This window comes from Osmerus eperlanus, chromosome 5, assembly GCF_963692335.1.
Source record: "Osmerus eperlanus chromosome 5, fOsmEpe2.1, whole genome shotgun sequence".
Taxonomy (NCBI): Eukaryota; Metazoa; Chordata; class Actinopteri; order Osmeriformes; family Osmeridae; genus Osmerus; species Osmerus eperlanus.
This window is the reverse complement of record NC_085022.1, coordinates 20,870,897-20,939,792: the sequence shown is the minus strand read 5'-3', so window position 1 is coordinate 20,939,792 and position 68,896 is coordinate 20,870,897. Positions and strand designations below refer to the sequence as shown.

The 68,896-nt window shown below is 51.2% G+C and overlaps 1 protein-coding gene across 1 annotated transcript; it reads left to right on the top strand.

Annotated features, from left to right (window-relative positions):
- Nucleotides 1-8,153: 8,153 nt before the first annotated feature.
- On the top strand, nt 8,154-52,391 carry LOC134021554 (neural-cadherin-like). Its single transcript, XM_062462510.1, has 32 exons — nt 8,154-8,351; nt 10,247-10,472; nt 10,576-10,783; nt 12,447-12,558; nt 13,153-13,402; nt 15,869-16,011; nt 17,689-17,861; nt 19,147-19,315; nt 19,663-19,833; nt 20,455-20,627; nt 20,909-21,076; nt 21,422-21,671; nt 21,982-22,109; nt 23,221-23,407; nt 25,712-25,855; nt 27,364-27,647; nt 28,024-29,632; nt 30,495-30,588; nt 31,812-31,996; nt 33,042-33,271; nt 34,489-34,766; nt 38,339-38,553; nt 39,261-39,382; nt 39,570-39,697; nt 39,978-40,101; nt 40,618-40,798; nt 41,084-41,250; nt 44,757-45,021; nt 45,901-46,081; nt 47,531-47,784; nt 51,067-51,221; nt 51,827-52,391. Exons 1-32 carry the CDS (start codon nt 8,225-8,227, stop codon nt 52,376-52,378), a joined length of 7,653 nt encoding a protein of 2,550 aa, XP_062318494.1. The 5' UTR covers nt 8,154-8,224; the 3' UTR covers nt 52,379-52,391.
- The last annotated feature ends 16,505 nt before the right edge of the window (nt 52,392-68,896 follow it).

Genomic DNA, 68,896 nt, shown 5'->3' with positions numbered 1-68,896 from the left:
GGGGGCTTAATTCTGTGCTCTAATAAGACCATATGGTCTCCCCAGCCTTAGAATGTGCTGAGAAGGAAGGGATAGAGATGCTGTGTTATTAGTACTGCCAGCTTTCAGTGGACACACACACACACACACACACATGCACAGACACACGTTCACACACACACACACACACACACACACACACACACACACACACACACACACACACACACACACACACACACACACACACACACATGCACACTGTCCATGCTCCATTACGGTACTGAAGGGTGTTCACCCTGGGCTGACAGCTTATAGGGTTCAGTTCAGTGTCCACGGGTCCGGGCTGCTGTAAGTGGTCGTCCACTTAGGAAAACTCACTGTAGAAAGGCTGTGTGGTTATGTGAACTCATTATCCAAGTTATCAAGCACTACTCCTGGCCTTCCTAATCAGGAACTGAGCGACTGCATTTGAACACATTGATTTGAATGGGTTGAATTTACGTCATGGATAGATTTCCCTTTGCCTGAGTCTATGATTCATTCAGGGTGTGTCTGGACCTGTTACCATGAATAATTATACTAATATTAATACTGTAATACCAATAATCGGGTATTTTCGGGTATTAAGGTCAAACTGGGCTGCCATGTGGAGGTAGCCAGTGGAGTAGCCCTGCTGTTAATCCATCAATATTGTGAAAGATGAATACAGGATAATCACAGATTTTGGACATTTGAACAAATTCCTTTATTAATAATAATAATAATGTAAATATGAGATAATGGTAGATGGTTTCTGGTATAATATATCACTTAGCTCCATGTGTATGGAGGAGTCCAGATTGGTGGTGCGTCACAGCCAGGGTGTGTGTGTGTGTGTGGGTGTGTGTGAGGGTGTGTGGGTGTGTGTGAGGGTGGGTGGGTGTGTGTGAGGGTGGTGTGGTCTGTGTGTTGGTGCAAGGCATTGATCTGCTCTAATCTGGCCTGCTGCTAATGCTGGGTGTCTGTGATGGAAAAAGTGTGTGAGTGCCTGTGTGTGTGTGTGTGTGTGTGTGGAGGGAGATGATGTGCCACAGAACATGCTGTCTCTGGATTACACCGCAAATGAGAAGCTGATCCTTTGGTTTTCCCATTACAACATTTCTAAATGGTCACATGCTGACTTAGTGCCTGTAATGTGTGTGTGTGAGCATGTGTGGGCATGTGTGTGTGCGTGTGGCAGACAGCATGTAACACGTTTGTGTTCAGTGTGTGTCTTTGTGTGTTGGGGGCACATTAGTGTTTCAGAAGGCTTGATGTTGATGAAGCCCTTCTGACTCCCTCCTCAGTTGGGCTCTCTCGCATGCTCTCCTCATCATAGCCAGTCCCTCGCTCATCTCCTTGGACACAAAGTTTATCTTCCAACAGAAACACTGGCTTGAACTGTGATTGGTCCCTGCTAGGATCCAACCTTTCAAAGCACAGTCCACCTCTCAGGCCAGGTCCTGGTTCTTGTTGATAGATGAACACTGTCTCAGCTGCAGTCTGAGCCTGGTTTTCCCATTACACCTCTCAGTGGCTTCTGCTGGCCCTGTCCTCTCCGGAAGGGGGGGGGGGGGTTTCTGCCCCGTCCCTAACTCCCCCGACATCCCACATCCATCACTCCGTCGCCGGGAAATTGCGAGAGGGACGGAGGGCAGCGCGGGAAACCGCACAGACGGTACCGGACGACAAGGAGCGTGTTCCGGAAGGTTCCAAAGGCTGAAACCAGGCACAGCATTAGCATGCATGATCTACTGGAACACGTAGAACCCTTACTGTCACTAACACAACCCTTTTATTGTAATATGTGCGGATCTTCTGTCTGGATGAAGGTTGGCTCGAGCTTTGTTCATCAGCGTGTGTGTGAGTGTGTGTGTGTGTGTGTGTGTGAGTACCTCACTCAGCGGTGTCCTATGGACAGGCCTTGCCTGTACACAGGAGGCTTCATTACCACAAGGCATGAATGGGAAATTCAATTAGAGCCTTGGTAGATGTTCCAGCCCCATAAACGTACCGTTAACCGCAATGCAATTTAAAAGCCTCTGTAATGAGCGGTAGCTAAAATAATTTCACACTCTAGTGCATAGATGGTCCTTTCACGTCCCGTCCTCGCTGTCAGGTGCCGTCTCTGTAATCTCATCTGACTCTAAGGTGCTGCTGGGAGCTGATACACAGGCTCTGTCCTGCGGCAGACAGGGAAGCTCACTGGGCACACCATTTAAACAGGCCGGATGTGTGATTGAATTAGAGTGCGGCAGCATCAGTTGTCTTGGTTAGGTCCAGTGTCTCTCTGAAGGAGATTAGGAGTCCGAGGGAGAGAGAGAGTTGTTCTGGCTGCACATCTGCTATGAAAACATGGCCATTATTCTCCATTAGGAGCTGTTCCAGACTGGAGAGAGCGGTCTCACACACACACGGTACAGCACACACACATACACTGTACTATGCACACACTCACACACACACACAGATAACTACACTCCTTCCATTATATGAGAAATACCCTTTTACTGTTACAGACACAGAATGAGAAAGCTAGGTGAAACACGAATATCAACCCAGATAGAGACTAACGACCAGATAAAACTTGCACTGTAATGAACCAAGCCCAGGCTTTTGGAAAGACTGAGAGGGGGATAGAAACAAAGAGAATGTATGTGTGTGTGTGTGTGTGTGTGGGGGGGGGGGGGGTGCAGAGAGGGTAATAGATACAAAGGAAGACAGGAGTGGGTGAGATAGAGAAAACAACTGAGTCGATGGAAGCAGAAAGAGAGGGAATTTAACAAGGCTCTCCAGATTCAACCCAGCGCATCTCTCCACTGAAAGCAGAACACTCCCTTTCTGTTTGAAAATGTGTTTCCAGTATTTCCTTTCAGAGTTTGATAGTATTGCTATGACGACCCTGGACCTTCCCCCAATCCCAGTGCACCTCAGAGAGGAACCATACCAGCTGGAGACATCAGGGAGCTACAACATATCTTTTTATCACCCTCTCCTCTCCTCCCTTCCCCTCGCCTGTTCCTCTCTCCTCTCCTCAGTACTAACAGTCATAGGGAGAGAGAGGATGAAGCTAAAGAACATTTTATTCTTTATGGATCAGATCATCTTATGGAGGATATTGTGGTGACATATTTTACATCCATGTGTAAAAGCCATTTAGCTTAGCTTCTTCACCAGGCCACCTACTGTACTCAGAATCTCCTCGGTTTCCTCAGCAATGTCTGATCTCTGTGTGTACTTATCTGAGTATTTCAGTGGTTGTGTGAGTGTGTAATTGTACCATATTTGAATGCTTGTGTGTGGGAAGATGTGCTTAAATGTGTTAAATGAACATATGGTATCAACTAACGCGTTGCAGTGTCATACTGGTGTGTGTGTGTTAAGTACACTTGTCTTTGTGAGTTACTATACGCGTGTGTTTGTGTGTGTTTGAATGAGTGAGTGACTGTGTGTGTATGTGAGTGTGTGGTGGTGAGGAGAGGGGTGTGTGTGTGTGTGTGTGTGTGTGTCAGACTGTCTGATCACTATGCAGGCCAGAGCCCTAGACTTCAGCGGGTTCAGAGACAGTGAGGGGAGAGATCACTCTCTTAATAGATGTCAGTCCTGGGAGCTTCAGCATGTGATCCTGTGCTGACGGCTGCACCCTGCCCAGGATCACACAGCACAGGGGACTTCAAATGGGGATTGTTTGACTGCTAACATTTGGTTAATGTGCCTTTATCCGCCCTGCTGTGAAGATCCTCACCATTCATCCCCCCTCTGCCCAACAGCTCACTCCCACAGGATCATGTGGGTCTTTCGCATTTATGCTCGAAGATGCAATTTATCTACATTTTTCACTGAGATCATTGTTTTGAAAATCTTCCCTCCTGTGTGAGAGAGAAGAATACAACACGAGATCCACAGAAGAATCTCCGTAACAAATTAGATCCTTTGTATGTATTTTTTTCTGTGGTCTTCAATGAGTTTCCTGCTCGAACCTAATTGTCTTTGTTCTTTCTCCTCACCCTGTCCTGTCTGCGACACACACAAACACGCACCGAAACACCCCCCAAATGTACACCCACACATATTTAGTGTCCTTAGGCCGTGGGCAGTCTATGAGCACATCAGCACTTGAGAAAACTTTTTTTTCTAGCAGCAAGCCACTTATCAGCTTTATTTAGCAACGACCCAGGGAAAGGATTACCAGGAAGCAACAGCCACAGAAGTCGCCTGCAGTGATACAGGACACACACACGCACGCATACAGCCGTGCATGTTCACTCTCCTGCACACACACACACACACACATGCATACACAACTACATGCAAACACACACACACACACACATGCATACACAACTACATGCAAACACACACAATCATGCCATGCTCACACTCATGCACACACACACTCAGCCATGGTATGCTGCGATCCCTCCCTGCAGAGTTCCCCCCCCCCCCTCCACACCCCCACCCCCTCCACCACCCCCCCCCCCCCTCCACCCCCCCACCCCCTCCACCCCCCCACCCCTACACCCCCCACCCCCCCCCACCCCCTCCACCACCCCTACTTGTCCTGTAGGCCTACTACACTGTACTGTACTTTAATGTTCTGTGCTGTGCCATACAATCCTGTACTATACTATACTAAAATATACTATACTATACTATAATATACTATACTATGATATAATATACTATACTATACTATACTATAATATACTATACTATACTATACTATACTATACTATACTATACTATATTATACTATACTATACTGGACCACACTATGCTGTGCTCTACTGCAGGGGTGTCAACTTTGTGACACATGGTGTGCATGCATGCACACACAGATACATGCACATACACACACACACACACACACACACACCCTCACAAACGCACACACCTACATCGTCTTCATTAGGATTCCAGCTCTGATGGGCTGTAATGATGTGCCCGGGCTGTTATTAGCAGCTCAGTAACGAGCTCATTACACAGGGACTTGTAGAATCATCGCCACCATTACCACGGAGACACGTCTAAAAGAGGCAGCAACACAGCCAGAGAATCCAGCCCCCATCACCCTTCTCAACACACAACCCTGCTCCAAACCCCACCACCCCTCCCCACCTCTGAGACACCCCTACCCCACCACCCCCCATCACCTCTCCCAACAAACACTTCCCCTATTACCCCCCCTCATCAGCCCTCTCCACCTCCCAACACACACCTCACTTACCACCACCATCACCACTCCCCACCTCCAACACACACCTCCCCTTCCCCCCCACACACACACCCCACCCCCACACCTCCCCGCTGCTCAACACAACGTCTTGGCCTGTAGTAGGACTGGATCTTTCTTCTAGATGCTGAGTTGTAAACCTTCCAGGGAGGGGAAATAGCATGATCCGAGCTCATCTTCAACACGGCTGATCTCCAGGAGCGTAGGAGCGGCTTGAACGGCGTCGACAACACAGATACCATCTGAACACTGATGAGTTTCCCTGCTCGCGCCGCACTCACGTTTATCCATGCGAGCATCTGATCCATGCCACGTTCCTCTCCGCAGAATGGACTTCAAAGTGGTGGAGCAGAACGCTAGATTAATTCTCTCCTCCAGCTTCTCTTTCCCTCTCTCTTATTATCCCCCCCTAACAATCCTTTTAGGGAGCTGTCACACACTTTATGGCTATTGTGCTGTGCTGGAGAACTCTGTGCTGGAACAGAGCTGGCCAAAGAACTCTGCATTGTGTTAGGGAGAAACATGGTTCCCATCAAACCTAAGTCAGCAAAAGATACAAGAGGGTTAAAAATGAGCTCTCAGCATTTTTGTGCTGCTGCTGCACTGGGGAACCAAGCCGAGGAAAAACGAAAAAACATGATTGACTCCTGCAGTATCTCAATCAGAATATGTACACACACACACAGCTTGTGGTGACTATTTACATTTACATTTAGTCATTTAGCAGACGCTCTTATCCAGAGCGACTTACAGTAAGTACAGGGTCATTCCCCCCGAGGTAAGTAGGGTGAAGTGCTTTGCCCAAGGACACAACGTCATTGGGCACAGCCAGGAATCGACCCAGCAACCTTCGGATTACTAGCCCGCTTCCCTAACCGCTCAGCCACCTGACTATACATGCAAGCATGCCCCGCAGGATGGGTGACTTTCTAATGTTGTGTCGTATGGAGGCAAACTGATATCTCTGGGATGTGGGGCAAAGTGTGCAAGTCATCCACACAGTAGCTGCTCCAAACAGTGGTGGTCCTTTGAGGATGTGGTGCGCTGCGTCTGACCTTGTGTGAGATTTCATCCATTTCCTGAGCATCTGTTTCAGCAGCGAGCACCAGGAGAGGGCTTGTTACCTATATCTATAGTGAATCTGTGTTTCAGCTTTGTGGAAAGTTTATTCAGGGTCTCGCATCATTTCCCAACACCAACATGCAACCTTCCACTTTCCCTTTACCTCATCTTTAAACTCCTTCCCCATAATGTGCTTTCATACACTTTTGTACTTGCCTATAGCTCAGAGAGAGCGGTTGGTGGTCTCACTTCCTGTTGTTTGTTTCCAGAGATAAGATCGTCAGGCTGCCTGCTCGCCCTCAGCTCCCAGACACGGTAGTCCTATAACAAAATGGGATTTACACAAATTAATCCAGTAAAGTATGGCCTTGATGAGATGTGTGTGGCTATGTTGTTGGGGGAGCTCTGCTTCTGGTGACCATACAGATATAGAAATACACTGTACCTACAGTAACTTCAGCACAGACAGGAATTACAATATATAAGTACTGTATACACAGTAACTAAAGGAACTGCAGCACAGACGTGAAATACAGTACAGAGGAGTAACTACAGTAACTACAGTACAACCACAGTCCAGACAGTCAGTACAGTACAGAATAGACATGGGGTAAGTTTCTATGGTACGTGTGACATTGGTCCCACCTCAGCTTCATCTGAGGTGTTGAGGCAAAAAGTGAGGCAGGGTCAGTTTCACGAGTGTCGTTTCCCCAGTGTAGTTATAGGTCTCCTGCACCACCCCCTAGAGACAGGAAATGGTACTGCATTGACACGAGCTTCTCGTGGTGATGGTCCGTACGGCTGCGGCCCACTGTTGCTGTTGTGACCGTTGTGCATGGACCCATTATCTGCTCTTCCTGCAGTATGCTGCCTTGTGACCTGCACAGGTTTAACACCCTTCTCTCTCTCTCTCTCTCTCTCTCTCTCTCTCTCTCTCTCTCTCTCTCTCTCTCTCTCTCTCTCTCTCTCTCTCTCTCTCTCTCTCTCTCTCTCTCTCTCTCTCTCTCTCTTCCTCTCTCTCTTCCTATCTCTCTCTCTCTTCCTCTCTCTCTCTCTCTTTCTCTCTCCCTCTCTGCTGAGGGAGAGACCTGATGCGAGAGCTAATTGGATTGTGGGAATCTACTTACCCGGCCCAGCATGGCTGTGTGCAGGTGACAAAAACACCCATGGTCCTGAGGCATTATCTCCATGCCCCTGAGGATCACCAGGGCTTTGCACTGCTGAGACAGCCTAAATCAGCTGCTCCTAGCCTGGGTTCGCTCTCCAAGAGGCGTGGGCGCCTGGAATGGAGGCCAGGCAGATCAGACATCGCCTCATCCCTGATTAAGCACTCACAGGCAGGGAGTTTGCAACACCAGCTACACTGCAGTAGTCTGGATCAATGTATTTGTAGGGAGTCAAGGCTGGGTATGCTGGAACGAATAGAACAAGTAGACTGGCTAAAGATGTACTGTATGAAAAGTACAGTATTTTTTTTATAGAGTTAGTTTCTGTGTCATATTTTTGGGGGGGTTTCTATTTTTGGCTGGTTAATTTTGCTCACTGAATGTGCTCTGGATACCGTGAAAAAACCACGCTGAATGTTCATCGTTACCAAAGAAGTGTTTCGAGTTTACTTTCCTGAACCGCGGTTAGCTCTTTTGCGTGCTTGCCACTCTCCTCACACATGCGCTTCAGTGCCCTCTCTGCTCATCAACCCTCTCCTCCCTCACTGACATGGCAGCTGTCACTACTGAAAACAACTCAGCCATGTTCCTCTCCTACCTCTTCTTCTCCTCCTTCCCCCTCTGTCTCCCTCCTCCTGTCTCTCCCACGCTTTCTCTCACCCCCTCCCTCTGTGCCCCCGTGTCCGCCCCAGGCCCAGACTGGTACCTGACCAAGGTGAAGCTGAGAGTGGCCGACGTGAATGATAACGTTCCGGAGTGGAGCATGGAGCCGTACCCCTACCTGGCAGTGGTGGCGCCCCAGGCCCCCTCGGGGACTCTGGTCTACCAGCTCCAGGCCCTGGACCCGGACGAGGGGAGCAGTGGGGAGGTGGAGTACTTTCTGTCCGATGGTAAGCCACACTCAGGGCCTCATGTACTAACGCTTTTGCACCCATTTCAGGCGTATTTGAATCGCAACGTGCGGGTAAAAGCATGGCGAGGTAATGCCGCGCTGAGGTAAAAGCGTAGACTGCCTGTCGCGGGAACTGAAAAAATGGCAAATTGCGCTTTTCCGTGTCATGCATATGCATTCACGGGAGGGTCAATGGGAAAGTGGGAGTTTCCCATAAAGAGATGGGAGGGGATACGTAAAGTGCGCCTAATTATGTATTCCGTGGTATGTACAGAAACCGCCCGTGAAAGCGTGCCTCCATTTTGCGGTGAAAATTCCGCACCTCTTAAAAGCAGGTGTAAACCAGGATGCGGGTTTCCTCACATATGCCTCCTGGTGAAACGGCAGCAGTAATCTGAGCAAGACGAGACATAGGATACGAGCTGAAAGGATTTTTGCCACAAGGATCACACTTTTTCAGTTGAGTAAACACAATCATTACGCGTTACAGCTTAAGCAGTCATGCAATAATCACAGTTTTTGTGTCAGTGTGGGATTCCGGCCTTGTATAATATTTAAATTTGCTGTTATCTCATGAACGAGCACATCAACTTTGTTATCACAAAATCTTTGTTTTCGCTATTTTGACAATTTTAGGCTGATCCATGATAGAAAGAGAGAAGGCCCATTCAATTGCGCGTTTAAATGCTCGCAATGTACGGTATAGTGGGCGGAGAAAGCCGCTGATTACCCGATGAACTGCAGGGTTGGTAAATAACGACGTAAGCTGAAGTATCACAGCGTGCGCTCTCTGTGGATTGGCCATGGCGCTGATAACGCTACGTTACATGTACGGTCATGTACGTACATGAGGGCCTCAGAACTTCCCACTGTGCTTCCACACACACTACATTTACATTTAGTCATTTAGCAGATGCTTTTATCCAAAGCGACTTACACATACACACATGTACACACACACACACGCACACACACAGACTAAGTGGGTCAGAGGTCTGCCACAGAGGGGGGGCTGTCATATCAGAGTGGGGGGGGGGTGTATGGGTTAAATCTGGTCCGGTGGGTCTAAAACTCCGTCTGTGACTTTGACCTGTATTAACCCTCCCCCACTCACCGGACAAGACAGGCACTCCCCCCCCCCCCCCCCCCCCCCCCCCCCCTCCGTGTCCTTAAGCAGATGTTAAGATAAGTTGTAATAACCATCACAAGTGGTACAAGCTAAACACACATCTTCTGCCGGCTAGTATTCTAAATCAGATTGGAAAATAATTTGTCTTTGTTAGGGTTAACTTAATCCTCTCAACAGAATCGTAGGTTTACCCTCCATATCGGAAGAGGATGGTCTCTCGCTGGCCACCAGGCCCTGGCAGTAGTAGCTTATACGTGACCTCATTCTGTAGTATATGAACCAGTATGCTGACTTTAGGATGTACAGTATTAACAGCATATTGACATTAGTATGCACAGTGTTGTGTGTTGAGAGCCTCTTATGGCATCCTCTTTCACAGCTGGTAACCAAGATACGGATAAGAGTGGATGAGTGAGCTATCTAGGCACCTCAGTTAGCTTCTGTCTGTCTGTCTGTCTGCCTGTCTGTCTGTCTGCCTCTCTGTCTGTCTGCCTCTCTGTTTGTCTGTTTGTCTGTTTGCCTGTCTGTCTGTCTGTCTGTCTGCCTCTCTGTCTGTCTGCCTCTCTGTCTGTCTGTCTGTCTGCCTCTCTGTCTGTCTGCCTCTCTGTCTGCCTCTCTGTCTGTCTGTCTGTCTGTCTGTCTGTCTGTCTGTCTGTCTGCCTCTCTGTCTGTCTGTCTGTCTGTCTGCTTGTCGACTGCCTGCCTGCCTTTCTCTCAATGCGTACGCATCTACCGTCTCACTGTGCATTCCGTCTTTGTTGCAGGAGGGGAGGGCTGTTTTTCAGTTGCCCAGCAGACGGGCCGTGTGGTGACTACAGGGTTTCCCCTGCAGAGAGACAGGGAGTACCTCCTCAGCGTGCTGGCATTCGACGGCCTGGGGAGTCGCAGCGCTCCCGCCATGCTGTCTGTGGTGGTGGGGCCTCGCGCCCCCCAGTTCACCAACACCAGCTACGCCATCTCCATACCTGAGAACACACCTGAGGGACAGGCGTGAGTTTCACACACACACACTGACACACACACACACACACACAGACACACACATGTAGCTTTCATTAGACGTTCTTAACCAACCACACATCTCCTCCTGCAGCTTCCTGGTAGTGCTGGCCATTTCCTTCCAGAAGCAGCCAATCAGCTACAGCCTGCTGATCAACCCCAGCAGTCTGTTCTCCATGCAGGGAGAGACTGGGGAGGTGGGCCTGACCAGGACGCTGGACTACGAGAGCGACCAGCGGAGATATCTGCTGATGGTCCGCGCCAGTGAGGGGGGGCCTGGGGGCCTCAGTAGTGTCACTGAGGTCAGAGGTCATGCACACACGCACACACAGACACACACACACACACACACAGACACACACAAAGCACTGCTGTTTGCTCATGGTCCTTTTGAGATCAACATACAGTTAACTTCTCCAGAAGGGTCATAGTGCCAGAGTTATCTCCCTTCTGGACTTCTACAGCATCTTCTGTGAATAATGGACTTGAGAATCCTGTCAGACAGTTATCATCTAAGGCCCTTGTTTTCTCAGAACATATTCAGAGAGAACTTCTGCCTGATTAAATGTGCTGTTTTTTAAGTGGGTTTTGTGTGTGTTAATGGTGTGTAGACACACTCCTAAAAACTGTGTGTGGTGGGGGAGAGTTTGTGTGTGTGTGTGTGTGCGCGAGAGTGTGTTTGGAAGGGTATCTGAATCTGAGACAGAGAACCCATCCTGCTATTTCAACACCATTACTCAGCTGTCACTTTACACTTTACAGTCACTGGTGACAGGGTTAGGTCCCCCGCCAAACACACACATACACACACACACACACACACACACACACACACACATACATACACACACACACATACATACACACACATACACACACACACGCACACACACACTCACACGCACACACACTCACACGCACAACAGACTAAGAAGGTATGAACTGGAAGATAAAGGATATGTTGAGGTGGCAACTTAGAAACTAAAAATACAATTTAGCTTAAGTTGACACCCCCAGTATAGACTTCCCTGAGGCTTTTCTGTAAGATATTAAAGTTTTCAAAGTCTGTGAAGGAAAAATTATAGTGGCACTGTGTAGATTTGAATAGTCAAGAGATGGCGGTTTCAATAAAATTTATTTTGCTTGTACAAATCAAGAATTAACAAAGTACTTTGTGATCAGTCATAACGAAGGAGGTGCTAGCCACAGGTCGTTCGCCAGAGTGATGAAGAACAACCCTAAAACCCTGCCTTATATAAACTTTAGATCAAATGGTTCTTCTGATGGTCAATCCATCTATGTATCAAACTCTGTGATTGGTCAGCACTGCTCAGTGACAGTTTGACTCCATACCAAGTGTCCCACAGTTCTTTGATGTGGCATCTCTCCCCAAACCAGTAGATAGTAAAACCACAGGAGTTCACCAGTCAAATGGTCAACTGTCCTTTGTGTGGACATCTTCAAACAAGTATTTAATTAACCCCACCCATGCAACAGGAAGGGTCAGAGCAGCTTGATCAGTTAAACTGCTCCCTCAGATCACAATAACAATACAGTTGAATCCACATTGTCTCCAGACCAGCTGTCTCATCCTCCCCAGGTGTCATAAACTGCAAATGGCAACTCTACCAAATGGAGTTTATTCTTCTTAACCAACTTTAGACTTCCATTAAAACACATTCCTCATATATGAAACACACACATTATAACTGTATTCCAAATGTCCACGACAAGTCTCTCCAATTTTGTATTTCACACGTCACCCCTTCTTCCCCACTATTCCACACACGCTCTAAATTGCTCTTCTGTCTCTTCCCATCCTCCTCCTCCCCTCCATTTCCTTTTCTCCTTCCTTCTCCTTTTCCACCTCCTCCCCCTCCCCCTTTGCCCTCCTCCTCCCTCTCCTCCTCTCCTCTAACCCCTCATCTCCACCCCTCCTCCTCCTCTCCTCCTCTCCTCCTGCAGATCCAGGTGGTGATAACTGATGAGAATGACTGTGTTCCAGAGTTCCTCCAGTCTATCTACAGTGTGGACGGAGTCCTAGAGACAGTAACCACAGCAACCTCTCTCCTGCAGGGTGAGAGCATGGGCCCGAGCACCTTGTTCCTCATCCCTGTTGAAAGGTTTAGTTAAAGCTCTGCGTGGTATCTGGGATCTGCTGTGTTATATGAAACACTGACATTTATCACCTCACCTTTTTTCCTTTCATGTAATTAAATTCATAATGTTTTTGGATTGTTATAATTCTTTTAAGGATTCTAACAGATACTGTCAGCACCCAGTGTCCCTAACGTCGAGAAAAGCCATAAAAAGATACATATGAAAAAATGTCAACACTTCTGTCATCTGTCTAAATTAAATACAATTTGCATATAGTAGCTCAGTATAGTCCTCTCTCACCTCTCTCTCCTCTCTCTCCTCTCCTCCTCCCCTCCTTCCTTCCTCTCCTCTCCTCCTCTCCCCTCCTTCCCTCCTCTCCTCTCCTCTCCTCCTCCTCACCTCTCCTCCCCTCCTCTCCTCCTCTCCTCTCTCTCCTCTCTCTCCTCACCCCTCCCCTCCTCCCCTCCTCTCCTCTCCACCTCTCCTGCCCTCCTCTACTCCTCTCCTCTCCCCCTCACCTCTCCTTCTCCTCTCCTCCTCACCTCTCCTCCCCTCCTCTCCTCTCCTCCAGTGCTGGCCAGTGACTGTGACTCAGGCCTGAATGCTGAGCTGACCTACTACACCCTGAGCCCTGACTTCAGCGTGTCGCCCCATGGTACCATCTTTCCTGCCGGTCGTCTTGACTACGAGCGGCCCAACCACCTGTATGAGTTTGTCGTCATGGCGGTGGACAGTGGGGAGGAGCCTCAGTCTGGGACGGCCACCATCCGACTGCGCATGGCCAATGTTAATGACGAGCCGCCTGCATTCTCACAGTCTGAGTGAGTCAGGTTACCATGCAACACTGACAGCTGTAACAAACAGGACACAACACAATACGGCACACTGTAATTATGCACTCTATAATTCTAGTTTGAGTTTCTGTCACTGATAAACACAAACACAAACATTCAACCAGACAGGCGGGCAGACAAGCAGGCTGTCAGGCAGGCAGACAGGCAGGCAGGCAGATACACAGGCATATAGACAGACAAACAGGCAGACAAACAGACAAGCAGATGCACAGGAATATAGACAGACAGGCAGGCAGGCAGACAAGCAGACAAGAAGGCTGTCAGGCAGGCAGGCAGATACACAGGCATATAGACAGGCAGGCAGGCAGACAGGCAGGCAGGCAGATAGACAAGCAGGCTGTCAGGCAGACAGGCAGACAGACACAGACAGACAGACAGACAGATACACAGGCATATAGACAGACAGACAGACAGGCAGGCAGACAGGCAGACAAGCAGGCAGACAGGCAGACAAGCAGGCTGTCAGGCAGGCAGGCAGGCAGACAGACAGACAGGCAGATACACAGGCATATAGACAGACAGGCAGGCAGGCAGACAGGCAGACAAGCAGGCTGTCAGGCAGGCAGGCAGATACACAGGCATATAGACAGACAGGCAGACAGGCAGACAAGCAGGCTGTCAGGGCAGGCAGACAGACAGATACACAGGCATATAGGCAGGCAGGCAGGCAGGCAGGCTGTCAGGGCAGGCAGACAGACAGATACACAGGCATATAGGCAGGCAGGCAGGCAGGCAGGCAGGCAGGCAGGCAGGGAGGCAGGCAGGCAGGCAGGCAGGCAGACAGATACACAGGCATATAGACAGACAGACAGGCAGGCAGACAGGCAGACAAGCAGGCAGACAGGCAGACAAGCAGGCTGTCAGGCAGGCAGGCAGACAGACAGACAGGCAGATACACAGGCATATAGACAGACAGGCAGGCAGGCAGACAGGCAGACAAGCAGGCTGTCAGGCAGGCAGGCAGATACACAGGCATATAGACAGACAGGCAGACAGGCAGACAAGCAGGCTGTCAGGGCAGGCAGACAGACAGATACACAGGCATATAGGCAGGCAGGCAGGCAGGCAGGCAGGCTGTCAGGGCAGGCAGACAGACAGATACACAGGCATATAGGCAGGCAGGCAGGCAGGCAGGCAGGCAGGCAGGGAGGCAGGCAGGCAGGCAGGCAGGCAGGCAGGCAGGCATATAGGCAGGCAGGCAGGCAGGCATAACTAGATGTGCTCTGTTTGTGCTTGTCCTAGTTTTCAGTTCAATGGAAGGACAGATTGAGATGGAGTGAGAGAGAGACATATAGAGAAATAGACATGAAGAGAAAGAGAGAGGGAGAGGCAGTGAAAAAGAGAGATCGAGGACAGAGACGAGAGAGAGTGGTGAGAGAGAGAGGGAGAGAGAGTGGTGAGAGAGACAGAGAGAGGGAAAGAGAGATAGGGAGACAGATAGGGATAAAGACAGAGAGGGAGAGAGATAGAGAGAGGGAGAGAGAGAGAGAGAGGGGAGTTTGCGCAGTCTCATCTTGTGATGTGCCAGCAAGCGCCCTTTGAGCTGGGTGACAGATTACAGGTCACTTACGTTGCCACGGAGACTGCCACGACTGGTGGAGATGAATCACCCATCAGCCTTCCTCTGTAAACCATCAATCACCTTTGACTCTCAACATACACACGCTCTCTCACTCACTCGCGCACACACACACTTGACTTGCATAAATGCATGCACACACACACACATTCTGCTGACGATTAAACTCGAAGTCTCAAACGCTCTCAAACTTTGCAGTCCTCTGACATCCTGCCCATCAGCCAGCCTCCTCCATCCATCCCTCCATCCATCCCTCCATCCATCCCTCCATCCCTTCCTCAACCTGTCTGTGTCATGAAAGGCTCCACCCTTTCATTACTGTTTGTCATCCATTATCCCCCCACTCTCTCTCCTCTCCTCCCCTCTCTCCCTCCCTCTCTCTCTCTCTCTCTCTCTCTCTCTCTAGCTCTCTCTCTCTCTCCCTCCCTCCCCACGCCTTCATCTCTCCACACCCCAGAGCTGCATCACCAGTCCCCCAGTCTACTGTGGAGCTTTGCCTGCAGAGAATCCCAGTGCTCTACACAACAGAGAGAGCAAATCACTGCTGACATTTTCAAAGGCTCTGGATCAAATGGCACAGAGTGGGCTGGGAATATGAGAAGGGCCATTTGTACAACGAGTCCAACGTCCCGGCCGACATCAGCGTTCGTCTGGGCCAGGCTGCCCAGCTGGGGACTGAATCACTCTGACAAGTCTGAGGCAGGGCCATAACTCTGCATCGCTCTGCTGATGGGTGGACTAGTTGATTGCTACAGTATAAATGCATTTGTGTGTGTGTGTGCGCGTGCCTGTGATTGTGTGTGTGTGTGTGTTGCTGTAGTAGATATTGATTTGATTAAACGCCTTACACACAGCTACAGGACGTTTGTCTCAGAGGACGCGGGCCCCAACACGCTGGTTGCCACGGTGCTGGCCAAGGACCCCGACGGTGACGGGATCGGCTACTCCATCACAGATGGGAACGAGGAGGGGAACTTCGTCATCGACAGCCAGAAAGGTACAAATCAACTGCTGTAAACTCCTGGTTACTACTCAGACACATCCAGATCTTCCTAGCAACCAACTGGTCTTCCCTCACCCTAAAGAGCCCTTTTATATCATGTAAATGCACTTACCTTGAGGTTGCCTTTATTACACATAAGTATGAATGGGTATCAGGGGAATGAAATTACAAGTAGGCTTTTTGAGTGCTTTTAGTGTAAAAGTCCTGAATAGAAAAGAGTGCATTATTCTTTTAACTCTTCTAGAGAGACATGGTTGGTGCTCCATCCAAACTCTGACTTCCTCAGCCGTACAGTTTATCTTTTTTATTTACCCTCTGATCCGAGACCAGCAGGACATTTATCAGTCCGCTGACATTTGTCAACCAACCTTTTCAATTCAATTTCACAAAGCTCTATCTAAACTCACAATCTCTCCACACAGTCAGCCTCCTCTCCTCCCTCCCTCATCTCTCCTCTCATCTCCCTCCCCTCCTTTCCTATCTCCCTCCTCTCCTCTCTCCCTCCTCTCCTCTCTCCCTCCTCTCCTCTCTCCTCTCCTCTCTCCCTCCTCTCTCCCTCTTCTCCTCTCTTCTCTCTCCCTCCTCTCCTCTCTCCCTCCTCTCCTCTCTTCTCTCTCCCTCCTCTCCTCTCTCCCTCCTCTCCTCTCTTCTCTCTCCCTCCTCTCCATACAGCTTCTGTCTTCCCCTGTTATGGTCTCCTCACCCTCACATTTCCTCTCCTTACTGCTCCTCTCTTCTCCTCCCCTTTACTTTTTGTTTCTTTCCTCTCCTCTCCTCCCCACCCCTCTCCTCCACTCTCCTCCCCACCCCTCTCCTCCACTCTCCTCCCCACCCCTCTCCTCCACTCTCCTCCCCACCTCTTCCTCTCCTCCCCACCCCTCTCCTCCACTCTCCTCCCCACCCCTTTCCTCTCCCCTCCTCTCCTCTCTGAGCCGAGAATGAGCTGCGACAGTTTCTCTGTCGAGGGTGGTGTGTGTACCCTTCCTTCCCACAGTTTCGCAGTTTTGATCAGCTGGCACACCGTTGAAGTCACGGTCGCTATGAACAGTACAACACCTTTCTGTTTTCACTTTGTGATGAGAACACTCTCACTGCCAGGCGGGCAGTGCCACTGCTCGACGCCCAAAGGGGTGGCACCACGAATCCCAATGGGCATAGCATTTGTGCCCCTAATTAGCAACAGTTAAGCTCTAGTGACTGCCACACAGACCACCACCACCACGACAGCAGAGGAGATGAGGGCTAGGAGTGTTCGCCGACACATCTTTAATCAGCACCGCTGTGAGCTGAACGCAGAGACAACAAGAGAAGGAAATCTCCCCGCGTTCCTCACTTCAGTGAACTCCACACATCACAGACAGTCGCTCTCTCAGGCCGCTTGCCTCACAGTTTGTTGACAGGAGAGATGTCTACTCAGATGCCTGTCTGCTTTCATCCCTCCTTTAATCTCTCCTCCTGCCGTGGTAACAGCCCTGGAGCGAGGGAGGAGGGAAGGAGGGAGAGGGAAGGAGGGAAGGAGGGAAGGAAGGAAGGAAGGGAGGAGATAAGTGTGTAGAGCTCTAGTTCACCTCGCTCATTTCCAGACCCTGTCACTCGATTCCCCCCCCCCCCCCCACACACACACACCCCAACTCCCCATCAGATGTAACCGTGGTGTTTTGGTCTCTCTAGGGCTCATCCGGCTTCGCTCCACCCCTCCACCCAAGCTGCAAGGCCTGGAGTATGTCCTCAACGTCACGGCAACAGACGACAACGCTTCCGGTGGGCCCCACCCCCTCTCCAGCACCACCAGGGTCATCGTGGGGGTGGATGACGTCAACAACAACAAGCCCGTCTTTGAGAAGGTGAGACGGCACTCTGCAGGTCTATGATATGATGGCACGGTGCTCATCCCTCACAGTGCTCATCCCTCACGGTGCTCATCCCTCACAGTGCTCACCCCCCCCAACCCTATGCATGCCTCTCTTATCTTTTAACATCTTTTCTACTTCTATCACTATCTTTCTCTTTCTCTTTCACTTTTTGGTCTGCCTTCTTAGTCTCCTCACATCCCTCCCTCCTGCCCATTCCTTTCTTCCTTCCTTCCCTCCCTCCCTCCCTCCCTCCCTCCCTCCCTCCCTCCCTCCCTCCCTCCCTCCCTCCCTCCCTCCCTCCCTCCCTCCCTCCCTCACACATCTCCCCAGTGATCTGATTATCCAGCACCCTTCCTATCTTCAGACAGCCTTTGGGGATTTCAGTCAACTTATAAAAAAACTGCCATGGTCGACTATACCTGTCTAATTAGTTTCCTGTTTCATTAGAAGTGACCTGAACTTTGATGAGAGAAATATTCATGATGTGCAGACTGTGGTCTGGTGCACTGTGGCTGGTAGGAATGATGAGCTTGTCTCAACACATGTGAATATCAAGTGACGCCTCCGAAGGCTGTTTCTAGGCCAAGAGGACCTTAAGATTGATAGTACGCCCCCTTGAATAAATACCTAACGGGCATATTGTCTCCACATCCTTCCTGCTCTGTGACATGATGCCCCTGTCTCTTCCTATCCTCCTTATGTCTCCCGTCTGTTTTCCTCTTCCTGTCTCCTTCTCTTCTCTTCTCTTCCCCTCCTCTCCTCTCCTCCCCCTCCTCCTCCTCCTCTCTCCTATTGTTTCTGGGTCCTCTGAGAGATAGCGTTGGACCTGTGTGTGGTTATCAACCGTAGAATATCTCCCTCTCGTGCTCTCTATCTGGGACGTGTGCTTGTCAGGGGACTGGTGGATACCTGGGGATCAGGGCGGGGCTGGCCCCCAAAACAAGTGCACCTACTCTGTCCTCTATAGCAGGACTCTGTTCATAAGGACATGCTGATTCCTACAGTACTATATGGAGAAACAGTTAACCTGATTACAACACACTCTACTGCAATAAGATGTTATGACTGTGATTATGATGGTCTGTTCTTCTCTCACCGCTGCCTACCTCTCTCTCTCTCTCTCTTTCTCTCTCTATCTCTCTCTCTCTGTCTGTCTCTCTCTCTCTCTCTCTCTCTCTCTCACTCTGTCTCTCTCTCTCCCTGTCTCTCTCTCTCTTACTCTGTCTCTTATTCCCTCTCTCTTACACCCTCTCCCCTTGCCTCTCCCTCTCTCTAGTGCCAGCAGTATCGTGAGCAGGCGTCGGTCCTGGAGAACCAGCCAACCGGGACCTTTGTTCTTCAAGTGCAGGCCGTGGATGCAGACGAAGGGGCCAATGGGAAGGTCAAGTACGGCTTGATGCATAGAGACAGCACCATCCCAGCCTTCAAGGTCCACCCCGACACAGGTACCCCACGCCCGCAGTACCCCGGGAACAGATCATCTCCTGGGGACACACACACGCACACATGGCCCCTGTCTGTACGCCTGCACGCACGCAAACATACAAGCCTGTACACACACACACACAACCAGGCCTGCTCCCCTGTACACACACACACACACACACACACACACACACACAAACCCACCTGCTCCCCTGTACACACACACACACAACCCCACCTGCTCCCCTGTACACACACACACACAACCCCACCTGCTCCCCTGTACACACACACACACAACCCCACCTGCTCCCCTGTACACACACAGACACAAACACACTCAACAACCACCCTGTTGTGTTGTCAGGGGTGATCGTGACGGCCCGGCGGTTCGACAGGGAGCAGCAGAGGGAGTACTCCATCACAGTCACGGCCATCGACCGTGCCGAGGAGCCTCTGATCGGCCTCTGCCAGCTCAGCGTGCTGATCCTCGACCAGAACGACAACAGCCCCAAGTTTGAGAACCTCCGCTATGAGTGTGAGTGCCCGGCACAGGAAGGGTCACAGTGCCTCCTATAGGGACTGGTGACTGCCACAGGAAGGGTCACAGTGCAAACTGGTGCTTAGGACCAGTACTCTGCAGGCAGATAAAACCCTAATTATTCTGGCACATTATCAGCTGATGTTTACTATCCACTTATCTTATATTTACACTCACGACAACCAACGTTGTTAAATGCTTTTAGTGGAAGTCCATGTACATAGCTTTGGAGGAGTTGGCTTTGATTGAATGTAGTTGTAAAATGGCTTTCACATGAAGGTGTATTGATTGGTGCATATATAACGCTCCAGAGACGGTCCTATGGGCAGGTCTGGCCTTGGGTAGATGAGGGGAGAGAGCTCTGCTTAGTCTGCACTCACATCTGGTGTGTTGAAAGCCCCTGGAGCACGTCCTCTTCTTGCGGTTATTGCAGAACCTTCCTCAACTAATCTTACAATAAAAGCCTTGAGTACAATAGTGCCTAGTACACGCAGCAAAAACAACAATGAATCATTAGTGCTGAAGAGTGTCACACAAGGGTATTAAATACTAAAGTGCAGGGAAGGGACACGTTTAATCTGAGGGACTGAATAACGTTGTGTTTCTGTTGAATTGCAGACTTCCTGAGGGAGGACACCATGGTGGGCACCAGCTTCTTACGAGTGGCGGCGCATGATGACGACTTTGGCAGCAACGCGGCCGTCACATACTCCATGTCCCAGGAAGAGCCGGAGTACCTGAAGGTCAACCCGGTGACCGGCTGGCTCTACGTCAACGAGCCCATCTCACAAGTAGGTCTACTAGGCTACTGTAGAACATCACTACTGTACTAGACTAGGCCTACTGTAGAACATCACTACTGTACTAGAGTTCTGTACCAGAACTAGACTAGGCCTACTGTGGTCTATCACTGACTGTACTAGACTAGGCCTGTAGACAGATATCACATCCATTAACCTTTTAACAAAGTTCTCGTTTAACCCTCCGCATTCCCTCCCGCCCCCGCCCTCCCGCCCTCCCACCCCGCGCCCTCCCACCCCGCACCCTCCCGCGCCCGCTCTCCCGCGCCCAGAGGAGCTACATCACCCGAGAGGTGGTGGCCACTGACGGGGGCGACCGCAGCACATCAGTGGAGCTGGCCGTCACCATCACCAACGTGAAGAACCAGCCGCCCCAATGGGAGAGGGACGGCTACAGCGTGGTCCTGCCTGAGAACACCCCCAGGGACACCCCCATCGTGGTGAGTGGGAGGAGCCGCCCCACGGCAGGCTGATCTGGAGCACAACTGCAAAAGGGGGGAGGGGGGGAGGGGTGTTCATTGTGTAAATATTCCGACAAGGGGGTCAGATGGCTGAACGGTTAGGGAATCGGGCTATTGTTCAGAAAGTTGCCGGTTCGTTTCCCGGCCGTGGAAAATGACGTGTCCTTGGGCAAGGCACCACCCTACTTGCCTCGGGGGGAATGTCCCTGTACTTACTGTAAGTTGCTCTGGATAAGAGTGTCTGCTAAATGTAAATGACTACCTCAACCATACATTAGGGTGAGCCCTAACCCTCCTTCCTCTTCCTGTGTTCCTGTCTGTCAGACTATCAAGGCCACCTCCCTGCTGGGCGACCCCAGGGTGACCTATAACCTGGAGGATGGCTCGGTCCCGGAGACCAACATGCCCGTTCGCTTCTACCTGTCTCCCAACCGCGAGGATGGCTCCGCCTCCATCCTGGTCTCCGAGCCGCTGGACTACGAGACCACGCCCACTTTCTCCCTCCGTGTGCGGGCGCAGAACGTGGCGGCGGTTCCCCTGGCGGCCTTCACCACCGTCTACGTTAACGTCACGGGTAGGTCACCTCGTCACCGGGGGAGACGAGCCGCTGCTACAGTCACAGAGAAGGACACCGCCGTAACCCAGCAACCCCGTCATTAGGAACAACACTGTTCTCTGACCTTGTCGTTGGAGAGTGTGGGCCGAGAGCTCAAACTCTTTCATTCTTTACATTTCCTCTCTCTTCCTTTTGAAATACACCTAAGTCTTTAGAAGCAGGGATTAAAGTGATGGGTTCAAGTCTCTTTGATTTCTCGGTTTAAGCCTCTCGTATCTTCACGTCCCTCCACCCTCAGATCTCCATCCTCTCTTCCCTCCTTTCTCAGACGTAAATGACAACGTCCCCTTCTTCACCTCCTCCATCTACGAGGCGTCGGTGACCGAGGGCGCTCAGGTGGGGACTCTGGTGCTGCAGGTGTCCGCCCATGACAAGGACCTGGGGCTCAACGGACAGGTACGAGACAGCTGTGCCCGGGGTTAGAAACCCAAGCGCTAGTTAAGTCTTTATGAAAGCCATCAATACTAATACAACAGTGTATGTAGTCCTATTACAGTATGTCGTCTTTATAGTCTAATACTACACTTTGGTTCTAATGCTAAGGAAGGTGTACTGGTAGGATGTGATTATGGCTACTGCTTTGTTACAGTTTCGAGGTACATTGGAATTCTTTGATCCTGTTTAACTTGACAGTTTCTTAGCGGCCTGTCTAAACTTATAATGAAAAAGTCAAAAAAATTATGTCACAGAGGGCTTCACATACGCGCATAGAACTGCCCCTCAACCAACCTAAACCCTCAAGGAATAATAAGTTCTTATTTGTTCCTTTGGAAGAAATGTCCTTGTTTGATATAGCTGGACTATTTTGGAGTACTTACTGAACGGAGTGATTCATACTGTGGGGATATTAACTACGTAGAACCAGAGCCATAACAAGATATAAGCTCGTCTGGAGAGCTCTCTGTAAATAAACACATTTCTTTTGTGTGAGATCTGACACCTGGGGTGAGATGACCCTGGGAAGCACACATGATTGATGTTATCTTCCAAAATGTTGACAATGGTTGGCCAAGTGTGAAGTCGTACCAGGGGGTTGCTGTACTTACGTAGATTTGTTAAAATCTTTTTTGTATACATTTTTGCCCCCTCAAAAATGTGTGTGTAAAACAAAGTTTCTAAGGGTAGTTTCATAGTGTTTTTAAAAAAAAGTTAACATTTTCAAAGAACAAAACTTTTTTTTTAGGTGTGAAAAAAAGTATAAAAAAGGCTTTAAAATATTTTTGTAAAAGTTTACAAAAAACGATAAACTTTTTGGGGACATGACGTGAGCCCTTTTAGAAGGGTTAAAAAAGGCAAACAAAAAGGGTTAAATAGAACAAACTTCTTTGGGACAAGTTGTGTGTGTCCATATGTCAGAGCCCATACTTCTTCACTTAACTTCAATGAAAAAGTGTAGTCAGAACTTTGACTAGAGTCTTTTTAAACATGAGTATCTGTACTTGTACTTGAGTGGAGGATGTGTGTACTTTTGCCATCTCTGTTGTATACTGTGTCCTCCGGCCCACAGATCTCCTACTCCCTGCTGAGTGACAGTAGTGGGGATCACCGCTTGTTCCGGATCCACCCGGAGCTGGGCTCCATCTACACGGAGGCCGTGTTTGACCGCGAGGCCCGAGGGTCCTACCTCCTGGAGGTCCAGTCTGAGGATGGCCGGGAGTCTGCGCGGCCGGGACGCAACAAGCAGCCCAACTCTGGTCTGAACCCACCTTGTTTTGACCACGGTCACCACCTTGACCACCTTGTTTTGACCACGGTCCTTAAATAGTTTTTGGCGCTCCAGTCTGAGTTTGACTAGCAAGGAATGACTGCTTAGAGCAGACCACAGTTTTAAAGGAGGAAGCATGAAATACTACAATACATCATAAATGTATATTTGTGTCTGTTACTTGTACTGACAGTGACGCAGATTGAATGGGCTATGGTCTCAGCAGCCACGTTTGCCATGAATGGACGCTTCGTTTACAGGTCATCTTGCAACCGTTATCAACCTCTTCCATGATACACAAGCCAAAAACCTCCTGCAAATGGGCTGCCCCCCTATCACAGGTGTCTGGATAATATAGTGTGTGGTTCTTAATGGAGCCAACCCTGAGCAGTGCAGCTGGTACTGCTGCTGCCTCCTGTCCCCCTGAATCTCTCTCTCTCTCTCTCTCTCTCTCTCTCTCTCTCTCTCTCTCTCTCTCTCTCTCTCTCTCTCTCTCTCTCTCTCTCTCTGTCTCTCTCTCTCTCTGTCTCTCTCTCTCTCTCTCTCTCTCTCTCTCTCTCTCTCTCTCTCTCTCTCTCTCTCTCTCTCTCTCTCTCTCTCTCTCTCTCTCTCTCTCTGTCTGTCTGTCTGTCTGTCTGCCTCTCTCTCTGTCTCTCTCTCTGTCTTTCTCTGTCTCTCTCTCTCTCTCTCTCTCTCTATTGAATAAGAGAGAAACGTCTCATTGCTATGTCACCCTGTTCTTCAGCCCCGTGGTTGGCTGTGGTAAGATCAGGTCCATGCGGGATCGCCCCGCTCTGTTTAAAAACAGGCGTTACATTCCGAACCTGACTTTGAAGAGAGCATCTTAATTTGATTTATCCTGAAAGCGTGGCCAGACTTGCTGCTGCCATTGGAAACAGCCTGAGGCCTTGTGGAGGCTTATTTTACTAATGTTGTTGTCTGTGACATTGTGCATTCGGAAGATAACATTATTCAAATTCACGTTGTTGTTGTTTTATTTCAGTGTCACGTCTTGAAAGTTTTCAGCCTGTTTAGTCCTCCAAGTGATGTAAGACAGGGTTAGTATTCAGAGGGGGGTTATGGAAGCTTCCGGAGAAGGTATTAGGGGTAGAGGGTGCTGGTTTGGAGTATAAAGCGTTCTCTCTGGGGATGTCTGAGATACTTAGCATTAGCAATGAGTCCTGGCCCTGCCTCGTATCTCTCTGAGCAGGGGGGATCAGCTCCCCAGCTCACATTACCTGTCTCTCTGCCTTAGTCTGCCTTACCCAGGAGAAACACTGAGAGAGCAGGGGTGGGAGAGCAGGGTTGGAGAGAGCAGAGGTGGGGAGAGGAGGGGTGGAGAGAGCAGAGGTGGAGAGAGAAGGGGTGGAGAGAGGAGGGGAGATGGAAAGAGGAAGAGAATTTGAGAGAGGAGGAGAGATGGAGAGAGGAAGGATGAGAGTGGAGAGGAGGGGAGAGAGGAGGAGAGATGGAGAGAGGAAGGATGAGAGTGGAGAGGAGGGGAGAGAGGAGGAGAGATGGAGAGAGAAGGATGAGAGTGGAGAGGAGGGGAGAGAGGAGGAGAGATGGAGAGAGGAAGGATGAGAGTGGAGAGGAGGGGAGAGAGGAGGAGAGATGGAGAGAGGAGGAGAGATGGAGAGGAGGGGAGAGAGGAGGAGAGATGGAGAGAGGAAGGATGAGAGTGGAGAGGAGGGGAGAGAGGAGGAGAGATGGAGAGAGGAGGAGAGATGGAGAGGAGGGGAGAGAGGAGGAGAGATGGAGAGGAGGGGCCTCACAGCTTTTCGTTCCCCCTCATGATGTCACAGACTTTTCAGAAGGAAAACTGTTTCCTTTCTTCAGGGAAGTGAAGTGAAACCGGAGGAAAGTACATAGAAAGAGAAGTAAACACTTGTCAACTTATAAATATTTGATCATCCCTGAGGAACGATGCTTTATCTGTGCCCTCTAAGGAAGTGGGTTCATGAACAGGGCTTGTCTGCCATGGTTGTGTGCTGTGCGTGTTACTCGGTAAACCAGTCAACAGTCTACAGCAAAATGAATAATTTATGCAATTTGGAATACCTCGTTGAGAATAATGTTTTTTCTCATTTCCATGTCAAGTGTGGCCCATTACATTGGGTTAAGTGTCTCCTTTCGACCAGGAGTATCACTCTAGAGCAACAGCTGAAACGAGGAGATGAGAGAGATGAGAACAGATGGAGAGAGGACCGGAGAACGACGGACCAAGGGGAGGTTGACAGACGTGCTGGGCGCGTGTCCTCACAGCTCTCTGCCGTGTGTTCGCTTCCCGCAGACACGGCGTATGTGCGGGTGTTCATCAGCGACGTGAACGACAACAAGCCGGTGTTTGCCCAGCGCCTGTACGAGGTGGAGGTTGACGAGGATGCAGATGTAGGCCTGGCCGTCATCACCGTCAGCGCTAACGACGAAGATGAAGGTAAGCGAGAGACGGCAGACGCAGGAAAACACCCAAAACTTTCCCCTCGACTGAGATGTGCAAACTCCTTGTTCTAGGGGAGTTGAGGTTAAGACAGGGGAGCTCGCGAGAGGATTAAAATTTCATGAAGGCTTTGAAAACTTGAGGCAAGTTTCAGGTTTTTGCACTCCAAACTGGCCACTCTGTCTACTCGGTACGACGGGAGGCCAGGGAACGTTGTCAGTCAAAATGAGTTTCTCCGAAAAGCCCAAGCTAGCAACCTAAATGAGCTGTTCTTGAGGCGCTGTGTGGAAACAGTTGAATTATATAAAAGTGACTCACCAGTCGGCAATGGGCCTCTCTGGATCGAGCTTTGATGTCCTGCTGTGCTGATCACAGTGGAACACTAGCAGGCAACAATTTGATTGTCGGCTAAGACACACCACATATGGTTACACAACGACTGACAACACTCACACACACAGCAGGTGGGTGGGATTTGCGTTTTAAAGCAGCTGTTCTTCTGTACGGAGCCGCCCTGAGATCCTTTCATCCACCATGTTTAGGGATGTTAATCAAGTAGGGGGTTAAAGCGTGAGGGAGGGGGGGGGCGTTGGGGGGGCGGTGGGGAGGGGGGGGGGGGGGGGGGCGTGGGTGATGGCGGCCCCCAGTCCGTGTCATGGAGGCTGGCTATCTGGGAGGATTAGCCAGATCGGTCTTGTTTAAAAACTCCATCCTTACAGGACCTGACTGCTCTAAGCCTATCTGAACCCAGAGAGGAGGGGGGAGGTGGGGGGGTGGGGGGGTGGGGGAGCAGCTCTGGCTGGCTGCTTGGTGTTAACAGCGACGATGAGTGTATTTACATGGGATTGTAGCTCCTCTAACACCACAGTCAGATTGAGAAGGGGAGAGACTGTTATCTCCTGCATTGCCTGCTCTCTGCTCCCGTCTCCACGGTGACACTTCTGAGAACTTTGGACGGCCGTTCTTATCTCCTCCTCGTGACCTCAGAGGGCCAGATAGTTAGTGGTCCCGTGGAGGAGCCGGGGTATCTAGGGCTCTGTGGCTGTTTGCTGCGCTCAGCTCCTTCCTTTAATTAGAGCCTGATGAAGACTGGACAACCAACCAGGGAGCAAACGGTCTCATTAGTGATATCATGAAGAGTACGGTGCTTAAAAACAAGTTCCAAACTCTTCTGGTGCTCCAGAATCTGGTAATTCCCCCTCCAGTATCATCAAGTATCGGGTTCAGCACCACAGCGCGGGAATGTATTTTTTCTTGCTCTTGTTGCTCAGTCACACCTTGCAGCACACAGTTCCTTCTGTTCTCATCTGTTCTCATCTCATCCTGCTAGCATGTTCCTGGTAGCATGATCCTGCTAACATGTTCCTGCTAGCATGATCCTGCTAGCATGTTCCTGCTAGCATGATCCTGCTAGCATGTTCCTGCTAGCATGATCCTGCTAGCATGTTCCTGGTATCATGTTTCCGGAAGCAAACTCCCCTGTGGTGTTGTGTCCTGTCACCCAGGTGCCAACGCCAAGGTGCGTTACCAGATCACGTCTGGGAATACGGGCGGTGTGTTCGACATGGAGCCGGAGGTGGGCTCCATCTTCATCTCCCAGCCGCTGGACTACGAGAAGCAGAAGCGCTACAGGCTGCTGGTGCTGGCGTCGGATGGGCGATGGGAGGACTATGCCGCCGTGGTGGTGAACGTGGTCAACAGGAACGACGAGGCGCCCGTGTTCTCCGTCAACGAGTACTACGGCTCCGTCACCGAGGAGCTGGACGGCTCGCCTGTCTTTGTACTGCAGGTATGTGTGTGTGTCGGATCACCTGTCTTTGTACTGCAGGTATGTGTGTGTCGGGTTGCCTGTCTTTGTACTGCAGGTATGTGTGCAGGTATAAGGGGGTCAGATGGCTGAGCAGTTAGGGAGTCGGGCTATTAATCAGAAGGTTGCCGGTTCGATTCCTGGCCGTGCCTAATGACGTTGTGTCCTTGGGCAAGGCACTTCACCCTACTTGCTTCGGGGGGGAATGTCCCTGTACTTACTGTAAGTCGCTCTTGATAAGAGCGTCTGCTAAATGACTAAATGTAAATGTGTGTGTGTTAGTGTGATGCACGTGCGTGCACGCACACGCACTAACACGTGTGCCCACACGCACTAACACGTGTGTGCTGTGCCTCAGGTGACGGCGACAGACCCGGACAAGGACGCGGACCAGGGCGCCGTGCGCTACTCCCTCCATGGCCAGGGGGCGGAGTCCCAGTTCGTCATCAACGACATCACGGGGGAGATGTACGCCCAGCGCACCCTGGACCGCGAGGACCGTGCTGTGTGGCGTTTCGTCGTCCTGGCGACGGACGAGGAAGGGGAGGGGCTTACCGGATTCACCGACGTCATCATCAACGTGTGGGACATCAATGACAACGCCCCCGTTTTCCCCTGCGCCCCCGATAACTGCCATGGCAACGTACCGGAAAACTCCCCTCCCGGAACTGTTGTCATGGAGATGATGGCGGTTGACCTTGACGACACGGCCGTGGGCCAGAACGCCATCCTCACCTACAGAATAGCGGAGAACGCCCGCACCACCCGCGGGGACGATCTCTTCGCCATCGACGCCAGTACCGGAACCGTTTCCGTGGCGTCAGCCGGGCTGGACCGGGAGGAGGCGGAGAGTCACCGTCTGGTGGTGGAAGCGAGGGACGGGGGGGGCATGACCGGAACGGCCGTCGCCACGGTGACGGTCGGCGACCTGAACGACCACGTCCCCCGGTTCAGAGACGAGAGGTGTGGGGCCCGGGTGTCTGAGAGCAGCCAGCCGGACGCCCTGGTCCTGGAGCTGCCCGGGGTGGACGGCGACGCGGGGCTGTACGGCCTGCTGGCCTTCAGCCTGGTGGGGGGAGACCCGGAGCAGAGCTTCTACATGGTGACCCAGCGGCAGGAGCACACAGCCCTGCTGAGGCTGAGGGAGCGTCTGGACTACGAGAGGCCGGCCCAGCGGACCTTCAACCTCACCGTCAAGGTGGAGGACCCAGACTTCTCCAGCTTCATCCACTGCATCATCCAGCTGGCGGATGAGAACGACAACGCACCGGTGTTCTCGTCCTCGCCCCCTCCCCCGACCCTCCTGTCGGAGGACGTGGCTGTGGGGGCCAGGGTGGGCCAGGTCCAGGCCACTGACCCGGACTCGGGCCTGAACGGGAGGGTGCTTTACTCCATCGCCCCTGAGTCCGACCCTCGGCGCCAGTTCTCCGTCGACGGCGACGGGGTCGTCACGGTCGCGGGCGCGCTGGACCGCGAGGCGCTGCCCGGGTACCTGCTGGTTGTCGTGGCAACGGACCAGGGGGTTCCTCCGTTGAGTGGCAGCGCCACGGTAACGGTCAGCCTCCTGGACGTCAACGACAATGGGCCAGAGCTGGAGACGGGCTACGCCCCCCTCCTCTGGGAGAACAGCCCCGTCCCCCAGCTGGTCTGGCTGAACACCACCTCCCCTCTGCTGCACGTGAAGGACAGAGACACCCCCGAGCACGGCCCCCCCTTCTCCCTCTCCCTGCCCCCCCTCCTCCCCCCAGACTTCCACCTGCAGGACCACGGCAACGGCAGCGCCACCCTCACCGCGCTCCGCGCCTTTGACCACGAGAGGCAGACCAAGCTCCGCCTCCCCATCGTCATGATTGACAGCGGCAGTCCACCAATGACGGTCACCAACACCCTGACGGTTTTGATTGGCGATCGCAACGACAACCCCCACCTGGGCGGGGAGAAGGAGGTGTTCGTCCACGGCCGCAGGGGTGAGACCTCTTTCCTGTTGTGGCTCTGCGGTGTTTATCAACACACCTGCAGGCCTGTTCACTACTCAACAAGTCACAATTGTTTCAACCACCAGAGACTCTGCCTGAGTGTTAGATTGGGTCAGACATGGTCAAGACATTCGAGGACACACAGATTAGGTGTGAGGACTCGATAATGTCACACACACCCACACGCACGGTCCCACACATACGCACTCATGCACACACACACACATACACTGATACACATGCAGCGCTCGTTGAGAGTACTGTGACTCACGCTGTCCGCCATTGTTTATGCAGCTGCAGGAGCCTGCCTCTTCTCCTGCACTCCCTAATAACATAATCCTCAGTGAGATAGCTAGCTAGCCCCTCCACTAAGCTCTCTGCACTCACTCTGATGTGCAGAGGGCTAAGTAAGGGAGGGCGGGAGAGAGAGGGGGAGAGAGGGGGGAGAGAACTACAGAGAGGGAGGGAGAGAGATAAAGAGGGAGAGAAAGAGACAAGGGAGAGGGAGAAAGAGGGAGAGAAAGAGACGAGGGAGAGGGAAAAAAAAAGGGAGAGAGAGAAAGAGATGAGGGAGAGGGAGAAAGAAGGAGAGAGAGGGAGAGAGAGAAAGAGATAACTGAGAGGGAGGGAGAGGAAGAGAGGCAGGAAGAGAGACAAACAGGGCTTGTATTCCTCCCAGACTGCAGCACTTCACAGTTGGAGATATAATAAGTCGCTGGGACACAACACAAGAGGAGATAACAGAACTCATAGCTAAAGATAAGAGTATCTATCAGTGCTTTTTCATCCAGACAAAATCTGTCTGTGCTTATGCATATGTGTGTGTGTGTGTGTGTGCGTATCCCCTGGACAGGAAGGATGCCCACCATGGACCTGGGCAAGGTGTTTGCCCCTGATCCTGATATCTGGGACAACAAGACCTACACTCTGGAGGCAGGCCTGCCCAGGTAGACTGTCCCCTTGTCTACATCCTGTTTACATGCTGTCTACATCCTGTTTACATGCTGTTTACATCCTGTTTACATGCTGTCTACATGCTGTTTACATGCTGTTTACATCCTGTTTACATGCTGTCTACATGCTGTTTACATGCTGTTTACATCCTGTTTACATGCTGTCTACATGCTGTTTACATGCTGTTTACATCCTGTTTACATGCTGTTTACATCCTCTTATAGTTCATTTATCCTTCATGACAGATATGATGATTCAGGTATCATTCCTGACACCTTTCATGTGCTGGTACTAATTCAACCACCAACATCACCCAATCTCTATCCTCCTCCTGTGCTCATGTGCCAATAACAGGAATTGGCAGAGGGAGGAATTTAATCACAGCCAATCAACACTGATTGCTTTACTATGGTTCACAATCAGAATCTACTCTGCAATCAAAATATGCATATTACACACTCCCTGACCAGTTCCCATGACCAGCATTGAAATAACCATCACTGATTTCATCAATTATGCCATTCCAGAGCAACGGTTACATAGCAACAGTGGGGCTTATTTTATCACTTTTTTTGAGAAACGGCAGGTTTTCCTCTCATTTGTCATCTTCATCATCATAGGTGTCTCTATCCATCTCTCTCTCTCTTCCTCTACTCGCTTTCCTCATTCATTTTTAATCCCCATCTCATCTCACCTCATCCTGTCTCCCTCCTCACTTTTCTCTCTTCCCTCAGTCATCTGCGACAACCTGTGAATGCCCATCGCTCCTCATCTCTCTCCTGCCTTTCTCTTTCACTCTGTCTTCCTCTCACTCTGGGCCCTCCCTCCCTCCCTTTCTTTTTTTCCTTAATTTCTCCCCCTATCTCTTGTCATCCTTCTCTCCTCCCCTCTCTCCTCCCCTCTCTCCTCCCCCTAACTCTGGTCTTGTCTCCCTCCCATTTTTTGTCTCCTGTCTTTCTGTCTCACTCTGTCTTCCCCCATCTCCCCTTTCTCTCCTTCCCCTATCTCTGGTTTTACCTCCCTCCTCTCCTACTATCTCTTTTCCTCTCTCCCCCTCTCTTTCCTTTCTCTCTTTGTCTCCTCCTATCTCTGGTCCTACCTCCCTCCCCCTCTCTCTCCTTCCTCACTCTGTCTCCCCCTCTCTCTCCTTCCTCACTCTGTCTCCCCCTCTCTCTCCTTCCTCACTCTGTCTCCCCCTCTCTCTTCCTTCCCTCAGGTATTTCACTGTGAACAAGACCACAGGTCAGCTGACCATGAGAGCCAACACTCCCGCTGGCAGTTATTGGCTGAAGGTCTGGGTGTCAGATGACGTGTGGCCGGACATGGTCTCCGGGGTCAAAGTTCATGTCAGAGAGCTTGAGGAACTGGCCATCCGATCCTCTGCTTCCCTGCGTCTGAGAGGTACAGTCGCTGTGGGATATGGAGATGCAGAAGATCATGTGTTGTACATTTACATTTAGTCATTTAGCAGACGCTCTTATCTATAGCGACTTACAGTGAGTACAGGGACATTCTCCCAGAGGCAAGTAGGGTGAAGTGCCTTGCCCAAGGACACAACGTCATTTTGCACAGCTGGGAATCGAACTGGCAACCTTCAGATTACTATCCCGATTCCCTAACCGCTCACCCACCTGACTTGGTGTTGTAGCCCTACCCTACCTGTCCAGACACGCGCACAGCTGCAATGCATTGATTTGTTTTCTGGTCTTTCATGTAGCTTTGTTATTCAAGGATCGTCTCATTGATATCCAACACCTATGGATACGAAGAAGAAGGTCCTCTCCCATTTCTTTTTGCCAAGAAATCCAATTTCAGTTTTATTACAATCTCTTATAGGTGTTCTAAAGGTCAGATCTTAACACTCTGGTTAGTCCTTGACATTTAAATTCCCATTTTGTGATCAGAGTTCAGGGCCATTAACAAGTCCTACTGATCCTTGCCACTGTGCAGAGGTTCAACCTGACCCACCTTTTCTACTGCTGTCATTGAGAAGATAGCTGAACCTCTAAACCTCATTAACACCAGTGTCCTACCCTGGAGCAACTCAACACGTCTGCTATTAAAAGAAACGGGTATAATTTGAACTAAGAGAAATGACAATCTCAGTGAAGCTAACGAGAGAAGCCTTGTTAGTGATTGAAGCGACACAAGTTCGTAAATCACGCCAGAGGACCGATTGCCTCGTTATCTGCTAACGGCAGATGGCCTGGGCAGCGTGTGATTAGTCATAGCTGTCGATGATCAGTGGTCTCTCTCTGTGCTGAGGGAATCTCTTGTCTCTCCTGCATCTTGCCTCCAGGCCTTTTACACTCTCTGCCTTGGTCAGATGCAGAGATACTTGAGGTGTTCGTGATTTGTTTTCAAAGACGGAAGGCCCCTATCGGTGCAAGTTTATGGTTTGGATGGAACCTGTGTGTTTGACTCGGGTCTGCCGTCTGTGCCGCAGGCATCACCCCCCGGGAGTTCATGACCCCTGGTGTTGACGAGAGGGGCAGTCGGCTGGACCGGTTCCGGGACTTCCTGTCCGCTCAGCTTTCGGTCAAGTCCAGCAGCGTGACCATCTTCAGCCTGACCGATGTGGGCACAGGGAAGCTGGACGTGCGTTTCTCCGTGTTCACAGACGTCTACCTCCGTCCTGAGAAGTTGCACGGATACCTCTCGGCCCACAAACAGAAGGTAGTGTGTCTCCGGTGTAACAGAGAGATGAACAGGTTGTTGGTGTATCTTCTGTGTAGGAGAAATGCATCTGGACTGTGTGCGCTGCAGCTTGCTGGGGGAGATAACTGCCGTCGCCTCGGGGAACACTCACGGTTCTATTTAGATTTTCAAACCATATCTCAGTCCCTGCCTGTATGCCTCTCTTTCTCTTCTCCGCCGTCTTCATGTCTCCTCTCCTCTCTTCATGTCTCCTCTCCTCTCCTCATGTCTCCTCTCTTCATGTCTCCTCTCCTCTCTTCATGTCTCCTCTCGTCTCCTCTCTTCATGTCTCCTCTCTTCATGTCTCCTCTCCTCTCTTCATGTCTCCTCTCCTCTCCTCATGTCTCCTCTCCTCTCCTCTCTTCATGTCTCCTCTCGTCTCCTCATGTCTCCTCTCCTCTCTTCATGTCTCCTCTCCTCTCTTCATGTCTCTTCTGCAATCTTTCTTAACCTTTTACATTTACATTTAGTCATTTAGCAGACGCTCCAGAGCGACTTACAGTAAGTACAGGGACATTCCCCCGAGGCAAGTAGGGTGAAGTGTCTTGCCCAAGGACACAACGTCATTTGACACGGCCGGGAATCGAACCAGCGACCTTCTGATTACAAGCCCAACTCCCTCACTGCTCCCTCACTGCTCAGCCACCTGACTCCCTTTTCTCTCAATTCTATCCTCAATTTGCCAATACTCACACACTACTTTCATCTTGCTCTCCCTCCCTCCCTCCCTCCCTCTCCTTCCCTTTTTTTCCCACTCTCTGACTCTTCCCTCCTTGTCCCCTTCTCTCCCACCCCTCCTCTCTCCCACTCCTCCTCTCTCCCCCCCTCCTCTCTCCCACCCTTCCTCTCTCCCACTCCTCCTCTCCCCCCCCTCCTCTCTCCCACCCCTCCTCTCTCCCAACCCTCCTCTCTCCCCCCCCTCCTCTCTCCCACCCCTCCTCTCTCCCCCCCTCCTCTCTCCCACCCCTCCTCTCTCCCCCCCCTCCTCTCTCCCCCCCCTCCTCTCTCCCAACCCTCCTCTCTCCCAACCCTCCTCTCTTCCCCCCCTCCTCTCTCCCACCCCTCCTCTCTCCCAACCCTCCTCTCTCCCCCCCCTCCTCTCTCCCACCCCTCCTCTCTCCCAACCCTCCTCTCTCCCCCCCTCCTCTCTCCCACCCCTCCTCTCCCCCCCCTCCTCTCTCCCTCCCTCTCCCCAGCTGCAGGCCATGCTGCGTGTGAATGTGTCCCAGGTACGGGTGGATGAATGTGTCAACACGGACTGCCGTGCCAAGGGAGGCTGCTCCACCCATCTGAGCGTCAGCGATGACCCCACCCTGGTGGACGCCGGCAGTGCAGCCCTGGTGTCCGTAACCATCACCCCCTCAGCCGTGTGCGGCTGCTCTGCCAGGGGGCGGAGCCACCACGCCTGCTCCTCCTACCCCTCCGGCCCCTGCCTCAACGGGGGGACCTGCCTCGACGCGCTGAGTGGCTACAGGTGAGCGGTTGCCACAGCAACACGAGCCCCTCCCCAGAACCGACCCGATCAACTCCCTTGCCTGATCCAACATTGACATTTGATTCGCTTAGCCGACGCTTTCGTCCGGTGTGATGGAGAAATGGTGCGTATGGAATGAGCAGCATCAGATCACGGTCCAGAAGGGCTTCGCTCTGGCAGGGTTTTGTTGGTCGGCATATAAGCTTCACCGAGCAATATCACCACGTTCCAGCTAGCAGACAGACACGGTGAACGATAACCACGTTCCAGCTAGCAGACAGACACGGTGAACGATAACCTCATCTCAGGTTACCCCTTGGACTGGACTTTTTTACACCGTTTTCAATAAATATCAAATACATTCCATCAGTCTGTAAATAGCAGGGTCTTCCAAGGGGTCACCGTGTGGGAGTCAGATGTTGCTCTCCGTGTTGGGTCTTCAAGGGGTCACAGGTCACCGTGTGGGAGCCAGATGCTCTCCGTGTTGGGTGAGGTCAGAACACTGTTGAAAAGTTGGATCGGATGATTACATGGAGATTCTGTAAGAATTTGAGGCGATATTTAACCTTCCCATGTCATCCCCTCAGAGGTACCTCAGTGGTCGTGAACCCTGGCAACCATGAGGCCATGGTCATCCTTCTACCCGCAGACTAATAATATAGACTACAACCTTGAATGACATCTTCTGAGAAATCAATAGAGCTTTGTACATACAGTACATGATCCAGCAACCTGTCTCCCCCCACCCGCTGAGACATTGTGTAGAGCTAATTTTATAAGAAGGATTAATGGTTGGATTAAAGAAATATAGGGCAGTGGATTACAGAAAATACCCTCCTACTGCATGCTAACAACTTTCGAAAAATCCGGTTAATTCCATTTACACTAACATGTTAAGTTGGTAAATGACGCACTGCAGCACAGCCTGATCCACAGGACAACTTGCTGCAGCCTTGAGACCAATAAAGCTGTGGGGTTCTTTGTGTTGGTAATGTCAGCACCGAAACCAAGCCCTTCAGGACCGGTGAAGGAGGAAGCAATTGACCTGCCAATGGATCAACATCAATAACACTATTTTCTCAAACTTTAAAATGTATTGGGTTCTTCCAAGTGTGGACTTCCTGCTGTGCTCTACCTCAGACTGTGAGGTAACTCTGCTCTACCTCAGAATGTGAGGTAACTGTACCCTACCTCAGACTGTGAGGTAACTCTGCTCTACCTCAGAATGTGAGGTAACTCTGCTCTACCTCAGACTGTGAGGTAACTGTGCTCTACCTCAGACCGTGAGGTAACTCTGCTCTACCTCAGACTGTGAGGTAACCGTGCTCTACCTCAGACTGTGAGGTAACCGTGCTCTACCTCAGACTGTGAGGTAACCGTGCTCTACCTCAGACCGTGAGGTAACTCTGCTCTACCTCAGACCGTGAGGTAACTCTGCTCTACCTCAGACCGTGAGGTAACTGTGCTCTACCTCAGACCGTGAGGTAACTCTGCTCTACCTCAGACTGTGAGGTAACTGTGCTCTACCTCAGACCGTGAGGTAACTCTGCTCTACCTCAGACTGTGAGGTAACCGTGCTCTACCTCAGACTGTGAGGTAACCGTGCTCTACCTCAGACCGTGAGGTAACTCTGCTCTACCTCAGACCGTGAGGTAACTCTGCTCTACCTCAGACTGTGAGGTAACTGTGCTCTACCTCAGACCGTGAGGTAGCTCTGCTCTACCTCAGACCGTGAGGTAACTGTGCTCTACCTCAGACCGTGAGGTAACTCTGCTCTACCTCAGACTGTGAGGTAACCGTGCTCTACCTCAGACTGTGAGGTAACTGTGCTGGCAGTCCCCCGCCACCGCCCTCAGAGCAGTCTGCGGTCACCTGGAGCTTCACGCATGTCACATGTGACACAGTGGCTGTGTGGCCTCATGTGTATGCAGTGAAATCCAATTTGGTGCCTGTCCTGTGTCGGAGGGTCTAATAGTGGATCTGAGACAGGGCCGTATCAGATGCTGTCAGTCAGATGCATGCTCTGCTGCCCCCTCCACTCAGCATACACACTGCTCTCCTGAGTCATGAGCAGCAGCACTGAATGAGGCCGTGTGTGTGTGGGTGGGGGGTTGTATGTGTGTGCGTGCATGTGTGTGTGTGTTGCAGAATGCCTCTCTCCCCCCTAAGCCATCTTCACTGGGTGTTTGTATCAGTATTCCTGACATGTGTAACTCGTCTGCAATAAACAACACTAGAAAGAGGGAGAGAGACAAGAGGGGGGGGGGAGACAGGAGGGAGGAGAGAGACAGGAGGGGGGGAGAGAGAGACTGGAGGGGAGAGACGGGAGGGGGGGAGGGGGGAGAGAGAGACAGGAAGGGTAGAGGGGGGAGATACGGGAGGGGGGGAGAGAGAGACAGGAAGGGGGGGGGAGAGAGAGACAGGAGGGGAGGGGAGGGGGGGAGAGGGAGGGAGGGGGGAGATGGGGTGGGGGGAGTAGAGGGAGAGAGGGAAAGAGAGACAGAGAGTGGTAGAGAAAGCGGCCCAGCACACAAAACCATCTACAAACATCACATGAAAATAGATGGCTTTGACATTATCAGCTCCGCCTGCTTGTCTCATATGTTCCATGCGGGGGTGAGAGAGGTGGAGGGAAAGGAGGGGGGGGGAGAGGTGGAGGGAAAGGAGGGGGGGATGTGGTTTGTCATTCTGAGTTCGTCTCAGTGATTGAGCGATGTTGTTTGAAGTGGAGTCTTCTCTACTCCCACACTGCGCACGTCTCTTCGTGGACAAAGCCATAGCTTCACTGATTACTATTTACCGCGATGCCCCGACGTGCAGACCTGCAACCTGCCGTCCTTCTAATCCCCCTGAGCTCCGGAGCACTCACGCTGTAATCACAGTGGGCTCACCAACACAGAGACGATGTGGAGACACTCCAGACCAAAGGACCCACACAGGCCTGCTGCACTGCCTGCCTGGAGAGGCTGGAGTGGGCAGGACAGACAAGCAGAAGAACTATCATTCATTATGTACTAACAGGAAATCATGTAATCAAGTAATGTGCAGAGCAGCGGAGGAGGGAGTTAGTTCCAGGGTTTGAAGGAGCTGAAAGAGACCATGTGAACTCGAGAAATGTATTTATTCTGCACCCTGATCATGAATCCATTGATGTATAATTGAATATAAAGTGCTTTGTACAATACTATGCAAGTATCATTCTATCTACATGAAAGCTTTTGCAAGCAAGTAGACTGCAGGCAGTTGCTTTTATCCCTCCGAGTTTCTTTCCGTTAGAGCAGAGACCGATCAGATTGAGCTGTCAGGTCTGTGATGTTGTACATGTTACCTTTGAGTGCTACATGTTCTATCCTTGAAAGGGATTCATAACAATCATCGCAACTTAAGCAAGATCCTACTGTCTCCTTACTGGGTTGAGCTGGAGGCCCCGTGTCATACAGAACTATGTGAAGTTCACAGTGACCCTTTGACCTTGGAAATAAAGGTACAAAGTCTCAATGAAAACTCTTACCATCACACAGCTTTTTTCATCTCTCTTTCCTGTGTGTGTGTGTGTGTGTGTGTGCGCCCAGGTGCCAGTGCCCGCCACTGTTCGAGGGTCCGGAATGCCAGCAGACCAGGCGGCGTTTCCTCGGTAACGGCTACGCCTGGTTTCCTCCCATGATGCCGTGCGTGGACAGCCTGGTCTCCGTGGAGTTCCTGACAGAGGGCGAGGACGGGCTGCTGCTCTACACGGGCCCCCTGGCAACCCTGTTGCCGGGAGACCCGGAGGACTACATGGCTATAGGTGGGCGGGGTCGTGGTCGCCATGGTAGCACCAACAAGGTTTAGGCTGTTCCGGTACACAGCTTTTACGCCTGTAGCTGCGTTGGTTTACTGTTCTACTGACATTAAACATCGCAGAACACCCCGTTAGCGGATCGATTGAGTTGGGGTGGTCATTTGAATTTGCTCTTATTTTAGGTTGTTCACAAGTGATACTTTGTCACGTTAAACATTGTTTTGAATCTACTGTACAAGACTTCCCTGGAGGAGACAGGGTGAGACCAGGCCAGGCTAGACGTCCTGGCTACGTGGCTATGGCAACACAGCTTCAGCCTCACCCCTCATAAACGCTGATCAGTCTAGAGGAGTCATTAACCAGATGATGGTGGCGGTGATTATGATGGTAGACCTGTGACAATTCCAAATGTCGCGGTACAATTAATTGTCTCAGAAATAGTTGCGATCAGCAATACAATTGTCTCTTTCAGTCAAATGTAATGCAGTCCATTCGCCATATTCAGAGTTGAAGTGATGCTGTAGCCTGGGTGACAGAACGCTGGCAGTCTAATCCCTCCCCAAATGACCTGTTGTCCAATCGTAGTTTAGATGAACTCAGTTTGGCTTCCTGATTGTGGTGTGGTGATGATGGTGGTGAAGATGGTGTTTATGATGATAATAGTGGTGGTGGTGTCATTGCGATCGTGGTGATGATGATGTTGACCTCCTCAGAGCTGATTGGTGGAAACCCCATCCTGAAGATCAACCATGGTTCTGGAACCCTTGTGATGCAGCTGCAAGCTAATGTAGCGGACCGACGCTGGCATCGATTGGATGTTAGAAGTAACAGTAAGGTACATACTCTTTGCACACACACACACACCCTTGTGTCACCTTATGCTACCTTGTAAGGCTGGGGACAGTTTGCTCATTCCCGACAGAAGTACTGTTTGGTACGCTGGCAGGGAATCAACTCCTTAATAATATTTGACTCCAACTTTGAAATGTGCATCAACCTGCAGCCTCTCTCCTGGCTTTCAGGAAGTGCGCTTCACCTTGGACCGCTGCTCCAGCGCCATCGTCATGGAGACAGAGGGTGTGGAGACTTGGGCCATGACAGAGGACCGCTCCTCCTGTGAGGCCAGGGGAGTGACCCCCAATAAGGACAGGTGAGCCCCCCCACCCTCACCTCCACCCCCACACACCTCACCCACACCCCACCCTGACCTCCGCACCCCCACCCCCTGGGTGGATGAGCGACGGAGCAATGAAACACAGATACTGCTCCTCGATTCTGACCATGGAATCACCGTTAAAACGATCAGTTCTGATCCTTGATTTTCCTGCTGTATTCGCTACGTGCACGTTGGGTAAAAGCGTCTGCTCAAAGGGATCAAATGTCACGTGCCGTCTTGGTGATGTTGACGTTGTCGCGTCTCCCGTCCTCAGGTTCCTGGACGGCAGCCTGGTACTCCAGCTGGGGGGAGTGAAGGAGAACCTGTCCTACCAGTACCCCCTGCTCCAGCACAAACACTTCACCGGCTGCATCCGCAACCTGGCTGTGGACACCCAGGTACACAGACACTCCTGTTTACTCTCTTGTTTACCCCCCCCCCCCCCCCCCTCCCAGCCCAGATAAGAGGCAGGGACTGCATGAGTATTGCTTCGTCGTCCTGGCCTGTCTGGGCAGCTGGTTAGCTGGAAAGTTGCTTTTGGGCTGGAGTTCAATAGGAATATAGATGGAAGCTCGTAGCTTTGCTTCCAGGTCGGCTGGAGCATGCTTCAGTGGCTCCTTCCAAGTTCTTGCTTCCTCCTTCTGTCTCTCCTTCACACCTCAAGACCCCTGATCCGATGTTCACCCCAAGGCTATCAGGGAATGCACTTTCAATTATTTAATATCCATGCTGTTGATGCGTCTTCATTCTTATTCCTCTCCTCCTCTCTCCTCTCCCGACCTCTCCCCTTCTCTCCTCTTTTCCTCGTCGCTCCCCTTCTCTCCTTTCCTCTCCTGTCTCCCCCCTTCTCTCCTCTTCTCTCCTTCCCTCCCTTTCCTCTCCCTCCCTCCCCCTTCTCTCTCTCCTCTCCTCAGCTCTACGACTTGGCTTCTCCTGCAGAGTCCTCTGGCACTGTCACAGGATGTTCTCTGACTGACGCCAGCTGCCTGAACATAGGAGTCCCCTCCTGTGGCACCAGGGGGCGCTGTCTGGGCGAATGGAGCTCCCACAGCTGCCAGTGTGAGCCGGGATACACAGGAGCCCAGTGTGACCAAGGTACCTTTTGTCACTTCTAGATGTGTGTCTATGGGCATTGTCCCAAGGGACCGAAGGCTATGCCGCATATCCCAATGTGCAGATCAAATTGGATCTGCTTGCGCTGTGAACCGATGAATCATTCATGGTGGGAAACAGCTTTTCCACTGTGTTTGCCTCCATCTATAGATTGCCTTCACAGGGCTGTGAGCATTTCATTTAGTCCCAGTGCCAGGTCCCAGTCGTAGCCCATCACACCTGACAGGTGGATTGACTGGGTGTGTTGCGTGGCCTTCTGATTGACAGAATCACCGGCGTTCTCCTTGGATGGGCGGAGTCATGTCCAGTACCAGCTGCAGTGGGCCCTGTCGGCCCGTCAGACCAGATTCCAGGCGCTGATCCGGACCCGGTCTGCGGGCGGAGTGGTCCTCAGTCTGCTGTCCCAGGAGCAGAGCGAGTTCCTGCGTCTGGAGGTGAGTGGTGAGGCAGGACCCCACACAGCCTGACTGGGAGGTGGAGGTCGGGAGGTTTGGTAGCCAGTTAACAAGCAACCGCTGGGTAGTCGCTTCCATCGGAAGGTTTTGGTAAAAAGAAAAAGGCGGTGGAGCTCTGTGGTGCTGACTCACTGCCGCACTCCTCCTCTCTGTTCCCCCTCTTCCTCCCTCTCCTCCTCCCTCTCCTCTTCCTCCCTCTCCTCTCAGCAGTCTCCTTGGCTTTGTGTGGTTATTATTCCTCAGCTGAAGGGTGTCTGTGATGAAGGCCAGACGCCTTGACGGAGTGGTTAATATTGGGGTTGGAGACAGGAGGGTGGAGACTGAGGGGGCTGTGGAGTGACTTGTGTAAGTCTCTGTATCTGAAGGCCTTTGGCTGCTCTGAGACACTGCTGTCAGAAACTCACCACCAAGGTTATTTTAGTCCCGGTCTAACATGTCATGTTAAAAGTACCTTTCATTATCAAACACTGAAATGTGAATTAGAAGCTCATCTGTTCCGCTGTGGGTGTGTCGTACCGCAAAGAAGGCCTCGTCTCCCGTCGCTGATTGCAGACGTCGCTTGGTGGTTTGATTCGGGGGCTTTGGGAAGCGGAGATGCTGGATTGACGTGTAGCTGAAGCTGACACCACTCTGCCTCTTCACCAGACAGGAAGTCTGACTTCTTCTGAGAGGGGACAGACGGAACAGACACACACTGCCACACTGCCACACACACACACACACACTCCACACACACACACACACACACCCTCACACACACACACACACACACACACACACACACACACACACACACACACACACACACACACCCTCCACACACCCTCACACACACACACACACACACACACCCTCACACACACACACACACACACACACCCTCACACAGCTCTAACGAGGAGGAGAGATGTGACGTGCGCGAGTGACAGGCTGTCTGCAGCACCTGGGCTCTAACTGCTCTGCTGCGGGCTGTCACTCCCCGACGCTCCCTGTCCTGCTCATGCCCCTTCCCTTCTACCATCCTGCTCCTCAACCTGTCCCTCTCACACATCCAGGAGACAGGCTGGCAGGGAGGGAGGGAGGGAGGGAGGGAGGGAGGGGGAAAGAGGGTATATTAAGTCAGAGGGTTTATAAAAGTAACAGGAAAACAGCGGAGCATGATCCCTTCACTGTTCTCTTCTGCCCACCTCTTTCCATCCAGCCCACCTCTCTCCATCCAGCCCTCCTACCATCCAGACCTCCTCTCTCCATCCAGCCCACCTCTCTCCATCCAGTCCTCCTCTCTCCATCCAGGACTCCTCTCTCCATCCAGCCCTCCTCTCTCCATCCAGACCTCCTCTCTCCATCCAGACCTCCTCTCTCCATCCAGCCCACCTCTCTCCATCCAGTCCTCCTCTCTCCATCCAGGACTCCTCTCTCCATCCAGCCCTCCTCTCTCCATCCAGCCCTCCTCTCTCCATCCAGCCCTCCTCTCTCCATCCAGGACTCCTCTCTCCATCCAGCCCTCCTCTCTCCATCCAGCCCTCCTCTCTCCATCCAGACCTCCTCTCTCCATCCAGACCTCCTCTCTCCATCCAGCCCACCTCTCTCCATCCAGTCCTCCTCTCTCCATCCAGGACTCCTCTCTCCATCCAGCCCTCCTCTCTCCATCCAGCCCTCCTCTCTCCATCCAGCCCTCCTCTCTCCATCCAGCCCTCCTCTCTCCATCCAGGACTCCTCTCTCCATCCAGCCCTCCTCTCTCCATCCAGCCCACCTCTCTCCATCCAGGACTCCTCTCTCCATCCAGGCCTCCTCTCTCCATACAGCCCTCCTCTCTCCATCCAGGCCTCCTCTCTCAATCCAGCCCTCCTCTCTCCATCCAGCCCTCCTCTCTCCATCCAGCCCTCCTCTCTCCATCCAGCCCTCCTCTCTCCATCCAGCCCTCCTCTCTCCATCCAGCCCTCCTCTCTCCATCCAGCCCTCCTCTCTCCATCCAGCCCTCCTCTCTCTGGTGTGTGCTGCCTGCCGTCTGCAGGGGTGCTGCTGAACAGACCCACCCATGGCGAGCCTTCCCCTCTAGCCTGTCTTTCTCCACGAATGGGGAGGATGATGGAACTGCTCACTGAAGAAATGAGCAGACATTCACAAGGTTAGAGAGGCCTTGTGCCCCCGGACGGACCCAGAGATCCGCGGATGACGTCTTTTCTTTAGAGAAGAACATTATCCCCGAATGATGATGCCCTTGAAAGTAGTTTTAAGGTTGCACAGCCTACCATTAAGCCTGTCGAGCTTCGAGTCCACTTTGGGAATGAATTGTAACACGGTCTCCATATACTTCAGTTGTTTACCTTCCTCCACGGGGATAGACAAAACTTTGTTTCAGATGTACGAGAAGTTGGATAGAAAAAAAGGATGGAGATGGAGGACAAGGAGTAGTTTGTCTTCGGTGGTGAGCTCCAGTGTTCAGGCTTCCTGCTGAACAATACAGCAGCGTGGTGGTGGTGGTGCAGAGGTTGGCCTTGACATTGATGTGAGCCATTGTCTTTGGTTCTCTCGAGCTGAGAACAGGAGAGAGGACGTCAGCAGGACTGCCTACATCCACTCCATTGTGTGTGTGAGTGTGTGTGTGTGTGTGATTTAGTGTGTGTGTGTGAGTTAGTGTGTGTGTGTGAGTTAGTGTGAGTGTGTGTGTGAGTGTGTGTGAGTGTGTGTATGTGAGTGTGTGTGAGTGTGTGTGAGTGTGTGTGTGTGTGTGAGTGTGTGTGTGAGTGTGTGTGTGTGTGTGTGTGAGTGTGTGTGAGTAGTGTGTGTGCGTGTGTGAGTTAGTGTGTGTGTGTGTGAGTTAGTGTGTGTGTGTGAGTAGTGTGTGTGCGTGTGTGTGGGGTTGTGTGTGTGGGGGGGGGGGGGTTAAGTCACAGAATAAACTCGGTAGCATTGTTCAGATGAACATGCTGAGGGGACAGTAGTGAAAGCGGGTGGGACTGAATACATTAAACACTCTATTGAATTATCTCTGCCTCATTCTGTTCAATTAAGGAGTGGACATGGGCAGTCTGCAGCCTCCCCCAGGGCCAGACCAGTGTGTGTGTGTGTGTGTGTGTGTGTGTGTGTGTGTGTGTGTGTGTGTGTGTGTGTGTGTTTTCAGTTGTAGTTCCTTCAGATGTTATGCATGATATTCTTTCATTCCAGGAGACTCCAAGCCAATGATGTTTGCCGTAGCTTTCCAATATTGTCTTTCATTACTGTGTTGAGTAGATAAGTTGAAACAATAATTAAACATAATACTTTCCTGCTTGGTCTCATGAATGTAAGCTTTCAGGATGAATGCACACACACACACACACGCACACACACACGCATATCAATGTGGTCTGTGTACATTATACTTCCATGTACTACTGGGTACTGTGTATACTACTTTAGTACTGGCAGTCCTGTCTCAGGTCTATCAGGGTTGACCAGCACTCAGTAATGTGTGTGTGTGTGGTGTGTGTGTGCTCCTCAGGTCTACCAGGGACTGCTGTGCGTCTTCTACAACTTGGGTGATGGAGACTACAACGTGACGCTGCCTCTCCATCGCCTTGACGACGGGGAATGGCACCAGGTGGAGCTGGACCGCAGCGGCAGAGTGTTCACCCTGAGGCTGGACGGGGGCGGCGGGGGGCGGGAGGTCTCTGCCTCTCCAGGACGCAGCCAGGAGCTCATCATAGACCCGTCTGTGGTGATGCTGGGAAACTCCTTCCCCTCAGGACACAACCACAGCTTCATAGGTAAGAGGGAAGGAGGGAGGGGTGACACACTTAGGCATGCATCATTTACGACTGGAGACGCAGTGATGTACTACTTGAGAGACAGTGTAGACTGACCTCGACTGATGTATTTTATATTAAGAAATGTGTCTATAACACGGTGGAAATAGGCCTGATACTCTGAGTGTGTAGATGATGAAGAGCTGTCTGTATGTGATGAAGGGGTGATGTGGTCCACCTTGTCTTGCCCAAAGGGTCACAGAGGGTCAGCACACAAATGAGGGCAAAATCCCCAGTGAGACCGAGGAGGGCTGTACTGATAGCTCAGCCTGGGGCTGTTTGTATGTGTGTGTCTGTGCAGTGTGTGTGAATGCAGTGTGTGTGAATGCAGTGTGTATGTGTTTGCAGAGTGCGTGTGCTGTTATTGCGTGCGTGCGTGTGGGTGGGTGTACATGTGTGTCCTCTACCTCCGTGTTTGCAAGGCTATGGTTTGTATTCCTAAAGCTCTAGTCTAAGGGCTGGTGTCCTAGTTTCACATCTGCCAATGGAACCTTACTTAACCTCTTTCTATATTTCTCTCACTCTCTCCCCCTCTCTATCTTTCTCTCTCTGTCTTTCTCTTTCACTCTTTCTTACACTCTTTCTGTCTACCTCTCTCTCTCTCTCTATCTCTCTCTCTCTCTCTCTCTCTCTCTCTCTCTCTCTCTCTCTCTCTCTCTCTCTCTCTCTCTCTCTCTCTCTCGCTTACTCGCTCACTTGCTCTCGCTCTCGCTCTCGCTCACTCGCTCACTCACTCTCTCTTTCACTCTCTTTCTTACTCTTTCTTTCTCCCTATCTTCTTTTCTCTCTTTCACTCTCTCTCTCTCCCTCTCCCTCTCCCTCCCTCCATCTGTCCTCCAGGCTGTGTGAGGGATGCGAGGCTGAGTGGCAGGCCCCTGTCCCTGTCCACGCTGCTGTCTGAGGGGGTCCAGGTGGCCAGCTCCCAGGGGCTCTCTCCTGGATGCCCCTCCCGCGCCTGCAGGGATCACCAGTGCTCTCCGCCCTTCATCTGCCTGGACCTATGGAGGCGCCATGAGTGCAGGTACTGCAGTGGAGACCCGGAACGGCAGGAGAAGCTAGTGGCACCACGAGTGCAGGTACTGCAGTGGAGACCCGGAACGGCAGGAGAAGCTAGTGGCACCACGAGTGCAGGTACTGCAGTGGAGACCCGGAACGGCAGGAGAAGCTAGTGGCACCACGAGTGCAGGTACTGCAGTGGAGACCCGGAACGGCAGGAGAAGCTAGTGGCACCACGAGTGCAGGTACTGCAGTGGAGACCCGGAACGGCAGGAGAAGCTAGTGGCACCACGAGTGCAGGTACTGCAGTGGAGACCCGGAACGGCAGGAGAAGCTAGTGGCACCATGAGTGCAGGTACTGCAGTGGAGACCCGGAACGGCAGGAGAAGCTAGTGGCACCACGAGTGCAGGTACTGCAGTGGAGACCCGGAACGGCAGGAGAAGCTAGTGGCACCACGAGTGCAGGTACTGCAGTGGAGACCCGGAACGGCAGGAGAAGCTAGTGGCACCATGAGTGCAGGTACTGCAGTGGAGACCCGGAACGGCAGGAGAAGCTAGTGGCACCATGAGTGCAGGTACTGCAGTGGAGACCCGGAACGGCAGGAGAAGCTAGTGGCACCATGAGTGCAGGTACTGCAGTGGAGACCCGGAACGGCAGGAGAAGCTAGTGGCACCATGAGTGCAGGTACTGCAGTGGAGACCCGGAACGGCAGGAGAAGCTAGTGGCACCGCTTGGTGATGCAGGAAAATTATGTTACCCTTGAAACTGGACAGACACACAGGCACACACACACACAGGCACACACACACACACACACAGGCACACACACACAGGCACACACACACACAGGCACACACACAGGCACACACACAGGCAAACACACACAGGCACACACACACACAGGCACACACACAGGCACACACACAGGCACACACATTTCTGGGTCAGACCTCCGCTGAGAGGCCTGTGTAGTCTGACCAGTCCTCCATCAGGGAGAAAGGCAGAGGAAAATAACAAAACAGAGACAAGAAAAAATTGTATGAAAGCCTATCAGAGAGAAATGGTGTATTACGTAAATGATGATTCATTGTAGGCAGAAACACAGAAAGAGAAATAGAGTAGAGAGAGCGAGGGACACAGAGAGACAGAGACACAGAGAGACACAGAGAGACAGAGAGACACAGAGAGAGAGACACGCAGAGAGAGAGTGTGAGTGTCAGTTTGGTGAATGTTGTTCATTTTGATCCTTCTCTCCTAAAACAGCCACAGAGCTGCTGTGAGGGGAAACGTTACTGTTCAGCTGCGATGACAAACATTTAGTTACACCGTACACTTCTACTCTGTCTGTCTTCCCTCCTTCTCCTCCTCCCCCCTCTCCTCCTCTTCCCCCCCCCCTCCTCCTCCTCCCTCTGTCTCCTCTCTTCCTCCTCCGCCCCTCCCTCCCTTCCCCTTCCCCCTCCTCTTTCTCCACAGGTGCCCTCCAGGTCACATGACCAAAGACAGCCCCTCGGGTGGGAAGACGTGCGTGTACACGCTTTGCGCCAGCCGGCCCTGTCGCCACGGCACCTGCGTGGCCCACTCGCCCTCGCGCTACTCGTGCCACTGCAGCACGGGCTACAGGGGGCGCCACTGCGAGCTGGAGCTGGCTCTCTCCCACAACCAGGAGGGCAGCAGTCTGAGCCTCAGCTCCATGTTTGCCATCAGCATCTGTGTGCTGGCCTTCCTAGGTAGCTACGTGGACTACGTCCTCTTCTACCTGTGGTGACCTGCGGACCGACCCTCAGCCCACATCCCCCCCCCCCCCGCTGCCATCGACATCATCATCATCATCACCATCATCATCATCATCATCACCATCATCATCATCATCATCATCATCATCATCATCATCACCAGTTCTACTGTCCATGTAGATGGTTCTTCTCCTTCTCTTCCTCACTGTCTTCTCTGATTTGAAGGGACTCAGAAGCGTGACAGCCCGACTTCACAGCCTTATTTTCACTAACCCCCCTTTCATCCCCCCCCACACTGCACGGCTGTCAGGTTGAGCTGTTGTTATGTTTCCCTTGCTCATATTTCCTTGTCAATCTGTTTCTGCTCTGCAACCTGCATGGGTCTAAGTAACTGCAGTTTTCCTTGTGTTATCTGTTTGTGGTCTTTCGGTGTGTGTGCTGTTATTAGTGTGTGTGTGTGCTGTGTTGTGTGTGCTATTGTTAGTGTGCGCGTGTGTTGTGTGTGTGTGTGTTGTGCGTGCGTGTGTGCGTGTTGTGTGTGCGTGTGTTGTGTGTTGTGTGTGTGTCCCTGTGTCTTTCTCAAAGGGCTCTCTTAGGGGGCACAGTTCTGTTTATGAGTCTCTCTGTCGCAGGCAGGGATATAAAACGGTTGGCCGATCTAATACACTAGCCCCATGCCATAACCGCCTGAACCCTTCCCCCGAGTCCGGGCCAGTATTAGCACATCCGTTATTCTGACACAGCCGATCCCTGCGAGAAACAGATAAACCGCTCCTCAATATTTGATAATGAATTCAAAGATAACTATGGCATCGTTCATGGAGATTCATGTGTTGCATGCTCAACCATCGGACTCCTGTAGGCATTTGAGGTAGCCCATATAGCAGAGCGGAGCAGGCTGGACTAATCTACCCTCACACCTACCTCCTGAGTCACGATGAATACTTTAGTCTCTTTCAAAAGAGGCAGTGGAGGCTTTTGTGCTGACGCTCTCAAGAGTTCAGCTCATGCATAGATAGGTGTTCATTAGACATACAGTATCCAGATAGGAAGTGGAGTAGCTACTCTCGTCTAATCCACCGCTCTGATGCTGTAGGTGTCCTGTGAGAGCAGCACAGGAGGCCTATTGAAATATCTCATGTTGAAAGTTATTAGCTATCGTCATGGAGACATCCAATGCCTACTTTTATCACCCTGATAAAGAGAGAAAAAGAGAGAAAGAGTGAATGAGAGAAAGAAAATGGAAAAAGATCTCATGGCATAACAAACATGCCTCCAATTTACCCCGGGCAGACATTCTGCACACACTCTCCAGGCTGGTGGGCCGACTGCTGCTAAATTAAATTGTGGCACCATCACTTCCTATTCCTCCAGTCGACGTGAATCCATTATTGCATTTTGCAGCTGGCCTGGAAGCACAACATGAGTCAGACCCAGGGCTGGGCCCAGCCTCTCAGAAGACCCAGGGCTGGGCCCAGCCTCTCAAAACACTTCACACCGAACTTAAAGCGAATCTTTTGTGCGTTGCGATTCAGTCTTCTAGCAATTCACATCGATTCACAAATTTAAAAAATTGATTTATCGATATATATTTTTTTCTCTCTCTATATATATATATATATATATAGATTTTTTTATTTTTTTTTCAAAGAAAATTGTGGAAAAATCGTGAATCGATTTTTAATCGAATCGTGACCCCAAGAATCTAATCGAATCGTGAGGTACCAAAAGATTCCCACCCCTACTGTTTCGTATTGGTTTATAGTAGTCATTTTGGACATGGTTTACGATGAAAAAAAACAAACGATTGGCTCCTAGCGATTCGTGCGAATAAACACGCGAAAATACGGTTTGCGTTTGGTGTGAACACAGCATAAGATTTAGCAGCTTGTATTTTGTGTAGTGAAATACAAAGTCACTGTAGATGGTGTTCAAAGTGCCTGTATTTTTGTACCAAAATAATTTTCTTTTTTAATAAAATAAGACAATATCATCCCATCTCTCCTCTATGTTCACTCCTACCATCCTGATTCTCATGTTAATAAAAAAACAACACAGTAGATGTTCTGTTTTCCCAGAAAATCTCCATACTAGTGCAGCAGTCCTTTCAACACCGACGCGACACCACGTCTTCAAACCTTTAGCAGAGAGGAGGAGATCATCACTATGGATTAATGGCAGGCTGCTGTGGTTGCTCTTTGCCCTGAAAGCTATTGATTCTTCTTTAGATGTATCATGGCGCTGGCTCTATTACTCATGGTTGTTGTAGAGGTCAGGCTCCCCTTCGCAACAGGCAGATAAAACCGCCGTACAGGTGTGTGTGGGAGAGAGAGGCATGTAGTGCTGATGTGGAGAGAGGAAGTAGATGGTTTTCTCGGGACCGTCTGCGTGGTGGAGGGGAGACGGGTCAGAATGGTTGTCATGCCTCAGAGCACCCTGACAGAGCAGGGCACGGGGAGAGACAGGAAACAGTAACCGCAGGCCAGAACAAAGTTCCGAGGTTACTTTTATCAGATATATGAATAGAAAGTACACACAGAAATAACTGCCTTTTTTTTTTTTTTTTTTTTTTTTTTTTGGAAGGAGCGTATTTTTTGATCAAGTCGGTCCTGTCACAGATCTTGATCAGCGGTTGATGTTGGAGATAGAGCCTTGTCACCCTATCCACGACCTCAGATGTCCATCCCACCCCGCCCTTCATCACAGGGTCTTCTGTTCTGGCTGAAGCTCCCAGACTAGCCCAAGAGCTACATGGAAGTGACCTTCCAGTTGTTCACACATCAGACGCCAGATAAGACCTCTGCGACGAAAACTGACAACTAAGACCCAGACAGAGACACCAGTCAGAGGAACCAATAAGAGGGGTGGGGGGGTGGGGGATAAGGAGGCATGGCAGATGGCTTGGGAGAAAAAATAAACTATTGGGTTGAATGGACGGTAAAGGTCACTGCAGCATGCTGTATAATTCAGACAGTAGATGCGATTGATTAGAGCCGCTCTCCCAGCCCTCCTCCCTGTCTGATCTTCACAGCCTTTGCTGCAGTTGATAACCCTCAGAGGAATGTGTTTACGTGCCTCAGGATTGTGTCTCTTCGGGAACTCTTTAGAAGGAAAGGTCTAGAGAAGAACTGCCATTCCTAAATTAGTTTCATTTATTCATACATTCATTTATTCGCATTTCAATTGTACGATGAAGCCTGATGTGTACAGGATGTGACTGGATTGTGAAGGCGTGTATGGCGAGCCCCCCTGACCCTTGCTCTGGTGCCCCCCCAGTGCTGACGTTGGGCTTGTTCCTGTACTCGTGCTGGAGGAGGCACAAGGGGCTGAAGGAGGGGGTGTACCACGTGTCCGCTCACCAGGGGGAGTGGGAGGACATCCGGGAGAACGTCCTCAACTACGACGAGGAGGGGGGGGGGGAGCAGGACCAGGTGACACACACACACACACACACACGCACACACACACACACACACACGCACACACACACACACACACACACACACACACACACACACACACACACACACACACGCTCATACGCTCATGTGATATTGCAAAACATTGTTCTTTTATTGTACTGTATACTGTAGTCCTGTACATCACATTGGGCAAGCTTCGGGAGAAAACAGCTGATGTCAGAATCGAGCAGAGCTTGAAGAGTTGAAGTTTTCGTCCCAGTTGTAAACGGATGTTGTTGGATTCCTGAAGTCACCACTCGATCTCAGGAGATTTAGGAGTGGAAGTTAATTAGTGGAAATTAAACATGGTAGATAGCATTAAGCCTTAATGCCTCTATCTGTTCTGAATCTGCTGCTAATAGCAGTTTTCTCTCTCTCCAATCAGATAATTAATTACGGGGGCAATCAATGGTCTTACTGCCAGCAAAGTCTTTTAGACGGCCCTGCTCTCAGCTGAAGTGGACTAACTCACTACCTCTTTCTTCTTCTCTGACAACCTTCTCTCTCTCCCTCTCTATTTTCTCTCTCTATCGTTCGCTTGCAACCACTTTCCATTTCAATCCCTCGTTCCTCAGAATGCCTTCAACATGGTGGAGCTCCAAAGGTCCCTGCAGTCCAGCCCGGCCCAGTCTCTGAGGTACAGCTACCCACAATGCATCATCTACCCGCAGAACAAACCGCCCAGCAACAATACCAACGGGATGGCCAATGGCAGCGCGGCCATCGCCCTGCGCCTGGCGATGCCCCCCTCGGAGAGCGCGGGCCTTCCCTCCCCGCTCGCCACCCGCCGCTCTCACCTCTCCCTCTCCCTGTCCAGCCAGGACCTCGCCCTCTACCTGTGTGAGGTCATCAGAGACACTGAGCGCCTAGGAAACCCCGGTACCATGACTATGCCGCGCAAGGGTGTGGCCAACAAAGGGCGTAGCTTGGCTTCCATGCGCTCCCTCAGTTCGCTGGGGTCAGAGGGCAAGGGTCAGAGAGCACCAAACCCGCAATTGGACCGGCTCAAAGCTCTGAGGGCGGCGGTTAGTGACCTGAGGTCTGACATGGCCAGTAAGAACTCAGAGGGACAGAGAGACAAGAGGAAGGAGAGCAGGGAACAGCCCAGCAGTGAGAAGAGTGGGTGAGATCTGGGAGAGAGAGGGGGAGACCTGGGGGGAGAGAGGGGAGGACTGAGGGGAGACCTGAGGGGAGACCTGAGGGGAGAGAGGGGAGGACTGAGGGGAGACCTGAGGGGAGAGAGGGGGGGACCTGAGGGAGAGAGGGGGGGACCTGAAAGAGAGAGGGGGGACCTGAGAGAGAGAGGGAGGGACCTGAGAGAGAGAGGGGGGACCTGAGAGAGAGAGGGGGGAACCTGAGGGAGAGAGGGGGGAACCTGAGAGAGAGAGGGGGGAACCTGAGGGAGAGAGGGGGGAACCTGAGAGAGAGAGGGGGGACCTGAGAGAGAGGGGGGGGGACCTGAGGGAGAGAGGGGGGGACCTTAGAGAGAGAGGGGGGACCTGAGAGAGAGAGGGGGGAACCTGAGGGAGAGAGGGGGGACCTGAGAGAGAGAGGGGGGAACCTGAGGGAGAGAGGGGGGAACCTGAGGGAGAGAGGGGGGAACCTGAGGGAGAGAGGGGGGGACCTGAGGGAGAGAGGGGGGGACCTGAGGGAGAGAGGGGGGAACCTGAGGGAGAGGGGGGGGGGGCTGAGAGAGAGAGGGGGGAACCTGAGGGAGAGGGGGGGGGACCTGAGAGAGAGGGGGGGGGACCTGAGGGAGAGAGGGGGGAACTTGTGGGAGAGTGGTCTCTTAACCTTCAAATACACCCTCTGACACTACTCACAGCTAGCTGTTGATGTTTGATAATCAGATGATGGTTTAGTAATGTTGAGATCTTGATAAGTTTTTAACTTTCTGAACTGCTATGGATGGATTGCAAAAAAAGTTAAACATTTGATAGATCTTGTTTTTACAAATGAAACGTTGTGTTGTTTACCTGACAATGACACTGTAGTAGATCCGATGGTAAGCAATGTTTCTTATGAATCCCCTTTCCTCAATTTCTGACAAAATCTGTATTTATTGCAAACCTCACAGAAAATAGTGTACAGTATGTCCTCACGTGTAAAATAAGACTAAAGTATTCATGTTTGAAATGGATATTGTTTATGTTGTGTTGACTATGATTTCTGTGATTTATTTTTATTTAGATATCCAATTTTGAATAAATGAGCATATTTCGTATTTAAGTTGGGATCTTGTTTCCTCAAAGATATGAATATTTAATATTCATGTTTGTGATCAGCACTTTTTCATCCAACTTCAAACCCTTACCATCAAATACGATCTTCAGAAAATCGGCACTTTAATGGATCTTCAAAATGTTTCCTCCTAAAATCTTTCCATGATGGCTTGTATAATTTACCATGGTCTGTGTATATGACCGTAAATGGATATATATATATATTGCTAAGCGATATTTTGAGACAGATTTGTGTCTCTACTTTGTCATTAACATGGGCGAGGTCAAGGATGATGAGATGAGATGTCCATGATGATGAGATGAGAAAAGACAAGTCTTTCTAAAGCTCAGACTCTAACATGTAGTACAAGTATATAGCTTTTTTTCAATTATATCTTTTTTTACAATTACATGATTTTGAAAAAAAGGCTTATTTAGTCAAAATCACTACACACAAGTAACCGAGCACTTCAAATATTTTGCTAAATGAAGCACTTGTATTTGAAACAATAACCTTGTGGCACACAAATGGTTCATACAATCGGATTCTGTTTGAACCAGTTACACACTATTGTGCTCAATGTAAATCACTTTTACGTAATAGTCTGGATGATTTATTTAGATATATTGTTCAAATAAAGTACATTAAAATATCAACCAAACATCACACACAAGACCAGTACTCGCACACTGAGATATATATACAGTATATATACAATATTTATACCTTTACATTTTTCACTGAGAATCAGAACAGATAATAGAATACATACATAATATACATATATAAGCTTCTCAAATAAAGAACTCGTCCTTGCACAAACCTTGCATCAATGTGCTCACAGTCCTCCTTTATGGCTTGAACGAGAGATATCCTGACAAAGGACTGGAAATCGTACACTTTCCACCACCATGCTAGAGTAAAAACTCCTAGATCGGGTTAAAGAAAAGTTTGGTGGGAGCTATATAGAATTCTGTAATGTAAAGAAGTGTGTTTCGTGATTAAAAAAAGTTTGTGGCTGAGAATGTGCTTATAGTTGTGCAGATTTGAGTTTCAGTATCAGGTTTCACTAACTGTGATTTCACATTTTATTGTGTAAGCAATCATACACAACTTTTGTGCTGTTGCTCTGTTTGTGTGTGTGCCCATGTGTGTGCGTGTAGTGTATGTGTGTCTGTGTCTGTGTGTGTGTTTGTGTGCCTGTGTGTGTGTGTGGTGTTACAGAAAGGCCTGCATAAAACAACAGGTGAAGTCATACTCTAAATATATTCACCAACAGAGACCTTGCGCTAAATGTTCTGTCTAGACAGTGGAGAAGTGATGCTGACGATAGACTATAGTTATTAGAGTGACCTGGTTTGGTAATGTCTTACAAACAGGATGATAATGTACTTCAGTATGTGAGAAGTAACATACCTTTGTCTGTTGCTATACTGTCACCTAGTGGAAGTCTAAGGGAATTACGTCTAAAAAGTGTGCTTAGACGTTGATCCAAAACGCTGTTTCTTTTATACTCTCTCCAGCCTCCAGAGGGAGCTGTTGTTACATAAACTGCACAGGGAAGCCAGGAGCACAGAGACGGCTACCACTTAGCGGTCAGTTACTATGGTTACTGTGTATGAAAACGGGCTCTGCCATGGATGAGCACTAATCCGTATCCATAGAGAGGAAGTGTACTTCCGTAGATTTTTCTTGTATCAGTAGCTACTTCACTTAACAATTTATTTGTACTTTTTACTTTCACTCCTTAAATGTTTTACACAAATTATGTAGGCTACTTTCTTCTTCTTACATTTTAAAGCCGGGCTCGTTACTTACATTTTTATCTGTATTTGATGGCATAATCAATTGTATTTCTTGCCACATTGCGCGCCTTTTTTTTCTGGCTATCAGCACAACAAACGTAAGCTAGTCTACGAAGCTACTCTGTTTGAAGCTTCTCTGTTTTCCTTTCTCGTCTCTTCCTCTCTCTTCTCTCCGTTCCTTTCACTGTGTATGCATAGGCGGAAATCGCGGGGGGCGCTTTTTTTAATGTGCTGTGTTACAGCAGTAATTTTGGTGTCCTCCTCAGGAATTGCTCTTGAGAAAATGTCATATAATTGTCCCCCCCAAAGTTGATAGCAGAATTTCGCCACTGTGTGTAAAAAATATTTTCGAAAAAAAGTTTGCATCCTGGATGAGAATGTGATGAGGACTCTAATATACTGTACGTACTTGGAAAGGATTGTCAACAGATCACTGACTTCCTATCAAAGCAGGCATATATACCAGAAGACTACAGCATTGTAGTCCAGAACAGTGGTCATTTATGGTCCTCAGTTGGGGACAAGAGATGTCACGGAACTGGCCTATAATGCTGTTGAAATATCTGTGAAGGATCACTGGAGAGAGGGAGACAGGAATGAGTGTGGGAGAGGATGAAGAGGAGAGGGGGAGGGAGTGGAATGGAGGGGAAGGACGGTTGATGTGACAGTTGGAGATTGTTCGAACGAGGGCTGACACACAAGTACTCAGCCACAGCCCCTGTAAGTCAGTCAGTTGATCAGACAGACATTCAGACTATCATCATTCTCACAGACCCTGGTTTGACTCAACCTCGTGCCAGCAGCCCGTGTGTGTGTGTGTGTTTGTGTTTACTTGTCCTCAGGCTATGGATCCAGGGAAGTGACAGTTGGCCACGCCCCTCTGTCAGTCCCACAGTAAAGTGTCATGTGTCAACTTTCCTGACAAATGCGCCCCTCCCTCGGCTTGCCTCGCTGACTGGGGGACTGACATGACAGAGTGACAGCGCCCACACAATATCCCCGCTCACAGCCAGGACATGAGCAGTCTCTGATGCGCTTGGTTGGGGCCTGGGGGATGCAGACTAAGCTGGACATGGCTGAACTGCCTAGCAGGCTTCATCCAGAGACCTCATCTTCACTGCTGTGCTTCATCCACAGACCTCATCCTCACTGCTGTGCTTCATCCACAGACCTCATCCTCACTGCTGTGCTTCATCCAGAGACCTCATCCTCACTGCTGGGCCTCATTCAGAGTCCTGATTGCCAGGCCACATACAGGCCTCATCCTCACTTCTGGTTATCATTTAGACCTCATCCTCACTTCTGGTTATCATTTAGACCTCATCCTGACTGGCAGGCCTCATCCAAAGACTTCATACTCACTGCTGGACTTCATCCACATCTGATCTTAACTGCCAGGTCTCGCAACTGCTCATCATCCTCCAAAAGTTTACTGCCCCTCATCCACATATCTTTGTCTCTGAATGACTGCAAGACATAACCTTACGGGGGTAACATGTGGGGTATCATGTCATGTTCATCGCCTGAAGGATTTTAGTAGGCCAGAAGGCCCATAGAGAGTGCTGTCCTCTCCACTGTGTACTTTAACAGTGTGAGACCACAGTTGTCCTCTGATCTCTATTAGGTGATATATCGCTTTGAAGGATGGGGAGTGAATCCTTGAGGGAACTGCCTGTCTCCTGCTGTGCAGTTACGACATTCTGCCCACAGGTGGCACTGTTCTCCAAATATGAGGGCCGGCTCCCTTCACTGGGTGTTGCTCACCTCGGTGTGTGTTCCAGTACTTATCCTGCCTGGTTCCCCCTCCTCTGTTCTGCAGTGGAACATCTTACTGGTCGAAGGAGCAGGCGTCACTTTATCACTGAAACATTTGGACCATTTAACAGCACAAAGGAAATGGGTTCTTCAAGCAGGTGGAATCGATTTTCGTCCTTGGCTTGGTGGTGAATTCTCTAATACTACTTTAGTTGCCTAGCTGGGCCTTACTTTAGTAAAACAACGGTGCCAGCCCATCCCTCTCTACCTCCAGGAAGATACGATCTGTCTTATATTAACTATAACCAGGGTGTTTGCGATAGCAGCTGTATAGAACACTTATCGACTCAGACTGTGGAACATCCAATAGAATGCAATGTTTTGTGGCTCCATGTGCTATCATCCATCACAGAGGAAGAGGAGGATGGAGAGAAGGAGGGGAGGAGGAGAGGACAGACCCTGACAGATGGGTCTAGTGAGTGAATCATTGACAGGAGCCTGCAAGCGGATGCTAGGTCCATCAATAGCCCAAAGCCTCAGTGATGAATTACTGCAGGTAAACAATGCTGAGTAAGCAGTATGCTTTTAACAAAGTCAGGCCAAATATTACACAGCTCTGTGACTGTCTTTAACTGGTGTGTGTTTGGTACTTTCTATGTGACGTAATCAGAGTGTGATGCCGTTTATAGATGGGGCCATGTTTAAACAAATTGATCACAGAGGGAAGAAATAAAATCATGGCAGAACTCCAATGTACTGAATGAGTTTTAGCATCCCGAAAAGACAAAACACCTGTTTGTCCCTGGAATGATCTCGTCAGCTCTCCTATCCTGCCTGACCCATTCTCTCGTTCCATCTGCGTCTTTATTTCTCTCCCTCCCTCCCTCTCTCTCTCTCTCTCTCTCTCTCTCTCTCTCTCTCTCTCTCTCTCTCTCTCTCTCTCTCTCTCTCTCTCTCTCTCTCTCTCTCTCCCAGACCACGGTCTCTGTTCAGGGCTAGACCAGGTGTGGAGTGAAACAATAGCCCTGGTGCCAGAGGTGTGGGTGGTGGGCTACTGACAGCCAGCTCTCGTTCCTTCAGCGGCAGGGCTGATGGATGGCCCTGGCCCTCGCTCTTCAGGCTCTCCACACCCTCTTTTGTCTCCACATCTAGAGGGAGTTAGACTGGACACACACTCCTACGACTGTGAACGCAGACCAGGATCGGACACGTGTGTGCGGAGTGACACCAGTATGCTGTAAAAGGATGGTGGACTAAAAGGGTTTGGGATATAGAAATAGAGAAATAGAAATCGAATGAAATATGAATGAATATCAAATTGCTTATGTGGTAAGATAAGATTTGGTTTGTGATAAGCCTCTAAAGAAAATTCCAATGACTACCACAACCCCAATTCCACCAATGCACAAACAAGATGTTTTGTGATGTTAGTTGTTAGAAGTACAGTAGCTAGAGTGAAGAAACGGGTTAATAGGTGTGCACTGGAATAAACATTGCTTGATAGAACAATACAGTTATTTATGAGGAGAAATGTTTCATCTTTAGAAGCAGTGAATTTACACTCCACTCTCTCCCTCACTTCACCGCCCCTCCCTTCTCTCTCCCCCTGTCAGTCAGGCAGCAGTAGATCAAGTGTCTACCTGCATCTGGCCCTGCCGTGTCCCTGGCCTCCTGTGGCCTGTCAGGGACGACGCGCAGCGGAGCAGGGTGGCGTGGTCCGGGCGGCGCCGCCGAGCAGGACGGGTCAGTCGTCAGGTTAGCAGGGAGACCAGCATGTGGCAGGGATCTCCCCGTGACAGGCTGTCACTGTCAGCACAGACACCACCATGGCCCTGTCATGCCGCCTCCTGGACACACGCACCTTCCTGTGTTACCAACTTCACACGCTCCGCTCCACCAGTCAGATAGTGAGGCATCCTCTCCCACACACCAGGGTTCTGAGGTAGCACATGCACGTCTATGTGCTACCTCGGTCCATCCATCACTACATGTACACACACCACAGGCTCACTAAACCAACACACTGTACAGTAACTTTGCATATCGCTCTGCTATTTCGACTGATCTGCCACATATGTTACAATCATTACAATCATGGAAGGTCATACGGAGTGTGTGTGTGTCTAGGTATCCCTAAACCGTCCCCCCCCCCCCCCCCCCCCCCCGCTCCTGAGTCCAGTCCTGGTGACGGCTGACATTTGGAGTACTGCAGGAGATATGTGTGCCATTTGTCCCTCTGGCAGGGTCAGAGATGCAACATGACCTGGAGGACACCGGGAGAGAGACAGATACTTATCTCCCCACCTGATCAATACTGCACACACACAGCCAGGTCATTGATTGCTGTCAATCTATCATGTGTGTCATGTGTGGTTGTTACTGAATCCCCCCTCTCTGGTGGGAAGAAAGAAGGAAGAGGAGGAGGGTGGAGGAGGAGGGTGGAGGAGGAGGAGGAGGAGGGTGGAGGAGAAGGAGGGTGGAGGAAGAGAAAAGAGAGGGAGAGAGGAGGAGGAGGGAAGAGGTGGGTTGAAATTGAAGAAAGAACAGACATTGAGTCTGGAACTTCACAACGGACTGATAAATACAGTAGCTCTGCACCATATGACGAAAACATTCACCCCCCTATTTTGACGATCTGAAACGCAAGTATCAAAACGCAAAGCGCAAGTAACTTTGTGGGCGGGACTCCGGCTCGGTTGCTATTTTGCCGGCGGGATAAATGACTTTGCGCCTGGCGCAAATCTAAAATGGGTAGGTCCGAAGTAGCTACATTACTAATGGGTGTGGTTTGGGCGTAACGTGCAATAAACCAATCAGAGCGTCATCTCACATTCCCTTTAAGAGCAGCGCTTGTTCCATGGCGGATTGCTATTATAACGGCGGATTTGCCAGGCGCACGCCAGGAGCGGTTCACAGCCAAGGAGACCGACGTTCTAGTCAGGGCCGTAACATAGATAAGTGACATTGTATGGGAAAGGCAGAGCAGTTTTCTCATTGCACGAAATTGCCTGCTCATGCTGCTCATTCAAATTCTTATTCTTATTTTTATATAGCCTATCCTATATTTTATTTTTTAAATTGTTTAGTTCTTGGAATTAGTTTAACTATTGTACTTTTTTACTTAATTTAAGACCCGTATATGTTTATTGTTTGCACCTTCCTGCCACAGTAAATTCCGTGTTTGTGTAACATAGGCTACATGGCGAATAAACCGAATTCTGATTCTGATGGAGATGGGAGAAGAAACCCACCCAAATTAGCTTCGGTTAAACAGGCGTGGGAGAAAATTGCCACAATTGTTACAAATCATGTTCACATACATAGAGATTTCTCATGAAAATCTTTTTATAATCATTGAAGAAATGTAACACGCCATAAATCAAAACAATGTAACGTAGCTTTGCAGAAAGAAGACCCTGGCCTCGCCAGTAGTGTGCAATGACCAAGCTTGCGCCCTTAAAATAGCATCTGAATAATGCGCCATTGACTTTAGACCACGTTTTTCCTGGTCAGTGGCGGAATTGTTTTTCGGAAACTGCAAAATAGCACCAGGGAACGTTTGCGCCGGAACACGCCTCCTTTTTCGCTGAACCGCCCACGGGAGCGCAAGGTCATTTCGACGTGCGTCTGTGGAGGGAAAAGTCCGCTTTGCGTCGAGTGCAAACTAGGAATGATACTTGCGTCGTTGACAAAGTCAATTGCGCTGGGTGCAAGATCGGGCCCTCATTGTTGAATCAAACGCCTGGCTGTTGAATCCAGGTACATCCACTTTGCTTCTCAAACAGTGGGCACGTGTACTGACATTATACATCCTGAGGATGTTTCAAACAATACATTCATCATCAATTTCGCCAATTGCAGGGCATATTGTGTAATAGCAGAGTACTGCAGATGCAAGACAGCGCCAATCACCCTGCAGGTCGTTGTCTAACTGAAATAATGTGTCCGTACTGTTTACTGTATGCAAGCAGGATGAATTTGAGTGTTTGTTCATTTGCATTTCTGGGTACAATACTTGCACATAATTGAGTGCATGAGAGAATGATTGAATGTGTGCATGTTTGGTGTGTGTGTGTGTGTGTGTATGTGTGTGTGGTGGTTTGGAGGTCTAGACTAGATGTAGTTGATGTTCATAGGAGAGGTGACATCAGAATATGCAAAAAAGGCTTTGCCCCAGGCCACAGCCAAGTTTTAATGATGAATACATTCATTATAGGATAAGGTCATTATGCTTGTGTTGTCATGAGATGCTCACATTCATCACGGTCCACCGTAGGCCTGTGCTATTGTTCTGCTTCTCAGGACGACCTTGAATGAGGAATTTGTAAAGAAACAATTACAACCACCCATACACACACACACACGTACTGCACTTCAAGGACAACAAACAAACAACAAACTGCATGAGCACCAGCACTTTCTTCCTCGTCCCATTTGTCATTAATGAGAGGTAATACAAAATGATGGTCTTTAGTCGGTCCTGTCCTCCTGTCACGAAGCCGTGCAGGAGCCCTGCTGGAGAGAAACACAGATATATGAGCCTGTAATGAAACATTTTATGCTAATTGTATTTGTTTATGAGCAAATTAATGGCAGCATTACCAAACTGATGATGATGTGAGTGCACACACAACATGATGGGATTCCTGCGAAATTCATTAGCTGTTCCCAGGTAATTAGAGAAAATAATTAAGGTGATTAGTGTGCGTGAAACGCACACACACACACACACACACACACACACACACACACACACACAGAGGCAAACACATATGCACAGGCAGAAATACACACAGTCACAGACACATCAAAGGGTATCTCGTACATCCTTTCACAGTTCCTTTTGAGGAAAATGCTGACACCGCTACCTAGTCTAACCCAATCACAAGCTGCACAGAGTTAGACTCTTCTCTCCCTCATCCTGTTTCCTTATCATTCCTCTACCCACTGTTATATCCTCTCCAGTATTCCCCTCCAGCTAACACATACCTCACTCGGAGGAGGGAGTCGATTTGACACATGCAGAGATGGCATATTTGGTCTATAAAACCCTTCTCGAGCCGGACTCTGAGTGTAATACAGACTCCCTAAATCAACATTCACCTCCTGGCTCCCCAAGCAGGTGCGGGCTAACTGGGTTCTAACAGGAGCTAGGAGAAGGCTGTTTTGGTCATGCCTGTGGGAGATTCCCACAGAAAATATATCTTTCTTTATAGCTAAATCCATTTCACTAGAGGAAAGAGGGGAAAAAATCATTAGATTGCCTCTGCATTCATGGTTTTGGTTTGATCACCAAGAAGATGGTCATTTGAATTCCTTTTTTTCAACAAACCAAAACTCACTAGATTTTTGTTTCTGATCAACTGTAGGCACTGACTCCTCATCTCTACGGTACATGAAACCTGGACCTGACGCTGGGCCGCGATACAGCCCTCAGACCAGTGAACGTGACGAGGCTGCCGCGATACAGCCCTCAGACCAGTGAACGTGACGAGGCTGCCGCGAGAGGCCCCTCCCCTGCGTGAGGTGCTCTGCAGTGTCTGTGGACTGCAGCCTGAGCTCGTTAGTGTCAGCGCAGGAGGGATCACGCTGTAAAAGCCTTCCTCTATGAGCCCCTGACGCCAGCGACATCACTGGGACACTGATGAGGTCACTAATCTGAAGTTACCACAGCAACAGGACACTGCTGCTCTACAGAGGAGGAACCACAGCACCCTGCTGCTCTACAGAGGAGGAACCACAGCACCCTGCTGCTCTACAGAGGAGGAACCACAGCACCCTGCTGCTCTACAGAGGAGGTACCACAGGACACTGCTGCTCTACAGAGGAGGAACCACAGCACCCTGCTGCTCTACAGAGGAGGTACCACAGCACCCTGCTGCTCTACAGAGGAGGTACCACAGCACCCTGCTGCTCTACAGAGGAGGAACCACAGCACCCTGCTGCTCTACAGAGGAGGAACCACAGCACCCTGCTGCTCTACAGAGGAGGAACCACAGGACACTGCTGCTCTACAGAGGAGGTACCACAGGACACTGCTGCTCTACAGAGGAGGAACCACAGCACCCTGCTGCTCTACAGAGGAGGAACCACAGCACCCTGCTGCTCTACAGAGGAGGAACCACAGCACCCTGCTGCTCTACAGAGGAGGAACCACAGCACCCTGCTGCTCTACAGAGGAGGAACCACAGGACACTGCTGCTCTACAGAGGAGGAACCACAGCACCCTGCTGCTCTACAGAGGAGGAACCACAGCACCCTGCTGCTCTACAGAGGAGGAACCACAGCACCCTGCTGCTCTACAGAGGAGGAACCACAGGACACTGCTGCTCTACAGAGGAGGTACCACAGCACCCTGCTGCTCTACAGAGGAGGAACCACAGCACCCTGCTGCTCTACAGAGGAGGAACCACAGCACCCTGCTGCTCTACAGAGGAGGAACCACAGCACCCTGCTGCTCTACAGAGGAGGTACCACAGGACACTGCTGCTCTACAGAGGAGGAACCACAGCACCCTGCTGCTCTACAGAGGAGGTACCACAGCACCCTGCTGCTCTACAGAGGAGGTACCACAGCACCCTGCTGCTCTACAGAGGAGGAACCACAGCACCCTGCTGCTCTACCTGAAGAGACAGCATCAGAGATATGAATCTCGTGCTCTCTGGGGTGAAAGTGCACAGTTAATATGGAACACCACAGTTCCTCCTGTGTCTACTTCACCCACCATATGAATGCACAACTGGACAGATTCGATCTCCTTAACTCCTGCCCCCACCCCCCCTAACCCTCCGGGCCCCCATTCTGCTCTGCTCCCCTGCTCATCCATCTGCTGTCCAGGTCTTTCTCCAGGACCTGAAGGACCAAGGTTTCATCTCACATTCCATACAATCGTACATGGGTGTGGATGTTGAACTCTGGATTGACTGGATTGAACGTGGCACCGCGACTGCGAATCACATCAAACACGCCAAGAACATGGCCGTGTCAAACCGGTCGACCGCTCCGCCTCCAGCAGCGAGAGCCCGTGTCAGGCGGGCCGGCGGGGGCGGCGGGGGCGGCGGGAGTGGGCGGTGATGGATGGGGCGGGATCTGAAAGGGACCCACATTGTCAGAGACGGAATACGGAGACGGAGTCCAGACCCAGACACACTGGCCCCTGCCTGCCCCCTCTACCTGCTCTCCCTCCAGCTCTGCTGGGCCACGGCTACCAAGGAGAATTCAATCACTCTGTCTGCTGTGGCAGTCGGGGACAACTCTCTCCAAGATTACCACAGAGAAACTTAATAGCTAAGAGCATTAAAGCGGGGTTCTTGCTAGCAACGCTGCCGATAGTGAATAAATGATTTTGGCGCCCTGTGCAGACAGGAGGGTCGATACCAGAGAGCTTCACACCAGCCAGGGCCGCTCTGCGCTCATGTAAACATGGGAGGCAGTTTCCTCTCACCTCGGAGCAAGCCCCCGCCCCCATAACACACACACACACACACACAGAGAACACACACATACACCTTCTGTCCATCATCCACTGTGGTCGGTCCTGTCCGGTTCTGTCCTCTCTCCCATGCCTCCGAGAGGGGGAGGGTCAGGGCAGCGGTGCAGGGGGTGAAGGGCTGAGTAGGTGTGGTAGGGGCTGGAGGGCTGAGTAGGTGTGGTAGGGGCTGGAGGGCTGAGTAGGTGTGGTAGGGGCTGGAGGGCTGAGTAGGTGTGGTAGGGGCTGGAGGGCTGAGTAGGTGTGGTAGGGGCTGGAGGGCTGAGTAGGTGTGGTAGGGGGTGAAGGGCTGAGTAGGTGTGGTAGGGGCTGGAGGGCTGAGTAGGTGTGGTAGGGGCTGGAGGGCTGAGTAGGTGTGGTAGGGGCTGGAGGGCTGAGTAGGTGTGGTAGGGGGTGAAGGGCTGAGTAGGTGTGGTAGGGGCTGGAGGGCTGAGTAGGTGTGGTAGGGGCTGGAGGGCTGAGTAGGTGTGGTAGGGGCTGGAGGGCTGAGTAGGTGTGGTAGGGGCTGGAGGGCTGAGTAGGTGTGGTAGGGGCTGGAGGGCTGAGTAGGTGTGGTAGGGGCTGGAGGGCTGAGTAGGTGTGGTAGGGGGTGAAGGGCTGAGTAGGTGTGGTAGGGGCTGGAGGGCTGAGTAGGTGTGGTAGGGGCTGGAGGGCTGAGTAGGTGTGGTAGGGGGTGAAGGGCTGAGTAGGTGTGGTAGGGGCTGGAGGGCTGAGTAGGTGTGGTAGGGGGTGAAGGGCTGAGTAGGTATGGTAGGGGGTGAAGGGCTGAGTAGGTGTGGTAGGGGCTGGGAAGCGGTGCAGGGGTGAAGGGCTGAGTAGGTGTGGTAGGGGCTGGAGGCGGGGCTGAGTAGGTGTGGTAGGGGCTGGAGGGCTGAGTAGGTGTGGTAGGGCTGGAGGGCTGAGTAGGTGTGGTAGGGGCTGGAGGGCTGAGTAGGTGTGGTAGGGGCTGGAGGCGGGGCTGAGTAGGTGTGGTAGGGGCTGGAGGCGGGGCTGAGTAGGTGTGGTAGGGGCTGGAGGGCTGAGTAGGTGTGGTAGGGGCTGGAGGGCTGAGTAGGTGTGGTAGGGGCTGGAGGCGGGGCTGAGTAGGTGTGGTAGGGGCTGGAGGGCTGAGTAGGTGTGGTAGGGGCTGGAGGGCTGAGTAGGTGTGGTAGGGCTGGAGGCGGGGCTGAGTAGGTGTGGTAGGGGCTGGAGGGCTGAGTAGGTGTGGTAGGGGCTGGAGGCGGGGCTGAGTAGGTGTGGTAGGGGCTGGAGGGCTGAGTAGGTGTGGTAGGGGCTGGAGGGCTGAGTAGGTGTGGTAGGGGCTGAGTAGGTGTGGTAGGGGCTGGAGGCGGGGAGAAGAAAAGGAACCACAGCTCTGGTGACCGGGTGAAAAGGCAGTGCAGATGTAATTTGTCCTCACTGGCTGCTTGGGAAGAGTAATTGTGGTGACACTAGTGGGTCGATGGTATGGATTTTTTGTTTGGAGAGCCCAGTGTGTGTGGTGCTAAGGGGAGGCCAGGAAATATAACACTGCTGCTCCAATACAATAAAAAATGGATTGAGGGTGTGGTGGTTGTTTGCTGGCCTGCTGGCTATCGTTCGGATGTCAGAAAAAACCTGCTGGGGTTATCAAACAGTCCTCCCTCTGTCTCTCTCTCTCTCTCTCCCTCTGTCTCTCTCTCTCTCTCTCTCTCTCTCTCTCTCTCTCTCTGTCTTACTCCTCTCTTTCTTTCTTTGTCTCTGTCTATTGCTTGTTCTCTTTCTTCTCTCTCTTTCTTCACTCTCTCTTTCTCCATCTCTCTTTCTCTATCTCTCCTTTTCTCTTTCTCCTCTCTGTTTTTCTCCTCTCTCACTCCCCCCCGCCCCCCCCCCACCTAGCCTCTGTGTCCCCTCCTGATATCTAGAGAACCTCAGGGTTTTCTACCATTTACTAGAGCTACTTATTTGTAAACATTCACTGAACATGGAGTGTCAGGAAATCTTCCCATGCCTGGTTGTCCTGGTCCAGCCCGGGGGCCCGGGGACAGACAGGGAGGCAGCATTGTTCCCAGTGACTGAACCTCAGCAGACAGCCCTCGCCACATAGCACAGGCCACATTCCGCTAATGTACTCTGAAAGGAATGCATCCACGGCTTGGGTCATGTATGGACAGCAGCAGTTTATCTCTACTGTAAACAGGCAGCAGAAGAAAGGGTTTGGGAAAGTGACCCAAGGCCAGAGGACCTGGTGGCCCGCTATCATGATGGTCCCAGTCAGTTGGGACCAGATCAGGTCAGGGTTTATCTGGGCTTGGGTAGAGAGGGAGGGGTTTCCTAATTAAGGAGGAGGTCAGTGTTAGGACCCCCACTCTGACACACGTTAGGTACACCTCCCTGCTCCCAGATGAATGCTGTCACGCTCACATGCACAAGCACATGGACACGCACGCACTCACCAAAGCACTCACACACCACAAACACTAGGCTGGGACGGGTACGGTTGTTTAACAGGTGGTGGAGTTGAGTCCCTCCAGCGATCTGGAGAAGCCTAGGCTGCAAGGAACCATGTAGGCTGTCACACTGGTGTGTGTCTGGTCCCCGGCACTCTCCCAGTCAGAAGACTGATGAGCCAAACCACCACACAGTGTCCCCCCTCTCCATCACACACACACACACACACACTAATACACAGGCACGCCTATCAGCACTGTTTTGATATTTGTCCTGGCAGCTGTCCACCACGGTGCCGCTAACGAGCAGTGTGTGACGAGCAGTTTGTATGGTGTGTGTGACGTGCGTGTGTGATGAACAGTGTGTGTCGTGTCTTACTGGGACCCTCCTCGCTGTGAGCAGGCTGCCTCCCCGACCCCACCAGACCACACTCCCTCCCCGTCACCCCTGTCGCTCTGCATCACATCCTGTCCCCCCCCCCCCACACACACAGAGCCGTGGTCCGGCCAGCGTCACCAGGGTCAGGATCGGAGGAGGAGAGGAGGAAGAGCGGAGGAGGAGGGGAGGAGGAGGAGGAGCAGACGAGGAGGGAGGAGGAGCGGAGGGGAGGAGGAGCGGAGGAGGAGGGGAGGAGGAGGGGAGGAGGAAGGGAGGAGGAGGGAGGAGGAAGGGAGGAGGAGGGGAGCTCCAGGAAGCGTCCGCCCGGCCTGACGCAACCGACCGTGACACCTGACGTGGGGTAAAGGTCACGCGTCCCGTCAGAACGTGGACGCCTCAGACGGAGAGTCGGGCAGAGGCAGCGCGGAGGCAGCGCGGAGGCAGCGGCAGGAGGTGTTTGTGGCGCCCTGCTGGGACGTGTCCCTTCGGGTCCCTAGGAGCGCCGTGACGACGGACGAGGGAGCCCCCTCCTCCTGACGGAGGGGACGAGTGTCACCATGGAGACACAACACTCAGGCTTCCAGGACGGGGAGCTAGGAGGTGGAACTCTTGGAAGCAGGGTTCCACTGCTGGGAGACAGACTGGCTCCTCACCTGTGGACGGGAGGGAGAGGAGGGAGAGGAGGGAGAGGAGGGAGAGGAGGGAGAGGAGGAGTAGGGAGAGGAAGAGGAGGACGAGGAGGAGGAAGACACACAGGAGAAGGAGGACTGTGTGTGTGTGTGGGGGGGTGGCTGGGGGGTCGGGGGGGGGGCAGTAAGTGTTTTGTGGGTCTGCAGGCCCTGAGCCCGTACAGTCTCAGGAGGCCCATTAGAGGCTGTGTCTGTGGACCGCTGACACCTGAGTGGATCAGCTCTGCTCATACACAGGAGCTGTGCTCTCATCCACTCTGCTCTGCAGTCAATAAACAACAATCACCCTGACGACGCCGGGAAACGCCACACCGAGCCGGGCCCGGGAGGGGGGGGCGGGAGGGGGGGAGCGGGAGAAGGGGGGGCGTTTTCTAGGAACCAGAAGGTGTTGATGATGGAAGAAGGTACCCACAGACTGATTGACCTTCTCTCATTATCTTACCTCTATTGAGCTTTTGAAGCAGTTCATGAACATCACTGCTGTACAATTCACATGGATTTACCTCAGTAATATGACAATGTACATTTATTGTTGTTACGGCTGCGAGGTGTCGAACCTAAGATAACGTCCTAAGGTAAATAGGTACCTGTGCTTGGCGAAGCACAAGAGGCATGCAGGCAGTGGCAAGCAGAGCTGTGGAGAGCAGGGCTGTGGTGAGCCGGGCTGTGGAGAGCAGGGCTGTGGAGAGCAGGGCTGTGGAGAGCAGGGCTGTGGAGAGCAGGGCTGTGGCACCAGGGGTGAAACTCTGAAAGTCAAGCGTTCCTTTATGACGGTCGGCTGTGACCTTTATGCTAGGCTGCCCTGTATTCACTGGCTGTCAGGCACCGGTTTGTCAGGAGCCATCCGTCTCTGTCCACCTCCATCCCTCCCCTCCACCCCCTCCCCTCCACCCCTCC

Excerpts from the sequence above, each read along its gene's own strand:
- LOC134021554 (XM_062462510.1), top strand. The coding sequence starts at position 8,225 with ATGGAGCCGTACCCCTACCTGGCAGTGGTGGCGCCCCAGGCCCCCTCG. Across the intron at positions 21,672-21,981 it reads CGTCTACGTTAACGTCACGG|ACGTAAATGACAACGTCCCC; the intron begins GTAGGTCACCTC and ends CTCCTTTCTCAG. Across the intron at positions 47,785-51,066 it reads CTGTGTGCTGGCCTTCCTAG|TGCTGACGTTGGGCTTGTTC; the intron begins GTAGCTACGTGG and ends GTGCCCCCCCAG.